This window comes from Heloderma suspectum, chromosome 10 (assembly GCF_057233095.1).
Source record: "Heloderma suspectum isolate Gila_16-S chromosome 10, 16-S_ref, whole genome shotgun sequence".
NCBI lineage: Eukaryota > Metazoa > Chordata > Lepidosauria > Squamata > Helodermatidae > Heloderma > Heloderma suspectum.
In genome coordinates this window covers 42535951-42607342 of record NC_139467.1, presented here as the reverse complement: position 1 = coordinate 42607342, position 71392 = coordinate 42535951, and the positions used below count along the sequence as shown (strand labels likewise).

Here is a 71392-nt window from a genome sequence, read left to right as displayed (position 1 = left end):
GTCCGCACTGCAGGGCTATCCCTTTTTGGGGGAAGGGGGATGATTTCTCATGGGGCAGGACTTCTCAAGGAATTTTGAGGGAAGCCAAAAGACCTGTGGCACTTCGATGGGTGTGTGTGGAGTCCCTTGTCGCAACCTGTGGCCCTCCAGATGTTTTGGCCTACAACTTCCATCAGCCCCAGCCAGCATAGCCAATGGTGAGGGATGATGGGAATTGTAGGCCAACACTTCTGGAGGGCCACCAGTTGCTCACCCCTGCTTTAGAGGAATCATTGAATTTTGCCTAAATCAAAAAACTGAAACCACAGGTAAAGGCTGTTCTCCATCAGGTAGGATGCCCGAGGCACCTCCAGGACTGTTGGCCTGAAGTCCAGTGGCTATGCTTCAGCGGGTGGTGCAGCAACTCAGCCTGCACCTGAGAAGTGAGCTGCTCACACTGAGGAACCGGGTCACCATCAGCTGCTTTATAGGGCCAGATGGGATTCTATTGGCTCCTTATGTCACCTGACCCCGGCTGGGCAAGTGGCTGCAGTACCACGGTTGGCCATCTGCAGCGATGGCGCTGTGGCACAGCAGGGATCAGACCAGCAGCTCCCTCTGCCTGCACCCTGTTGTGGCCGCGTGGGGATCAACGGGCCACGCGGCTGTTGCCGGAGAGCCAGGCTTGGGGCCCCTCCGTCCTAGAGGGATTTTCTGATAAGCAGTGATCGTGTGTGTGCCGCACAATTTCCCTGAGAACATAGGCTGCCTCCAACAAAAGCCCTCCTTCCTTCCTGCCTGGCAGAGGCACTAATTTCCACACGTTTCAGTCGAGATTATCTGCCCCCTTCAATCGGAACCCCCGGAAGAAAGAAATGCCTGTTTAAAAGCAATCCAAAGAAGCCCAAAGTAATTTATAGGAAATTGGGGTTTTGCTGCCTTTGGAGCATGGCAGGTTCCTCCCCTCACTGTCTCGTTTTCCTGAGACTGCAGTCATAATAGCCGGCTCATTCCTCACTCTGGAGGGGTCTTGCAAGGTGATATTTTAAACAAATCACTCTTGGACTCCGATAAGCAGAATCATTAATCCCTGATGAACGGGGCTGAGATTAAAGACAGGAGGGGAAGAGGAGAGCGACTGGGGGAAAGCAGGGAAGCGTGGGCTCCTTTTGTTCGAGCCCAATAGAGCTAGAAAACAGTTTTAATGAAAAATGTAAATAGACACCATCCGCCTGCTAGTCGGCTGCTTGGTTTGACTGGGGTTTTTATTGGCTTTGATTAGGGGTGTGCGTGCGGGCGTGCGTGCAGGCAGCCCAACATTTCCTGAGTCCCTGTGCATCTTCAGAGCCACCAGAGCTTCACCATGGTTACGTTAAAAGCTAAACAGTATAATACAGTGGTTAGAGTACTGGACTAGGACTTGGGCAACCCAGGTTTAAATCCCACCATCACCACCATGAAGCTCACCGGATGACCTCAAGCAAGTCTCTCTCATTCTCAGCCAGCCCACCTGACAGGGTTGTTGTGGAGATAGCATGCTGGGGAAGAGAAAGCCAGCGTGGTGTAGTGGTTAAAGTGCTGGACTGGGACTCCGTAGATCCAGGTTCTAGTCCCCCCTCAGCCATGAAGCTTGCTGGTTGTCTTCGGGCCAGTCACTGACTCTCAGCCTAACCTGCCTCACAGGGTTGTTGTGAGGATGAAATGGAGAGGAGGAGGACCACGCAAGCCGCCTTGCAAGAGGGAAGGAAGTGGGAAATAAATGTAAAAATACATAAATGAAACAAGGAACTCCACCTTGAGCTCCATGGAGGAAAGGCACAGGGGAAATGTACTAAATAAAACAAGCCCTTCAAATTTGGCTAGAACATCACAGAATACGCATCTTCAGGAAGCTGCTTGCACCCCCTCCCCATAGAATTTAAGAGGAATCTGGGCTATTTTAAAACAAACAAACAGGAGAGCTACATGCTCACACTACTGACTCTAAATATTAACAATGAGGACTAGCAACTTGATCCTTTTTTGAGATGAGATTTTAAAATTGGGAGGAGAGATGTAGAAGCACTGGGCACAATCCAGTGGGAACTTCTCTTGCACAGTGAGCAGGAGCAGTGTTGGAGGCAAAAGAGACCTATTTTCAACAGATTTGGGGAACAGGAAATCGAAATCCTCAGATTCTTTTTAGGTTTGCTTAGATTTCTGAGAATAATCTCTTTAGAGCTTAGATTTCTGAGAAGAATGAAAAGGACTGGTTTTTCTTAATTAGCCAATGCTCTTTCAATTATCGTGTAATTTTAAACATACCAGATGGTTAATACTGGCAGGGTTAAGAAACAGTCAAAACTCCTGGGCAAGCTGCTAATTTTTAATAGGACCATATTTTGAACTGAGCAAGGGCAGAAGGGCCAGGAACAACATTGGCTCTGTTTGTGGATTCACTCCTATGCCAAGCATGGAACAGGCACCCAATTTCTCTCTGGGCTTGACCATGAGTGCAACTGTTGAGTTTCCGTTCATATTAGATATATACGGTACCATGTTTCTTGTCCAAGCTGGTTACAGCGGTGGGACTCAAGTGCTGCATTCTCTACTACAACATCATGCGAGTTTACTACAGTAGGGGCTGCTCTATCCTGCCTTTTTTCCTCTTGCAAGGAACCCAAGGCGGCCTATATTATCCTTCTCCTCTCCATTTTATCCTCACAGCAACAACCCTGTGGGGTGGGTTAGGCTGAGAGTCTGTGACTGGCCCAAAGTCACCCAGTGAGCTTCCATGGCCGAGTGGGCCACTACACCACACTGGCTTGCACTGGATTAAAACTGGCTCCTTTACACATGTTTTTTTTTTTTCTGGTGGTTTTCTTTCTCTGCCTTTCTATATATTCCATTACAACCACTAGATGTCGCTGTGCTATAGAGGAATTGCAAATACACCAGGGTTTCATGCCGCCATTCACAGAAATAGTAGATTTTCGTCATTAGACACCCCCCGCCCCCCGCTGTAATGGTTGCAAAGAACGGGAGAGGCCCTGCTGGAGGATGACGATGCTCCTAGTTTGGCTAGAGGCTTTCATGCATTCTGTGTGGTTGGTTCACCAGTTGTGCTGGGACTGTCCCCCCCAAGTTCTCTGATTTTCTTCTCTTGGGGTGCTTCCAGACAAGGTTTTTATTGCACCAGCAGCCATCTCATTCACAGAATTTTACGGGAGGTCCAGATGTTGTCATCTTCCACTTGTAACCCTCCCATGCTTTCCCAACACGCTTTCTGTCTTTTTTCTTATGTGGGAAATCCATTAAGGAGAAAAAAGATGGAATAGTGGCACATTAGGAGCTCTGTCTGGAAGCACCCTTGTGTGAATCCACCCACCCATCCTCCTGAGAGGTTTGCTAATCTTATCAACATTCGTTTAAATTCCCCCAAAACACCTACAGATGTTTCACTTGCAAAGGACCTTCCATGTTGACCAGGACTTTCATGCTGGGAGAAAGGCACTGGCCTTCTGGGCTGTGTGGAGATCTCACGTGCCAGCCTCTTGGACTGCAACTCCCACACTGGCTCAGAGTGATGGGAGTTGCAGTCCAACACCTCTGAAGGGCACCAGGTTGGGGAAGGCTGTCGTGCACAGTTTCATGAACTGTATCAACCTTTTTAACACCCCTCAGAAATCCTACAGATAGGAAAGTAGGTAGCTGCCTTCTATCAAGTCAGACCAGTGGAGGCTGGTGGCTCCAATTTCGGTAGGGCGATAAATCCACTCTGGGTTTCAGTCAGAACCAGGCAGAACTCTAACGGAGCTATCCAAGGTGCTGAACCTATTTTGGGGGTAGAGTTCAACACCTTTGATAGCGCCTTTACAGTTCTGGCTGGTTCTGACTGAAACCCAGAATGGACTGACAGCCCAACCGAAAACAGAAACACCAGCCTCCACTGGGTCTGACTATTTGTCCATCTAGCCTAGAATTGTCAGCTCTGGCTGGCAGCAATTCTGCAGGGTCTCAGGCAGGCTACTTTTCCATCACCAGCCACCTGATTCTTTGAACTGGAGATGACAAGAACTGCGCCCGAGCATTAGTCTCCCACTGAGCTACCGTCCCTCCCTGTGTTTTACCTGCACAACACCTGCTCAGCTTGCTTCTCCAGTGGGAATCCAGGGGTCTACTCTCCATGCCAAGAGTGGAAAGGACTGTGTGATAGCCAGTGGATCTGTGACTCCGGCCAGGGTTTACATGGGGCCCTGTGGAGTAATGTTTGATCCTTCACGCTTTCCTGCTCCTCATTTGCCTGCTTTGTGTCAGCCACGGCCCCTTGGAATCCTTTCCTACTGATTCCGTCCTGACCTGCTGCTGGGTGTTTTGAGGTTGTGCGCACATGGACATGCGGCTGCTTGATTCCTACGTTGTGTATCCCGCGTGCAGCCCCAGGGTGGTGGCAGAGGGCCTGTTTAATCTCCCGCTCTTCACAAAGGGAGCGGGGATAGGAGGCGATTAGTGGGATGAGAGCTTCTTTTTGAAAGTCAGAAGCGCTGGGTCTTGGCGAGAGAATTAATGAAGCCGTTGAATTATGGATGGACTTTGTGAGAAAGTAAACACATCCAAAGCAGGCTGAGATTGGCAATGTAGCGCAACTCGGTGTTCCATCCTCTCGGCCTCTCTTTCTCTCCGCTGCTTTCATCCTCTTTCATATTAAGCTCCTTGTAGCTTAGCAATGCAGCACAGAGCACAAGGGCAGGCGGGCGGGGGGCGGGGGGAGACCATGTTGTATTCCAGAAAGATGGGGAAGGAAATCCACAGAGAGATTATTTGAGAATGCAACAGTGTTCTCTCTTTCTTAAGCCAACTTGCTCCTTGGGAGGAAAGCTATGGCAAACCTAGACAGCATAGTAAGAAGCAGAGATATCACCTTGCTGACAAAGGTCTGTCTAATCAAAGCTATGGTTTTCCCAGTAGTAATGTATGGCTGTGAGAGCTGGACTATAAGGAAGGCTGAGCGCCAAAGAATTGATGCTTTTGAACTGTGGTGCTGGAGAAGACTCTTACGAGTCCCCTGGACTGCAAGGAGGTAAAATCAGTCCTTCCTGAAGGAAATCAACCCTGGCTGCTCATTGGAAGGATAGATGCTGAAGCTGAAGCTCAAATATTTTGGCACCTAATGCGAAGAGAATCATAGAAACATAGAATAGTAGGGTTGGAAGGGGCCTACAAGGCCATCGAGTCCAACCCCCTGCTCAATGCAGGAATCCAAGTCAGAGCATCCCTGACAAATGGCTGTCCAGCCTCGTCTTGAAGGCCTCCAGTGTGGGAGAGCCCACCACCTCCCCAGGTAATCGGTTCCATTGTCGTATTGCTCTTACAGTCAGGAAGTTTTTCCTGATGTTCAGCCGGAATCTGGCTTCCTGTAACTTGAGGCCATTATTCCGTGTCCTGCACTCTGGGATGATCAAGAAGAGATCCTGGCCTTCTTCTCTGTGACAACCTTTCAAATACTTGAAGGGTGCTATCATATCTCCCCTCAGTCTTCTCTTCTCAAGGCTAAACATGCCCAGTTCTTTCAGTCTCTCTTCATAGGGCTTTGTTTCCAGTCCCCTGATCATCTTTGTTGCCCTCCTCTGAACCCTCTCCAGTTTGTCTGCATCCTTCTTAAAGTGTGGTGCCCAGAACTGGACACAGTACTCCAGATGAGGCCTAACCAGTGCTGAGTAGAGGGGAACTAGTACTTCCTGGGATTTGGAAGCTATGCTTCTATGAATGCAGCCCAAAATAGCATTGGCCTTTTTTGCAGCCACATCACATTGTTGGCTCATATTCAGCTTGTGATCGACAACAATTCCAAGATCCTTCTCGCTTGTAGTGTGGTTGAGCCACGTATCCCCCATCTTGTAACTGTGCATTTGGTTTCTTTTTCCTAGCTGCAGAACTTGGCATTTGTCCCTATTAAATTTCATTCTGTTGTTTTCTGCCCAGCGCTCCAGTCTATCCAGATCACTTTGAATTTTATTTCTGTCTTCCAAAGTATTAGCTATCCCTCCCAATTTTGTGTCATCTGCAAATTTGATCAGCATTCCCTGCACCTCCTCCTCCAAGTCATTAATAAAAATGTTGAAGAGCACTGGGCCCAGGACTGAGCCCTGCGGTACCCCACTTGTTACCTCTCCCCAGTTTGAGAAGGTCCCATTGATAAGCACTCTTTGAGTCCGATTCTGTAGCCAACTGTGGATCCACCGGATCGTTGTTTCATCTGGCCCACTTTGAGCTAGTTTGCTCATCAGGATATCATGGGGCACTTTGTCGAAAGCTTTGCTGAAGTCGAGGTATATGATGTCTACAGCATTCCCACGGTCTACAAGGGAGGTTACTTGATCAAAAAATGAGATCAGATTTGTCTGGCAGGACTTGTTTTTGACAAATCCATGTTGGCTTCGAGTAATCACGGCATTGTTTTCAAGGTGCTTCCAGATGGATTGCTTTATGATCTGCTCCAGAATTTTCCCAGGGATTGATGTCAGACTGACTGGTCTGTAGTTCCCAGGTTCCTCCTTTTTACCCTTTTTGAAGATAGGGACAACGTTAGCCCTCCTCCAGTCATCTGTCATTTCCCCTGTCCTCCATGATTTCTCAAAGAGAATAGACAGCGGTTTTGAGAGTTCTTCTGCCAGTTCCTTTATGACTCTAGGATGCAGTTCATCTGGCCCTGGAGATTTGAACTCATTCAAAGTAATGAGGTGTTCCTTGACCATATGCCTGTCGATCTCAAGCTGCAATCCTGCCCCTTCAGCCTGTACTTCGCCTTTGCCAGGGGGGTCATAGACCCTCTTTGGGGAGAAGACTGAGCCAAAGTAGGAATTGAGCACCTCTGCCTTTTCTTTGTCATCTGTTATCGTTTTGCCATCCTTATTTAATAGCTGAACCACCATTTCTTTCCTCTGCCTTTTACTATGCACGTAGCTGAAGAAAGCCTTTTTGTTGTTTTTAACATCCCTTGCTAACCTCAGCTCATTCTCAGCTTTAGCCTTCCTGACGCCATCCCTGCAATTCTGTGCTATCTGCCTGTACTCTTCCTTTGTTACATGGCCTTCTTTTCACTTCCTATATGTGTCCTTTTTTGTTTTCAGGTCATCCCTAAGCTTTTTCTGAAGCCACATTAGCTTGTTCTGTTGTCTTCCACCTTTTCTTCTTGTTGGAATTGCTTGTGATTGTGCCTTGAGAATTTCCTTTTTTAAAAGCTCCCACCCATCTTGGACTCCTTTTCTCGCTAGCATCGCTTGCCATGGGACCTTACTGATCATTGTTCTGAGTTTATGAAAATCAGCTTTCCTAAAATCCAGGATCCGCGTTTGACTACACTCGGCTTTTGCTTCCCTTAGAACCAAGAACTCAAGTACAACATGGTCGCTTTCCTGTAACTGCTACTTTATCCACTAAGTCATCTCTGTTGGTTAGGATCAAGTCAAGGATAGCTGATCCTCTAGTTCCTTCCTCTACTTTCTGTAGGAGGAAGTTATCCGCCACACAAGTCAGGAATTTCCTGGAGGGGCCATGTTTTGCAGAATTTGTCTCCCAACAAATATCGGGGAAATTGAAGTCCCCCATTACTACTACATCATGCTTCCTTGAAACATTGGCTATTTGCTTTTCCAAAGTTTCATCCTTGTCTTCTCCTTGATTGGGTGGCCGGTAGTAGATTCCGACCACCAGGTTCCTTTTATTCTTTGCTCCATTTATATCAACCCAGATGCTCTCGATGGGGCTACCAAGCTCCTCCTCCTGTATTTCTGTGCAGAGATATGTATTTTTTCACATACAGTGCAACCCCACCTCCCTTTCTGTTCCTCCTGTTCTTTTTGAACAAGTAAACAAGAAAACAAGAAAACGCCCTGGAAAAGACCCTGATGCTGGGAAAGATTGAAGGCAAACGGGGAAGGGAACGGCAGAGGATGAGATGCCTAGATAGCATCACCAATGCAATGAATATGGACTTGAGCGCACTCCGGGAGAGAGCGGAGGACAGGAAGGCCTGGCGTGCTCTGGTCCATGGGGTCACGAAGAGTCGGACACGACTGAACGACTGAACAACAACAACAACAACATCTGAAAATCCAAGAGAGAGACATTTATTCTTTATTCATAATTAGGGCTGCACCAAAACTCCCTCCATGTAATTCTGGAGATGAAAGTACTATTTTTAGTGCTGGCGGTGGGGGGGGGGGAATATGTCCTGGAAAAGCCCCTTTTTGCTTCTATTATTTTCCCAACCTATGTTCAAGGTGGCAGCTGAGAAGACAAGTATCTACTTGCTCAGAAGCTTGGGTGAGAACAGCAAGCTAGTCAGAATGCTGCTCATTGGACCTGTGTATACAGCCTAAGCAAAGGTGGAGAAAATCAGAGACATGTGGCATTGCACAGTGGAGAGAGCAGGTTTCTGCACAATTGCTTCAAGTAGGAGCAGTCTATTAGTGTAGAGAGGGCTTGGCATTTCAGCAGCACTACTCTGCAGGGTCCAAAGCAATTCTCCATTTGCCTTGATGTCTATTTAGGCAGGGGAGGAACCTCCAGCCTGCCCTGGGAATGCAAATGATGACTTACAACAATCATGCATTTCTGTGCCCCCCTCACTTCTCCTTGCCCCATCTCAGTTCTTGTCCAAGTTCCAGAAATCCTCATCACTTGTTCCTTGTGGGAAGTGTTGCTGATAAAACCACAGCAGGTAATCTCAGTATTTCAGCCTTTAGGAATGTGAACTGAACGGGCAATGTTGACGCTGTCACTTTCAATGACTACCTCACAAGCCTGTTTTGAAGATACATGACATAACCGCAAGCAATTTGTGCACTGAAAAGTGTGATAGCATTACTTCATAGTCGGCCTTCTGACCCCAGTAAGCCACTGTTGACGCACCAATTTAAAACGGATGGCACAATCTATCCTTGCTTAAATGTATCCCACCCCGTTTTCTGCCTCTTGGTCTTTTCCCTGATAACCCTTTTTACTGTTGCATCTGGGCACAGAGGCAGGCAAAGGCAGATGCCTGTTTTCCAGGATGACAGGGAGCTGTCAGACCATTGGCTGGGGGTGAGCAGGGAAGTGGCCATGTTTGCGGACGCTACCAAATTATTTAGGGTGATTTAAACAAAAAGGGGCAGTGAAAAGCTCCAAAAGATCTGTCCATGCTATGGGAAACAGGCACTGAAATAGCAAATGCGGTTCAATGTAAAGTGATGCGCTTTGGGGCAAAAAAGCCTGTTTTCACATATACGTTGCTGTGGCCTGCGCTGGCGGTGACTGACCAGAAAAGGGATCCTGGGGTCATGGCAGATAGCTCGATGAGAACATCAACCCAGCGTGTCGCTGGCTGCTGTGAAAAAGGTGAATTCCGTGTTGGGGATCATTAGGAAAGAAATACAAAATTAAACTGCCAATATCATAGTGCCTGTTGGCACAAATCTACGGTGCAACCACACTGGGAATACTACAAAGACTCTAAGGTAGTACCTTAAAGATGAACAAATTTATTGGGGCTGTGCAGGGACCCCCCAACCCGCTTCGAAAGCCGATCTGGAGCTTCTGAATCAGCCACAACCCACCTCGGCCTGATTCGGACCCTGTCCAACCCGCTTTGGACTCTGGGTATGAAGCGAGGTTCAGACATCCAAATTGCCCCCTCCAGCCACACAGTCCCCCCCGCCTAGCCACATGAGCCCCCTGCTCCTTACCTGGACACGTGGGGAGTGCTTGCAGCCGTCGCCCTCTTCAAGGGAGTTGCCATTTTAAAAGAAAATGGCAACTCCTCTTTTCCGGAAATAAAATCTTATGGAAATGGTGTCCGTAAGGTCATCAGGTATGCAACATTGCACGCATAAATGGCCCATTTATGCCTGTAATGTTGTGTGCATGACGGCCTTACGGACACCATTTGCCTGGGTGGGCAGCTGTCTAAACTGGCCTGAAGTGCTCCGAATCGATCCAACCTGCTTCAGACCACTTTGGGCCGATCCCAACCTGCTCCGGACTGAAGCAGTCTGAATCGGCCCGCTTGGGATCGGAATCTGGTTCTGGAGCCGAAGTGGTGCACAGCCCTAAAATTGATGATGGTGAAGTTGTGGAATACTATGTACCACAAGATATAGTGAGGGCCACAAACTTGGATGGCTTTACAGTGGATTAGACAAATCCCTAGTGAATAAGGCTATCAATGGCTACTAGTCATGATGGCTGTATATGACCTGCAGTTTCAGAAGTAGCATGCCTTTGAACACCAGTTCTTGGGGAACCCGAGTGGAACGGCGCCGTTGCACGTATGCCCTGCTTCTGCTTGTGGGCTTCCCAGAGGCATCTGGTTGGTCACTGTGGTAACAGAATGCTGGACAAGATAGGACAAGATCCAGCTCCGCTCTTAAGTAGATCTAGTTCGGTATTGGCTACACTGACTGGCAGCAGCTCCCCAGGGTTTCTGGCAGGATGAGAGCCTTTCCTGGCCATACCTGGAGGTGTTGGTGATGGAACCTGGGGTCTTTTGCATGCAAAACGTGTGCTCTGCTGCTGAGCTACAGCCCTTCCCTAAAGCCATGGAGGCTTGTAGCTTGTTATTGGTGGCAGCTGATGACTTTGGAAGGAGCTGTCAATGAGCCACGTCTCGGGAGCCCTGGGGAAAGGGGTGGATGTTGTGGGAAAGAGCGCCTGGAGGGAAAGAACAGGCCTTGGCTGTTCATTAGCCTTTGGAAACTCCATTCCAGCTGTGCGCAGCCCGTCCTTGGTGAGCTCCCTGGGAAATTCTACCAGGGGTGTCAAAATGTGATGGAAGGATTTTGCGGAGAGAGTTCCAGAGGGACCTTTCAGATTCAGCAAACAGGAAGACAGATGGAGCTGAGCAGGAATGGATGGACTTTGTTTATTCAGGAGCAATTACTCTCTGTCCCCTTCACCTTTCAGAGTGCTCCAGCACTTCTTTTCCCCCACCCCAGACATTATTAACCTTTGGATTCTGGGAGAGGAAAAGCATATCATCCACTGAGGAGGGGGCCTGTAGAGCTGGCAAATTTGTCCACAGCACTTTCACTGCCACCGAAGTGGGCCTCCCCTCTTCTAAGCTTTTACTAGTGATTACAGTTCCCCCAGCCTGCTGCCTTCACCTCTTCTACCCTGCCCTGCCTCGGGGAGAAGGAACTGCACAAGAGGGTTCCTCCTACAGTGGCAAGCAAGTCCAATTACATTTTAATTAAATCCCAAAATTAAGACCGCAGATTTTCAGAATGGAGCTGTCAGCTCCTAAATAAAACTATGCCTGAGCTTAAAGAGAAATGAACCACTGCTTCCAACTCTCTTCCAGAGCAGGGCACAGAACCACCAGAGACATGAATGAAGGGGGTACAACAGCGCAGGAACCCAATTAAAGCAACAGATGATTCCATGAGTGTGCTTACAACTTTCCGCCATCATATGCGGTTGCAATTTAACACAGATCGATTTGCCCCCTCTTTCCAAAATGCCTCATTAATTTTGGATATATGAAGGCGAGTTCATCTGAAGAAACAATAGAAAGGTGCCCGCACAAAGGGAGGGATGAATGGAAGCAAGGGGTGATGATACAGGGGAAACCTGGAGCACTCTCTACCTGTCTGGTCTGGGGCTAGTAGAGTATGGGTTATGCAGGGATCCCCAGCCTTTTGGACCCGTAGGCACATTTGGGAATTTGAGACCATGCTGGAGCCACCATGCCTAATCCGTGGATCGCCACTTTAGCATCATCTGTTGTGTCTATGGATCTTAGGCTGTGTCGTATTCTGCAAAAACCTTTGTTTCATGTCTATTGGAGACCACAACAGCTCTTTAATAAGGGATTGGCTAATTGCTAGTGGTGCAATACAGCTAATGCTTCTTTTAAACATATGTTTTGGCAATGTCCAGTAGCTGCTGCTTTGGGGGAGGAGGTTATTGCACAGATACATTTTGTACTGGAACAGTCTTTAATATTCACTGATGTGCACGCTCTTTTAAATTATTTACCTGGGTCATGGAAATTAATGAATGGTTAGCATTACTCCACCCTTTTGACAGCTAAGAGACTGATATTACATTTTGGAAGGATAAACACTCACCTCCTATAATGCAATGGATCGAGGACCTTACAACCCTTTCAATATTTGAACAGGTGGCATATAGATGCCACCTTCAAATGGATACTTATTTGAATATTTGGTCCACTTTTGTTGAAACTCATGTATAATGGCTAGAAAGTTGTATGCATTTCATACAAATCCATATATGTATATTTAAAAAAATGGGGAATTTTTTTTTCTGGGTGCCCATGGACACCACGTTGGTGACCCATTTGTCATGGAACCCATGGGCACTGCATTGGGGACCCCTGGGTTACTGGGTTTCTAAAAGCCCTACATGGTAGGTCTACATGGTATCTACATGGTAGATACTTCAAGCACTCCTATGTACAGTGTCCCTTTTCTCTTTCAAGGCTAACAATGTGCTAGCAACCGGAATGTTTGGAAATTTCAGGAAATGGAAAAACATCCTCATGGGTGAGAGGGGTGAATGTGTGGCAAAAGAAGCTGGGATCTGCGGCCACCAGTGGTTCCTGTGTTTATCACACAGGGATAGGTGTGGGGGAAATGGACCTGCTGGGGACATTGTAAAGATGCTGAGAAATGGGATGGCTCAGGGCCCAGTGGTGAGAGGACAAGGCCGGATTATTTTGCTTCCTTTGTTAATGCGATTTTCAGTATATAATTTGCTTTTGTAGCTTCTCATGGATCAAAGATGTTTATTTCACGCACACAACACATCAAACATTCATTGAAAACCCTGATCTCCATGTCGGCTTGAAACATGCAGAGCTAGAGATGGAACTGGGAAATCCCCAGGGTGGATTTCATGAGTGCTTGCCGTACGGTAGTCGCTTTGCCTGGCTTCCTGCTTCAGGCTGTTTGCTCTGTGTACACATCTCCAATTGAAGCATCAAGCTGTTCTGTTCCATTTTCATGGCCTCCATGTCCTTCCCTCCAAGGGCTTTTTGGTTCCACACTTACCAAGAGTTTACCAAGCAAAACACTTACCAAGAGTTTACCAAGCAAAACACAGAGGGACAGTTTTTAGAGCTGTTGGGTGAGGGGAAGGCATTTCCCGTAGGCTTTTCCCTAGGCCAATAGCTGAAGATGCTTCCTTAGAGGGCGCTGATGGCTGCGAAAGACTTGCTTAAAATGAGTACTGATAGCATTTGATGGCAGGTGGTTATGAGCTACTGTACAGACCTCACCAGCTTGGGTCAGTTTGGAAGTTCTTGGTCTGACTAGTCTCAGGGAAGTGTTGCAAATTCCAACCTTCTTGGGCTAACTAGATGTACCCTAATGCCCGAATATCCAGAGTGCTTAAAATCAGCTTTCATTAGCATGGAGAATCTTTAAAAAAACCCTATCTTCCCTGATAGCGTTTTTTAAGCCTGCGTCTTGCAGTCTTTGTGACTTGTAGGTTACTGATTGGTCTGTGTCCTGGAACACTTTCTGAAAGAATAAATAAAAATTAATTGGGAGGTCCTATTATTATTATTATTATTATTAATAATAATTTCATTACTATATAGCCCATAGCTGAAGCTCTGTGGGCGGTTTGCAACAATTTTAGCGTTTCTTTGGAAGATTCTGTTGCTATGGAGTAAATATTTGGCTAGTTCTTTTGCGGTCAACGTTTTCTTTAAGGCAAAGTAGGCTGGCCGTGTGTCATTTATTTATTTATTTATTGGCCACCTTTAAGGGCAAAAGCCCCCCCAAGGCAGCTTACATAATAAAATCCTATTTACTTATGTCTTTCATAGAATCATAGAATAGCAGGGTAGGAAGGGGCCTACAATGCCATCGAGTCCAACCCCCTGCTCAATGCAGGAATCCAAGTCAGAGCATCCCTGACAGACGGCTGTCCAGCCTTGTCTTGAAGGCCTCCAGTGTGGGAGAGCCCACCACCTCCCTAGGTCATGGGTTCCATTGTCATATTGCTCTAAAGGTCAGGACGTTTTTCCTGATGTTCAGCCGGAATCTGGCTTCCTGTAACTTGAGCCCATTATTCCGTGTCCTGCACTCTGGCATGATCGAGAAGAGATCCTGGCCTTCCTCTCTGTGACAACCTTTCAGGTACTTGAAGAGTGCTATCCTATCTCCCCTCAGTCTTCTCTTCTCAAGGCTAAACATGCCCAGTTCTTTCAGTCTCTCTTCATAGGGCTTTGTTTCCAGTCCCCTGATCATCTTTGTTGCCCTCCTCTGAACCCTCTCCAGTTTGTCTGCATCCTTCTTAAAGTGTGGTGCCCAGAACTGGACACAGTACTCCAGATGAGGCCTAACCAGTGCTGAGTAGAGGGGAACTAGTACTTCCCGGGATTTGGAAGCTATGCTTCTATAAATGCAGCCCCAAAGAGCATTTGCCTTTTTTGCAGCCACATCACATTGTTGGCTCATATTCAGCTTGTGATCGACAACAATTCCAAGGTCCTTCTCGCTTGTAGTGTGGTTGAGCCACGTATCCCCCATCTTGTAACTGTGCATTTGGTTTCTTTTTCTTAGGTGCAGAACTTGGCATTTATCCCTATTAAATGTCATTCTGTTGTTTTCTGCCCAGTGCTCCAGTCTACCAGATCACGTTGAATTTTGTTTCTGTCTTCCAAAGTATTAGCTATCCCTCCCAATTTTGTGTCATCTGCAAATTTGATCAGCATTCCCTGCACCTCCTCCTCCAAGCTATTAATAAAAATGTGGAAGAGCACTGGGCCCAGGACTGAGCCCTGCAGTACCCTGCTCGTTACCTCTCCCCAGTTTGAGAAGATCAAACTGAAGCCTCCCTCGCTAACCTCAGCTCGTTCTCAGCTTTAGCCTTCCTGACACCATCCCTGCAATTCTGTGCTACCTGCCTGTACTCTTCCGTAGTTGCTTGGCCTTCTTTCCACTTCCTACATGTGTCCTTTCTTGTTTTCAGGTCATCTCTAAAACTTTAAAATGGATGTTTACTTTTAGAACCCTGTAATTTATGCAAGCATGATTTTTGTCTGTCCACGGGGTAAGGAGTTTTAATGAAATATCTTTTTTCCTTGTAGATTTGAATTACAAGTGATCTGAATTCCTAAGAATAAATCTGTTTTTTTAATCAATTGCATTAATATACCCCTGGATTGATACCTCTGGATTGAAACTATGCCCTTAAAAACTCAGTTGTTCTGGTAAATAGATGCTTTTATTTTATAGGAAAAACTGAGGTACCTTTGAATGCCTAGAAAGCAACAGTGGGGAAACGACGAAGACTCATTTGGAATAACAGGCAAGTTATTAATACCTTCATTTTTTTTCAATTTAAAGAGGCAAACAAAGGTACAAAGCAAGGAGGTTTATTTATGTATGTGAGAATTTATACCCCCCCCCCGCCCCAATTCATACACATCACACAGCGTGGCTTACAACAATTAAAATCACAAGATCATAATAAAGTCACAAGATCAAGCAAAATGTAGTGGAGGCAGGCAGAACAGGTTGGTAAAACCTGCTGGTTTGCCCTGGAGTTTCCCACAGAATGGCTCTCTGCAAATGCTCAAAGGCAGGCTCTTTTTAATTAAAACTTCCTATGTTTTGATACTCACATTAAGACCTGCCATTGTTAAGGGCCAAATATCTGGATTTTGGCCACCTGTGATGCTGATCACATTTTTCAGCATTAAAAAATAAACAATGAGTGAAATGTGTATTTGTGTGAGTCTGTCTGTATATTGTAGCTCTTGTGGGCTCTCTTATTGTAGCCCTGTCAATGGAGATCATTCACTTATATGTGAGAAAGTAAAGCACTGCCTTAAGGTACCTGGGGCGGTTAACCTGCCCTTGGTCGCTCAGCGTCTGAGTTTAGAGTCACGGTTGGCTCCCCTCGATCTGTATCCTGTACTGCTGCCCATTTGCCCCACAGAACAGCATACGAACCACCGAACGCTAAGCCTTCCCCTGTTTGTATACCTGTGTATCCTTTCCTTGGTATGTGACTAGACTGTGATGGCATGCTGAGAATGACCGTATCTCATTGGTTTTCCACATACATGTGGGGACGTGCACATGCATCCCTTCCTTCCCTTTCCTTCTTCCCCCTATCACTAGAACGTTTCCATCCTCTGTACTGGGGGCATTAGCAATCTTATTAGCCACTGCACCTGGCACAGCTACTACAGTGGGACAGAGAACCATGCCAGGTGAGAACGGGTCAGCTTGTAAACCAATGTAGGAACCTCGGCTAGGCCAAGAAAGGGGAGTCTTGCCTATCAGCTGATATGAAATGGGTGCTGTAAGGAGGCCTGCAGCTGAGTGACGGAGCACATGCTTTGTACACAGAAGGTCCTAGGTTCAATCTTGTCTCAAGGTATGTGGCTGGGAAAGGCCTTTTCCTGGAGGCCTTGTTGCTGGCACTCAAGAGTTGATTGTACTAGGACAGATGATGGTCCTGACTTGTTTTTAGCAGCTTCAGATATATGTTCTCTCTGATTGTACTGTCTGTTTGTGTGGTTTTACGTAAATGGTTTTTAAAACTTTGTATACTATAATTTAATGGTTTTTAATTTTTGTAAAGTGCCCAGAGAGCTTCGGCTATGGGGCAGTATAGAAATTTCAATGATGATGGTGATGATGTTTCTTCTGGTACTTCAGAAGAAATTGTGCTTATATTTCATACATGCCATGGCACATTGCAACCCCACCCCCCACCCTGCAAAAAATAGAAAATTGTGCCAAGTTTAGCAAGAAATGAAGTTTGTGGACATACAATTGCTTTCAGTATTTTCATTTTAAATTGCCTGCTATATCTTAACATACCATTCTGACAAAATGTGGTCCACTGGAGAAGGAAATGGCAACCCACTCCAGTATTCTTGCCAAGAAAACCCCATGGAACGTATCACAAGGCTAAAAGATATGGCGCCGGAAGATGAGCCCCTCAGGTCGGAAGGTGTCCAATATGCTACTGGGGAAGAGCAGAGGGAATTTCCAAGTAGCGCCAGAAAGAGTGAAGCGGCTGGGCCAAAGCCGAAAGGACACTCAGCTGTGGATGTGTCTGGCGGTGAAAAGAAAGTCCGATGCTGTAAAGAACAATATTGTTTAGGAACCTGGAATGTCAGATCAATGAATCAAGGTAAGCTGGAGGTGGTCAAACATGAGATGGCAAGATTAACCATAGACATCTTGGGAATCAGCGAACTAAAATGGACAGGCATGGGCGAATTTAATTCAGGTGACCATCGTATCTACTACTGTGGGCAAGAATCCCGGAGAAGAAATGGAGTAGCACTCATAGTCAACAAAAGGGTGGGAAAAGCAGTACTGGGGTACAATCTCAAAAACGACAGAATGCTCTCAGTACGAATCCAAGGCAAACCATTCAACATCTAGGGGTGCACAAAAGTCACTTACCTGGTCTCGCAGCTTTTCGCGGTGGGGGGGAGGCGCTTCGCTGCTCCCCCCGCGAAGTTCAGGCCGGGGGGGGGAGGCTTCCCGCCTCGCCCGGCCGAAATTCAGGCCGGGGAGGAGGCGCCTCGCCTCGCCCGGCCGTGAACTAAAAAGTTAAAAAAAAAACAACACGCCCCCGTGATAGGCTACGTGACGATTAACGTAGCCTATCACAGCTAGATCTGCAAAGTCAGCCGTGATAGGCTACGTAAATCGTCACGTAGCCTATCACGGGTGACTTAAAAAAAAAAAAAAAGCGCGTACGCAAATGGCGGCCCCCATAGGGAGCCGCCATTCGCGTTCCTTATTTGGTCACTGTAGTCTACGTAAATCGTTAAGTAGACTACAGCGACCAAATAAGGAACGGGAATGGCGGCTCCCTATGGGGGCCGCCATTATCCGTACGTGCTTTTTTTTTTAAAGTCACCCGTGATAGGCTACATGACGATTTACGTAGCCTATCACGGCTGACTTTGCAAATCTAGCCGTGATAGGCTACATTAATCGTCACGTAGCCTATCACAGGGGCATTTTTTTTTCTTTTATTGGAATGGCGGCGGTGGCAGCCGGTTGAAAGACTGGCTGCCGCTCCCGCCCCGGACGAAGACCCGACGAACCGCCGGCCGGACCCGCCGCCGGGAGGGACTTTCGCCAAAGGTAAGTCCCGTCCCGGGGGGGGTGCGGGGGCCGGGGGGTGCGCAGAATTTCTCCCCAAAACTTGTTCGGGGGGCCGAACACGTTGGCGCTCGGCCCCCTGAAGTTTCGGGGAGAAATTCTCCGCCATCCCTATCAACATCACAGTAATTCAAGTCTATGCCCCAACCACTGAGGCCGAAAAAGCTGAGGTTGATCGGTTCTATGAAGACCTACAACACCTTCTAGAACTAACACCAAAAAAAGATGTCCTCTTCATCATAGGGGATTGGAATGTTAAAGTGGGAAGTCAAGAAATACCCGGGATAACAGGCAAGCATGGCCTTGGTGTACAAAATGAAGCAGAACAAAGGCTAATAGAGTTTTGCCAAGAGAACATGCTGATCATAGCAAACACTCTTTTCCAACAGCACAAGAGGCGACTCTACACATGGACATCACCAGATAGTCAATATCGAAATCAGATTGATTATGTACGTTGCGACCAAAGATGGGGAAGCTCCATACAGGCAGTAAAAACAAGACCTGGAGCTGACTGTGGCTCAGATCATGAGCTGCTTCTTGCAAAATTTCGGCTTAAATTGAAGAACGTAGGGAAACCACTAACCCATTCAGGTATGACCTCAGTCATATCCCTGATGAATATACAGTGGAGGTGAGGAATAGATTTAAGGGATTAGACCTGATAGACAGAGTGCCTGAGGAACTATGGACCGAGGTCCGTAACATTGTTCAGCAGGCAGCAACTCAATCCATCCCAAAGAAAAAGAAATGCAAGAAAGCAAAGTGGCTGTCTGAGGAGGCTTTACAAGTAGCTGAGGAAAGAAGGGAAGCGAAAAGCAAGGGAGAAAGGGGAAGATATATCGAACTGAATGCAGAGTTCCAGAGAATAGCAAGGAGAGACAAGAAGGCCTTCTTAAATGAACAATGTAAAGAAATCGAGGAAAACAATAGAATGGGAAAGACTAGAGATCTTTTCAAGAAAATTGGAGATCTCAAGGGAACGTTTTGTGCAAAGACAGGCATGATAAAGGACAAAGAAGGTAGGGACCTAACAGAAGCAGATGAGATTAAGAAGAGGTGGAAAGAATACACAGAAGAACTATACAGGAAAGATCTTAATGTCCCTGATAGCCATGATAGTGTGGTCACTGAACTTGAGCCGGACATCCTAGAGAGTGACATCAAGTGGGCCTTAGGAAGCATTACTGACAACAAAGCTAGCGGAGATGACAGTATTCCAGCTGAGCTATTTAAAATCCTAAACGATGATGCAGTTAAAGTGCTGCACTCAATATGCCAACAAATTTGGAACACTCAACAGTGGCCATAAGACTGGAAAAGGTCAGTTTACATTCCAATTCCAAAGAAGGGCAAGAGTGTGCAAACTACCGTACAATTGCGCTCATTTCACATGCCAGCAAGGTGATGCTCAAAATCCTACAAGCTAGGCTTCAGCGGTATGTGAACCAAGAACTACCGGAAGTACAAGCTGGGTTTCGAAGAGGCAGAGGAACTAGAGATCAAATCGCCAACATTCGCTGGATCATGGAGGAAGCAAGAGAATTCCAGAAAAACGTCTATTTCTGCTTCATTGACTATGCTAAAGCCTTTGATTGTGTGGATCACAACAAACTGTGGCAAGTTCTTAAAGAGATGGGAATACCAGACCGCCTTACCTGTCTCCTGAGAAACCTGTACGAGGGCCAAGAAGCAACAGTAAGAACCGGACATGGAACAACCGATTGGTTCAAAATTGGAAAGGAGTACGACAGGAAGGCCTGGCGTGCTATGGTCCATGGGGTCATGAAGAGTTGGATACGACTTAATGACTGAACAACAGCAACAACAACAACAACTGGAATTTTATCAAAAGTCCTCCTGTGTTACATACATGTTTTCAAACGGGCTGCAGATGCACTTAATGTAATTGCTGCTTTTGGGGCACTCTGTTGTGTAGAGTACAAACAACAACACCTTAATTAACTTCTTTTGGAGAGAATACTCGTTAGCGTTCCAAGCAATCAGAGAACGATAAGCTTTGGGATGTGATCTTGAGAAGATGATTGCTGGGGGACAGCATGTTGGTTTGAATCCTCTGCCTTCTCTGAAGATGCACAGGTTGCCATGACAAGAACATGACCAAACATTAAAGGCTCCGTAATTACATGGGTCTCTCCACTTCCGAGGATCAAAGCATCGCACACAAGCTATACAATTTCTGTGACATAATGTGGGCCAAGGTTTATCGATGCCTTCTTTTCTGATTGTACTGGGTTTTGTATCTATTTCAGGATGTAGGAAATGGGCAATAGTTTTTTTTTTTTTTTTAGAGCTGAAGGGGAATCACTGTTGAGGGTGTATCCACTCAAACCACTTTCACTTCTGCTCCACAGATCTTTTAAATGGTATCCAAAACCTACCAAACCTGTTTGACAAGAGATGACAGTTGGGACAAATAGTGATGCTGCTGAACTTCCGAATTATGGGGTTCAGAAACTAACTTCCCCAGTTCAAAATAGCCCAAGCCCATTACAAACTGGGCCCAAGCCCCTCTGAAGCTTGGGCCCAGCTCAGAACGGGCTCTGCCTGCTGTGATTCCTGGGTGCCCCTGCTGCCCTTTCCATTTCCCAGTCCAATGTCACTTGGCAGCAGAGGTGTGGAAGAATCACGTTGAGAGCTGCTGTTAGGCCTTAAAGGCTGGTGCACAACACCCAGGGCTGTGAGGAACCAAGCAATGTGTAGGCCTAGTTATCACTGGGTGGCCATGTGCCTTCTTTTACAGAGGACTGTCCGAATTCTGTTTAAAGATAAAAGAACCATCAGACCTGTTGCCCATCACCAGTTAGTAGCTGGACAACAGACCGAACAGGCAGACATACACATGTTACCTGCTCACAGTTTTCTGCACTATGGTGAGAAGTACTGTATTTCGATTGAAATTACAATAATTATTTCTAATTTTGCATCTAAGCATATGCACATTTTGATGGAAATTGGCACCCTCCTTTGTCCTCTTTTTTTGGTGATGCATTACCTCTTTTTTGGCGATTCTTAAGTGGCCACCCTGCTGAGGTGGTCAGTCTGTGTCTGGACTGTGCCATGTCAGATTGCTCACATGACTGAACGCTCCTCCAGACAGTAACACTATGTAGGCCTTTGCCTGCACATGTGAGGGTTACAACTGTGCGTTTGTGTGTGTGGCGGGGGCAGGGGACACACACAGAAGCCCCACCCCGAACATTGTGCAGGCTTTTCTAAAGATGTTCCTGTGTTCAACAGGAAGGCTTGCAAAGAGTTTCTCCTCGTGTTCAGTAGCTCAGGTCTGGAACATCTCTCCACACAGAAAACTATAGGCCAAGGAGAATGGTTTTAGGGTCTCACCTTCTAGTTTTCAGTGTGTAAGAATCCTGTCAGGGCCTTCACCAGTAGTGATCTTGCTGAAGTTTGTAATGACCCAGCTTGGAATATGAACTTTTCCAGCTCAGAGCGCTTGACTGCATTACAAATTTAGTGGCATGTCCCTTAGAGTTTTTCTTTGACTTAGCAGGTAAACTGAGCCAATCCTCACCTCCCTGGCACCTTTTGTGCTGCAAGGGCAGCATCCTGTATGCCACAAGCCCTGGGGAATGTAGCTTGTACCTCAAGCACCCTAGAAACTACATATTCCGGGCCTCCTGCCCCATTGGATGGTGTTGTGACCCTGCTCAGTAGTATCTCAGATGCAAAGAGCCCTGGGACATGTAGTTTCTAGGGTACCTGACATCTATATAATGGATTCAGATGTCCTGGAAAATGACATTTCCCAGGGTCCCTGTCATCTGTGACTCTGTCATTAGCGTTCTAGACAGCAGGGAGGGAGGGATGTAAGCCTCTCAGAGAGGCCTCTAATGCTACCTCCCCATTGCAGAAGAAAGGGAAGCAGTGGGTGGGGGTAGGGAGAGTTAGTGTATAGGGGCCTGGCTGCATAGGAAAGTTGAAGATTGGCTGTGGAGGTATGCAACCAGACCCCATCCTGCTTCCAGCAGTGGAGGCTGGTGGCTCCGATGTCAGTGGGGCAGTACGTCCACTCCAGGTTTCAGACAGAACCAGTCAGAGCTCCAAAGGAGTTCTCCAAGGTTCTTCTGCACCTTGTTTAGCTCCTTTAGAGTTCTGACTGAAACCTGGGGCGGATTTCCCGCCCCACTGACATCGGAGCCACCAGCCTCCACTGGCTTCCAGTGATGTCATGAGAAATGTGACTGGCTCAGAATTTTGGAACTTGGCTCCAAAAGAACAGCGCCACAGCAAGCCATGCTCCTTCCTGTATGTGGAAAATAGCTTAGTCTGGCAAGGCGTATTCCGAGTTCCTGATCTGTCCTGCCTTCAGTCTGAAGCGGTATGGTAAGACATAGGAACTTCACTGCAGTCCAGCCAGGTCACTTCTTGGGCCCAATGGATGCCTAACTGAAGCCTCTCTGCTTCCTTTGAGCTGCCCACGGTTCCCCAGCCACGTACGGTTGGGTGAAAGACGGGGCCCGTGCAGTCTCCATTTAGCTAGCAATGTTGACAGACCTATCCTCCTCCGTGGATTTCTCTAGTCCTTCTGTCAGTGGCCATCGCCACATTTTGTGGCAGTGAATTCCCTATGCATTGTATGATGGACTTTTTCAGTCCTTAACCTACTGCCAGTCAACTTCATTGGGTGACCCCATCTTCTAGTATTATGAGAGAGAAAGTGTGTGTGTGTGTGTGTGTGTGAGGGAGGGAGAGGGAGAGAGCAACTTTTCTCTTTCCATGGTGAATGACCATAGTGTAATCTTCTTCCATTGTTCTTCCCAAATTATGCTGGAGGTGCATATTTATTTATCCGAGGTGCACTAGGTGTAGAGTAGAGACTTGGACCCTGCTGGATTTATAATCTAGTAAAATATAAAATCTTCGTCCTCCTCGATTTTTAAATGCTTCTCGGGGATGGATGTCTGTGTTCGCTGATCCCTGTGTGCATTGTTGTCTATAGGACATGGGGATACCTGCTTGTTTTCACAGCCCGGCAGCCACGTATCTCTGTCACAAGAAGCAGGTGACACCTTAACACTGACAGGTCCATCTGTCACCCATTCCCCAACAGTCATCCACCACCATAGGCCTCATCCATCAAGCGGTTCCAGCACTTATGTGATGAGGCTGCAAGGCCACAACTGCCTGTCAGTGGATGGGCTGCTCCGGGGCATCACGGTGTCAACCCCTGTCTCATCCTGACAGCCCAAGGGCCTCAGGCTGGACTCTCAAGTGCAAGGCAGAGAGGTGACATTGCTTCAAGAGGACAACCTCCCAGACCGAGAGGGGGCTGCTTATTGTACCGGGAATGGGCAGTGAAAACAGACATAACACATGTTTCTGTAAATGTGAGCACCTCTGTGATTCAAGCAGCATTGACACCCCAGGCAATGTTGGAGTGTCAAAGTATGATATTATTTAGTGTGTGTGCACCCCTTACTGCTTTTAATTGTGAATATTGATGGCACAAGATTAAATGCTAATGTCTTTGGCGGACAACAGTCGATTTTCAAGCATTTTTAAAAGGTCAGATCAAAAATAGTCTACGAAATCAAGCTTTATATTTTTATATAATAAAACACTTTTAAAACGAAAGCGGAACAGTTTAGGGGCACCACTACAGAGTCTCTGATCAGACCTAGATTAAATTTGCTTTTATCAGTAACCCTCTCTGATAAGCTATTTTAATACACTAACATTTCAGTCATCCAGGTAACAAGTCCATAAAACAAGCACTCACTCACTGACATGCTAAATTTCAGCTAGGAGATCCCCAAGATGGGCTTCATTTCGAAAATTATAATTTTGTTTTTCAGTTTTAAAGATGAGATGTTCACAACTTTACTCATCAGAGATTCTAAGCTGTACTTTACCATTTTCTAACGTACAGTTCTTTCTAACTAATATTATTCAAAAGGCAGTTGGTGGCCCATTGCCTGTTTGCTCAGTTGATAGAGCATGATGTATTTTTTATAGAGTTGGCACTGAATTTTGCCTAAAGCAAAATTTGAAGCTAATTTACTGGTTCCTGCTTGGACAAAATGTCCATGGGACTTCAAGTGAAGCACCAAGAACATAGAGAAAACCAGGGAAATTCCTGAGAGGGGCTCTGCACATAAAATCATAAGAAGAACCTCCTGGATCAGAACAGTGGTCCATCTAGTCCAACATCCTGTTTCCACTTTGACCACCAGCCAGATGCCTCTGGGAATCCCAAAGCAGGGAACAAAGGCAGCAGTCATCCTCAGCATCCTGGGTTGCCACCAGGGCCCAATCTACATGGGTGATTTAGTGCAGAGCAAAAGCACATCAGGGTCATCCATGACACATGACATTCTCACCACTCCACAGCAACTCCGCAGCTTTCCCCTGAAAATGGCACGTTTTCAGAAAGTTGTTTTACTGCATCTTTTTTCCTTAAATGTGGCTCCCGCACAGTTGCACTGCACTGTGCCCCATTTCCCCAAATTAAATCCTGCATGCCTAGGGGTGTGTCTGTGACCTGGTCAAAGGGTGGGTCCATCCCCCCCCCTGCCATTCCTTTTTTCCTGACATTGGCAGTGGCATGCTTTTTGGACACAGGTTTAGGATTCTTTTCCCGCCAGTTAGAACTAATTCGCAGTAGCACTATTTTGCAATTGCGCAGTTTCACTCTTTCACCACTGGCACTCCCCTTTCCTTCTCCTCTGTTATCACAGTAGTGCAATTTCGCAATTTCACAGTTTCATTCTCTCACTACTCCGCAGTGGTGTGCTTTGGATAAAGGGCATATGGAACTTTCTCCTGCAGCTGCCTTCTCGGCTGTTTATTTTTACTGTGTGCTACTTTGCAGTAGCACTATTTTGCAATAGCTCTGTTTCACTCTTTCACTACTTCGCAGCGGTGTGCTTTTGATATAGGGCATTTCTCCATTTTTACTTTGCACTATGCAGTGTCCAGTTTCCTATCACTGTAACCATTCAAAGTGGAGCGCACTTATGAAGACAAATGGTGGATGCAAGGGGAGAGGTGTGGAGTAAACTACAGGTACATAATTAATCTCTTCCATTAAACTTCCCTGAGCAGGGGAGCATGGACAGAGGGCAGGGAACATGCCTCTCCCATTTGCTGAGCAGCATCGACTCCTTAATGATGTTCAGTTCTACGGGCGGGATTCTGCCCACCCAACCCCAAAGTAACGTGGCTTCAAGTGCAGTTTGACCTGAGAAAGCTGGTTTTTAGGTAGCATATACTCTGCTTTTCTTGCTTCATGTACCGCTAATGGACCAAAGTGATTTCATTAAAATCCGGATATAACCAGAAAGTGCTTCTCATACTGTTTCCATGTAGATTTGGCTCAGTTTTGCCTGAAGAGAAAGCTGAGGCAAATTTGGAATAAAAACATATATAACAGTTTGTATAGACCAACCTCCCCCAACCTGGCGCCCTCCAGATGTACTGGACTAGAACTCCTAACATCCCCTAGTTAGCTTGGGTAGGGATGGCCTTCTCGGTGGTGGCCCCCCAATTGTGGAATGAACTCCCCAGAGAGGCCCGCCTGGTGCCAACATTGTTATCTTTTTGGTGCCAGGTTAAGACCTTCCTCTACTCCCAGGCATTTGTCAGCATAAGGTTTTTAATCAGGTCATGGCATATTGTTTGGATACATGTGTGTGTATGTGTGTATGTTAGCTGTTTATACGTTTGTAGCTAAACAGTTTTTATATTATGCATATGATTGCATTTTAAAGGGTTTTAATCTTTGTCTCCCCCCCCCCCCCGAGAGCTTTGGTTGTTTGGAGGTATAGAATCATAGAATCATAGAATAGTAGGGTTGGAAGGGGCCTACAAGGCCATCGAGTCCAACCCCCTGCTCAATGCAGGAATCCAAGTCAGAGCATCCCTGACAAATGGCTGTCCAGCCTCGTCTTGAAGGCCTCCAGTGTGGGAGAGCCCACCACCTCCCCAGGTAATTGGTTCCATTGCCGTATTGCTCTGACACTCAGGAAGTTTTTCCTGATGTTCAGTCGGAATCTGGCTTCCTGTAACTTGAGCCCATTATTCCGTGTCCTGCACTCTGGGATGATCAAGAAGAGATCCTGGCCTTCTTCTCTGTGACAACCTTTCAAGTACTTGAAGAGCGCTATCATATCTCCCCTCAGTCTTCTCTTCTCAAGGCTAAACATGCCCAGTTCTTTCAGTCTCTCTTCATAGGGCTTTGTTTCCAGTCCCCTGATCATCTTTGTTGCCCTCCTTTGAACCCTCTCCAGCTTGTCTGCATCCTTCTTAAAGTGTGGTGCCCAGAACTGGACACAGTACTCCAGATGAGGCCTAACCAGTGCTGAGTAGAGGGGAACTAGTACTTCCCGGGATTTGGAAGCGATGCTTCTATGAATGCAGCCCAAAATAGCATTTGCCTTTTTTGCAGCCACATCACATTGTTGGCTCATATTCAGCTTGTGATCGACGACAATTCCAAGATCCTTCTCGCTCGTAGTGTGGTTGAGCCACGTATCCCCCATCTTGAATAGATATGTAATAAATGAAATGAAACGAACAACCAACTGAGGAGAAATTTAGGGTCTCAAAGTCATTTGGGATGATGTCTCAGGCCCCACAAACCACATATCCTTGATCATCTCTCTCTCTCTCTCTCTCTGGATCTACCAGTGAGGTAAAACTGGTCTAACCTGACCTTTTCCATACGACTGGCGCCGTTCATCATCAATTAGTTTGGCTAAAATGACAAGTTTGGGGGTGGAGAGAAAGGAGTTATGTGAGGGAGGCCACGGACCCTGAGAGTGTGCGTGCCTCTTTGCGGCTAGCCTCACATTTTATGATGGTGGCTCCTCATAAATTTCTATCCTGTCAGTAAAGTCACCAGTTTTAATGGCATTTAGATTTTATATCCCACATTTTACAAGTAATAAAAAGCACAATCGCTTTGGGGGCTCTTTTCGTGCCACAGATAATGAGGGGAGATGTGGGAGAACAGCCAAAAACCTCTTCTTCTTCTCCTCAGCCTGCTCCCCTGGCCATGCCCTCAACAACCGTGAGGGGAATAACTTTCACAGCCTTCAAAGATGGGGTGAAGGATGGGTTGACAGGGCACACAACCTCAGAGAATCAGCACAGTGAAGAAGACCATGGAGAAATGGGAGTAACGTGGCTGGCCGGTTTCTTTTTTCTTCCTCTCCTACAGGCTGCATATCTGAGGAGGCCCGACAGATGTTGTTTTCTTCACACAGGCTCTAATTTACAGTTGTACTCAGGGATGGGGAAAAAACATCATAGGGGAAAAAAGTGATTTCACAAAGAATTTGCATCCTTTGCTCAACCAACTGTTGCCGCTGCTGCCTCATATCAGCGTGATTCTGTGCTCCTTTCACAGAAGCAGAGATCTCAGCTTCTGTCTTAATTGTTTTCACTGAGAAGAGATGAGATGACAGCTCTGTGTGTGATTCTGAAAAAAAAGCGCTTGAGCTATCTGAATTGGGCCAGCCCAGGCCTTGAATCTGAATTTCAACATAGGAACAGAAGAGTCCACCGGTCCATCTAGTCCAGAATTACAGCCAGCCTGAACACAACAGCAAAGCATGAATGCAGCAGTCTTCCCCTGCTCTTTGTCTCCAACAGTGTGGTGTGGTGGTTAGAGTGTTGGGGAGACCTGGGTTCAAGTTCCCGCTCTGCAAGGAAGCTCACTGGGTGACTTTGGGCCAGTCACTGACTCTCAGCCTAACTTACCTCACAGGGCTGTTGCCAGGATAAAACAGAGGGGAGGACCATGTAAGCCGCCTTGAGTTCCTTGCAAGAGGAAAAAAAGCGGGATGTAAATATAATAATAAATTTTTTAAAAATGAGAACATCTGTTATTCCAAAATATGCTTCCTCGATACATGAAGTTTCCACTTATAGATCATAGCTAATACCCATTGACAGATCCGTCCTCTGTAAATTTGTCTAAACTATTTCTTTTAAGCCATCTGGGCTATAGCTAGTTAGCGCCGCACCCTGAGGCTGTGAATTCCACAGATAAATTATGTGTTGTGTGACGAACGCATTGCGAATCAATGAAACTGGGTGACCCCAAATTCTAGTATCCTGAGAGAGGAAGGAAAAGCCCTCCCTATCCACTCTCACCACACTGTTCCTACTTGTTGTCGGACCTTGGCAGTTAGAAATTAAGGGTGGGAACTGGGAAGGAATCTAAGCTTCCTTCCCCATGCTACTGCCGCATTCCATACTGCTGTGGAGCTGGGCCCCACCTCACATGGGAAAAGAGTAAAGGAGATAATGTGGTTGCCTAGAGCAGTCCCTGTGTTTCTTCTGTGGCAGCATGGAGGACTGGCAAACTGTGAGATTAACCCTACTGTCATCTTCATTTTGACTGGATGCATGGAAGGGGGAGCAAGATCGTGCCTATTGGCCCAGGTCTGACCTCTGCACATTTAGCAGTACGTGTGAACAGGGCTCTGTGCAGCACAACTGCACATGTATAGGCTCTGTATGTGTAACTGGGATCCCCTTCATCATACAGTGGGCAGTCTGTGCATGGGTGGATCTCTGTTCACATGTTTCACTGCATGTGTGGAGGCTGGGCTGGCCAGCAGGTGCAATCCTGCATCCTTTCCATGCATTCCATCAATGGAGATGTGAAAGGGAGAACAGGGCTTGGGAGTTGGGAGAGACAGCTACTTTCCCCACATGAGCTGGCATGCGAGATGGAAGAAAGAGAAAGACACTGCATGGGAACGTTTTTGAAATGGTCTTCTGTGCCTCGCCCCAAAGCATCCTGGGAACAGTAGTTTTGTGGGAGGGGTGGGGATTATTTTTTAACCATCACAAGAGGTCCAGTTCCCGAAGTCCAAACAACAACAGAATGCTGATTTTGTCATGTGTTTTGGGGGATTTTGTTTTTGGCTTTGCCAGCGAGCAGCTGATTAGTCAGTTTAATCACTGTAAATGCAAGAGGATCAATTCAATCAACACTCAGGCAGACCTGAAAATAAAACAATGCGCGTTGGCAAAACTGTACAATGTGAGACATAAACTGCAACTAAAAACACAACACTTATTAAAAAACAAAACAAAAAACTCCTGTTAAAATTTTTGCATTGCTATCAGCAGTGAACCTACTGGCAGGCAAACATGAAAAGCAGGTGATTCGGATCAAAGCATTTGGCTTTCCTTTTTGCTACTGCTTACCTTTTAAAGAACCCCTCCCTGACTAGAATCCTATGAAGGCAGCATCAAGAAACATACTGGGATTAGTGGGGAAAGTTTTTGGTTTTTAAATGCATCCATGAACCAGGGACCTCGAAGGCTATGGCCGGAGGCTAGGTGCTCAAGCCTCAGAGTCCCCTTCAGGGGCAGAAAAGGAAAGGGGTGTGTGTGCATGGCATCTGAGCCAAACTAGATGCGACATCAATTGTGTGAATGCAATTAATATGCATACCTTTAAACATGTCAATATCAAGTGTGTGTGGGAGGGGGGAAGGGGAGGCTGGACAGCACTGGGACTGCAAGGGGTGGGGAGAGTTTAAATGTCACACACACACACACACACACACAGTGTGGTCCAGACAAAAATGCCCCCCTCCAAAGCTGCTACTTGCATCCGGAAGCAGGAGATATATCCACCTTTCCTCCTATCATGTCTACTTTGGGCTTTGGCCCTCCGCCTCTGCAACTAGCAGGCAGTACAGGGCCTCTGCTTGGATGACTTGGAGTCTGCTCCTCTGCCTCGGCCTTTTGTCAAAGACAAAACACTTGCTGCATGATATTATGCAGCTTCTCCTGTGACTTCCAGGCTCAGCGGTTAAGGATAAGCTCAGGACAACTGTCAGGGCCAGGCCAGAGCTCTGGGTGGCCTAACTATTAGCCAGGCCTGGAATGTGTGTTTTTAAGGCACCGACCCTACAGATAGGAGATGGTGGCCATGTATCCTCTTTTGCAGAGGACAGTCCCCTATTTGAAAGGCTGCCAGAGGACCATCATCTATTTGAAGGCATTCTTGATTTGAAGGGCTGTCCTGCCTAACTCTGGTTTAAAGACAAAGGACCATCAGAACTGTTGCCCATCACCGGTTAGCACCTGGACAGAAGACTGAACAGGCAGGCACACAGCTCACCTGGTCACAGGCTTCCCTACTATGATGCATACTGTATTTCTATTTAAATTATAATAATTATGTCTAAATTTGCATCTATACATACACATTGGCATATGCAATTTTTATGCAAATCTTTGCCCTTTGTCCTCTTTTTTGGCAATTCATAAGTGGCCACCCTAAGGGACTCTCTTGTTCAGTTACAAGACCCCCTATTCTCCTACTGAGGATTAGTGCTTGAGCATAGCCTTTCCACTCCCTACATCGATGAAATCTCTGGTCTGCGGCTGTATTATTCACTTTTCCTGAAATAACTGCATCTCAAATGCATCCAGCAACATTTACTATCTAGATAGGCAGTTATGGGATGGAGGCTGTGTGTGTGGAGAATGGAAGGGAACCTAGTTTTTCTTAACATGCTTTGAAAGGCAAAATAGGGGCAAATGGGCAACAGGGTTTGCTATGGACAGATACTAAAAAGCAAACCACTTTAGTTGGAGAGTGTATCACGATAAGGTTAGGAGGAGCCCAACGCATCGGTCTCCTTCCATCAAAAGCTTGCATTAGAAAGCTGCAGGCAGGAGGGTGCTTCCTGTCACCCGTTTGACTCATTTGAGCCAAGGCTTGTATTGCGCCTGGAACCTCTTTTCAATGCCTCAGAGTCTAGCCCTATAACATGTGAAGAAAAAATGATGATGCCTCTGAGCATGTACAGATTGTCTTTTCCCTCAGCACTCTGTAACCACTGCCAGGTCCCACACACCTGGAATTAGAAGGAACAGTTTCCAGGTCAGAGGTTGCTACTTTCAGGGCTGCATGAGTCCCAACACCCTCCTTTTAGGAAGGCCCTACCTGTATTGTAACCAGTAGTGTAGTGGCAAATTCAGAAGGGCAGGGTCCCTCTGTGACCGTCACAGCTGCGGCCCCTCACAGCCGCGCCCCCTTCTAAGATTGTCCAACCTTGTAAGATGTGCAGCCTTCAATTGGGATCCAAAAACAGTGCAGCTGAGAGTAAGGCAGGGGCATTTCAACTGGACAGCTGAGAAAAAATGCAGGGGTGTTCAAATCTTTTTCACTCACTCACCCACTCACCCACAAGCATTTTAGGTTTTACTCACACACAAGCATTTTAGGTTTTCAAAATATGATACTCTGTGGAAGCTTCACCCTCCCAACTCAGCCCTCATGGACAGATCCCTTCTCATTTCAACAGCCCCCTTGCACATTCCCTTAGCGCCCCAACATTACCCATTAGCTTTCCCTAAGCTCCTTCATTATGGGCATCTCTACACCAGCCTAAAATCCTGCATTTAAAACAGGGCTTTCTGCTTCCGTTTTAAATACAGGATCACAACGACTCCCTTTTTCACGTGCTTCCTGTCCCCCCACTTCTCCTCCCCGTATCTGAGTCTTCCATTATCTTCCATGGATCTCGCTCCTCTTCTTGCCGCTTTTACTCTTTTCACGGAGGAAACTGAAGCGGAACACAATGGGGTGATTTGATAGCTCATTATCTGCGATCTATTTAAAAACGGGGCAAAGGGCATTTAGTGCAGGAGACGCCTTGCATGATCACGGCGTCATGTAAAGAGCCTGCAAACTTCCGAGAAGGAGCCATTTCAATTGTAGGATAAAGCTTACTGTGAAGGAGCCTATCTCTCCCCTCCCCCCAACAGAAATAGTCATAGAGTCATAGAATAGTCGGGTTGGAAGGGGCCTACAAGGCCATTGAGTCCAACCCTCTGCTCAATGCAGGAATCCAAGTCACAGCATCCCTGACAGATGGCTGTCCAGCCTCGTCTTGAACGCCTCCAGTGTGGGAGAGCCCACCACCTCCCCAGGTAATTGGTTCCATTGTCGTATTGCTCTAACAGTCAGGACGTTTTTCCTGATCTGGCTTCCTGTAACTTGAGCCCATTATTCCGTGTCCTGCACTCTGGGATGATCAAGAAGAGATGCTGGCCTTCCTCTCTGTGACAACCTTTCACGTACTTGAAGAGTGCTATTATATCTCCCCTCAGTCTTCTCTTCTCAAGGCTAAACATGCCCAGTTCTTTCCGTCTCTCTTCATAGGGCTTTGTTTCCAGTCCCCTGATCATCCTTGTTGCCCTCCTCTGAACCCTCTCCAGTTTGTCTGCATCCTTCTTAAAGTGTGGTGCCCAGAATTGGACACAGTACTCCAGATGAGGCCTAACCAGTGCTGAGTAGAGGGGAACTAGTACTTCCCGGGATTTGGAAGCGATGCTTCTATGAATGCAGCCCAAAAGAGCATTTGCCTGTTTTGCAGCCACATCACATTGTTGGCTCATATTCAGCTTGTGATCAACAACAATTCCAAGATCTTTCTCGCTTGTAGTGTTGTTGAGCCACGTATCCCCCATCTTGTAACTGTGCATTTGGTTTCTTTTTCCTAGGTGTGTAGCAGCCATATCGGGGATCAGACTAAGTAGCCTCATGCAGTCTCATGCTTCATGTTCTTGCTGAGCTCTTTCTCCCTTGAATATATTGTTGTAAGCTGACGAGACACAGGAATTCCTTATCTTGTCAAAGGTCATACAATTGTATATCTTGTTCTCTGCTGTTCTCTTCTGTTCTCTCCTTATCATGGCTACCCTATAACCCAGTTCTTGTATTATAAACAATAGTGCTAAGAGAAGAAATGTTGAGGATTGCAACCCCATGCGGGAGGGAGAGGAGGAGCCATTTCATATATGTCACAATGTCTATAAAAACAATGTGCTAATGTAAATCGGGGCTTCTGGCTCTTTGGAAACGATTCCAGCCTTAAGCCCGCGCGTTAAATAAAGAATCTCTTTTTCCTTCACTCCGTGGTCTCTCTGACTCTGGGTTCTGCAACATAAATGGTGCCGTGACTCGGATGTGGCAGGCTCTGAGCCAGACAGGTGGCAGTTGCCTGCTCTTGATCGCCGCACCGGGAAGACGAGCTCGGCGCATGCCTCCCTTTCTTGGCGCCACCGACCTTTTTGTCGAGTGAATGGGAGAAGGCCTGCACCGGGATCGCCCAAACGGCAGCGAGCAGCAAGAGAACCTTGGGAAGCGGAGGAAGGAACTTGAGCCCTGCCTGTATCGTAGCTGCAATTGAGTTGAAACCCACATTGGAAGCCTTCAGGAGAAAGGCAAGTATATGGGAAAAAGAGGGCCCCGCCTTTAGGGAGAAAGGCCACTGGGCAGAAAAAAAGAGGGCCCCGCCTTATGAAGAAGGTCAGTGTTGGTGGTATACGTATACAAAAGAACCTACTCCTTGCGGGTAGAAGGGGGGCCTGATCACACCCCCGAGTGGGCGCCAGTACCTAGCACGCCAGTACTCAGTAGGAAGCTGAGGAAGCTGGGGAAGCCGTTTTCCGCTCTGGTAAAAAGTGGGAAAAGTGGGTGGCAGGGACATATGGATGTAGTGGAGAGATTGATGATTGTGTGAGTGGCTACTGCGGTTTCTGACGCATACCGTTGACCGTCCGGGTGCCCAGGCCAGTAGCAAAGTGCGTGGTGTGAAAAATCCTCTTGTGTCGGCCAGTGAGACCCCTTACTCACTGACCAATTCCCATTCCCTAATTGTGTCTGTCTTCAATTTAGGAGGGAGGCTATGGGTGGTGGGGGAAGCAAACCTTGCACCCCCTTGAGATGTATGTCAAACAAAGAAGGAAAAAGGTTTTTTTAAAAGATTCAGAATAGAGAGAGAAAACAGCAAAAAGCTCAAGGTCGAGCTGAGAGGAAAAAAAACAAGATCTGAGGCTGTTAATTAGAAAAATGTTGCAGGACAGTCTGGCTTTTAACAAAGCGTGGGAGCGTGAGAGTGTAAGGCCGAAGAAGTAGCTGTTAGCCTAGTGTGCTGAGAGGGGGGGGGGGCAGGAAAATTGCCCACAACGTTCTGAGTTGTGCAACATCATCACCTCGCCTAATTGAGATGAAATCCCTAAGAAATGGAAACTGAAAATGAAGACCCAGAAGATGAAGGCAAAATAGAAAATAAAGGTGAAGAATCAGCCCCCAGAGCACAGGCTAGACCCCTCTTCGAGTGAAAAGTGTGCCATAAGACTGTCCCAAAGCAGAATGAAGCGGAAAGACCATGTTGAAGATCTCTGTCAAGGTAACCGTGTTTAGCTTTGAACTGTGTTAAAATTGCATAGAGCCTGTAGCTACTGACCATCAGCTATATGATTTCTAAAGAGCGTAACCATTAAGCTTTTGCCGTGGGATTCCCTGCAATGAAGAAATCTCACTGATTTGAGTGTCCAGTGTTACACTGCCTAAGTGTGTGTGCTGAAGAGACCGAGAAACCAGACAGCATGTTCCTGGCCAAGCCAAAATCATGCTACTGCCATGCTTCTGGAAGCTGCAATAAACTGTGTAAGCTGGGAGACCCAACCTGATTGAGAAGAAGATATTGGAGCAACTGTCTTGAAAAAACAATGAGATCTGTGTAGCTGGCTGGCTGACGCTGTCAGTGATGTTACAACTTTAAATTAAGACTGTTTTCCTGTTTGAGACCCCAGCGAAGAAAGCTAACCCGAGTTATTTGTTGCCCGTGCCAAAGCAAGAATTTGGTGGCCCTGTACCTCATCGTGTCCTGTTTTAAGCTTGGGATTTACAAATACAAACAAACTGAGAAGCTTGCCTTTGAAGTCCTGCAAATCACCCCACCGCCTCCCCGAAGATTAATGGCTGCCTGAAAAATGCAAGTATAAAGCGATGCCCATCACCCCCCAGCGTCCTGAGTTTCGGCACTCAGTGTTTCAGTGCTTTCGTGTACCAGGTTAGAAAAGAAAAAAAAAGAGTAAGTTTTTAAAATGTCTGTGAGAGAACCTGACAGAAGTAAAATAAAATTTACAGAGGAGTTGCCCAAGTTAAAGTGTCATGGCTAGAGAGCTGAGCTGTGCCGCTCTGTTTAGACAGAGGCCTTGCTAAAAAGTTAAAGGCCCTTGTCTGTCAGAAGGGGTGTAGGGCCACACTTTCCCTTTTTAAACTCATGCAAAAGTGGAGAGCCTTTGCTGGAAACATCACATCTTCATTGCCCAGAGCCGTCTCTGTTTGCTTCCATCAATGTCTGGGCTTTTTAGAGACACTCTGCACATGAACTAAAATTTTAAATTGTCAAAGACTTGCCATGGACAGTGCTATGAAGCTTTTGATAAACTTGAACTCTCATCGCTGTAGACCATGTGTCTGTGTTTGTAGTCAGCTCAGTGTACAGCAGGCTGAGTTTGATCTGTGACTTTTAGATTTCCTTCTGCTAAAACTCATGCAGCATAGAGTTGCTGATGCAAAAATGGTGACCTAGAACTCTGCATGTGTGGGTATGCCCGTCCCTTGATTTTGATGAGCCCTGAGCTTTCAGCCAGAAGAGCAGTATAATTGCTGGATCTGCTCCATCATGCCTTACCATGCAAAAAGTGTTTTCCATTCATTGTGTTAAATTGCAGAAAAAGTTTGTTGTGTATATTTTATGATTTCTTAGATATCATAAAGTATATGTGATATTTGCAGATTAGTGTTAGTTGCAACTCCAAATAATACTAAGTGTGGTTCCCAATGGATGACAAGGAAAGAAAGACAAAAGCAAGTAGAAAAGAAGGAATAGAGAAAGTAGAAGACAGATAGAGAAGAGAGAAAAAGAAAAGGCAAAAGGCAAAGAAAAAACATTTGTAAAAAAGAAGCGTGGCCATAGTTGCCCCCAGGATAAATTAAAAGCAGCTGATTGTGCCTGGAGCTTATTACCTGGGGTAAAGTAGCCACAATAATGTAATAGTTCTTTAAAATGAAGAAAATGTAACTAGAAGGAGAAGAAGAGCCTATCCCAAATGTGTGTCAGTGGGACTAGTGTAAGGCAGAAAAGTTTAAGTAAGTTTAACTTGAAAAAGACAAATAAAGAGACAAGGCTGGTGCATGGAGCAGAAAGTTTTATATAAAAAGTTTGAAACATGATCTGCAATACAGGCAGATCAGCAAAGAAAAAGAAAGCAAAAGAAAGAGAAAAAATTTGTCTTCCCATACTAATAAATAAAAAGTGTTATCAAGCACTTTGGGAAGCGAAGTTGTTTACAGGAAGCTGTGCCTGAGAACCAAACACTTCTAGCCTATGCTGAAAATGCTTGCTAGTGTTATGGGTAACATGTATAGTATAAAAACCCATTTAGTGCAATAGCTCGTGGTTCAGAGAAGCTGTCTGATCCAAAAATTAAGTACGCCTGTGTGCTGTAAGTTACCCAATAAAGTCTCCTTGTAAGTAACCCCCCCCTGCTGGAATCCCAAAACACGTGGGGCTAGAGCGCCTCACCCAGTATCAAACCCTGCTGTTAGAAGCCATGAAAGCAGGTATGAAGAAGTCAGTTAATATGACCAAAGTGTCTAAAGTGCTGCAAGGTGCCACCAAGGCCCCAGAGCGTACTTGGAGCGTCTTTCAAATGCCTATCGCCAGTACACCCCCCTCGACCCAGAGGCCCAAGAAGACGTGAACGAAAAAAGAAAAAAAGAAGACCCGGCAGAGGCAGAAGATTCTTAAAAAAGAACCAGTGTGCCCAGTGTGGACAAGATGGACATTAGTGGCATGAATGCCCAAATAAAATAAATCAAATACACAAAGGAAAAAAACAAAGGGGCCAGAATGGGCGAAGAGGGAGACAGCTTGAGAAGGGCCGTGACATTGACTGTGAGGGGCCGTGACATTGACTTCATAATTGACACTGGAGTGACATCAAAAGCAAGCAAACGTTAGCCTTAAACAAGAAGTCCAAACACTAAACAAAGTTCTTCAAGCCCAGCCTCGCTTTGTCTTAGAAAATAAGCCCCCAATTCCCATCACAGAAGTTCATCCTTTCCAACCAAGAGTTAAAGTATGAGTTAAAAAGGGAAAAATAACCCTTTGACTCCCAGATGGAAAGACTGAAAACTGTCATACTTTCCACCCCCACAGCTATGAAAGCAGCTAGAGTTAAACCCTAGATACATTGGACACGAGTCAAGAGAGCGAGAGGGGGAGAGTAGACTGTAAACAGAAATCCTGAAAATCCTTTAAAAATCATTCTGAAAAAGCAGTAAGAAGACTCAGGCTAGACCTTACTGGGGACATACCAGGAAATTGTTCCCCCTGCGTACGGTCAGACCTGCAACTGGAGAATTGAAGAAGGGGACTAGACCCTACTGCAGCTTGCCAGGTGAATAGCTGCCCAGCGTACGGTCAGATCCCAAAGAAGATCAAACATGCGTGTTGTAGTGTTAGTAGTGTTGCATTGTGTTTCCTTAATAAGGTGCAAAAAGGGGGGTCTGCCCCTGGAAAAAGAAGTTTGTCCCAGTGATTTGCTGATAATTACTGGCTTCACCTGGCTAACATCACGAGAGTAAAACATTTTTGTTTGCCAAGAGGTATACCTGCAAACAGGCTTATTAGCTCTTGCCTAATAACTGTCTGTAGACATCCTGGGAAAATTCAAAAAGATACCATGTTAAGAGTTTATGGTGTAAGTTTAACTTATTCCCAAAATGCTAATTGGGGCGTGGTTGCAAAGATCCTACCCCCTACAGAGTTCACTCTACGCACCCCCATCATTGCTGAAACAAATGCTACGTGTGCACAAATGCTTAATTGTCAAATTTTTTTCCAGAAAATATAAAGCTATCCCTGGCCCCCTTCCACTGTAATAAAATTCAAAACATATCTTTTAATGATGCCCACATACTTTTGCCTCATGGATAGTTTTAGACATGTAATTCCCGCACTTGGTCATTCATTCCTGCCAACTTGTCTGATAACCACCCATGTTGCCTCAGCCGCCAATTGAACTGGTGCCAATTCTTCCCCTGTAGCCCGAGAAAATCCGTCAATGGCAGCCTCGAGCACTCCAACTAACTAAAAATTGTAATAGTCATGTGCAGTTATATTCTGACTCAGAAAAATTGGCCTTAGCAATGTCACTAGTTGGGGTTCCAAGTTTAGCCGTGGCTGATGGTCTGGAAATCAACCGGTTAGCTTGCAGCTTAGCCAAAAGCATAAATGCCACCTCACGAGCATTGTCATTGTTAAATAAAGAGCTGCGTGATCTAAGAGGTGCAGTTCTAGAAAATAAAGCTGGTATAGATTACCTCTTCCTTCTTCATCATTTAAGTTGTGAGACACACCAAAAGCTCTGTTGTTTTAACTTAACTGATAATGGCAATGCTGTAGATGAACAGATCAACAAGCTGCACAATATAGTAGCTAACAAAACAATAAGACAAAACAATTAGCTAAATTAGTTAACCCCTTGGCTTCCAGATCTTAGCTGGCTTGAAAGCATTGTTCATCCTAATTCTACCAGTATTGTTCATAAAAGTTCTGTTATGTCTCTGCGTTCCTTGTCTTATGAGCTGTTTAACCAATCTGTTTTATGTCTCAGCTAATAAAACTGCTGCCCTCTATGCTCTAATAGCCCAACAAGAGGCTAAGTAATATGTATGTCACAAAAAGCTTTGTATGGTTATCAAAAATGCTATAATTGTAATGAAATTATGCATTTAAGGGGGGAATGTAGCAGCCATATCGGGGATCAGACTAAGTAGCCTCATGCAGTCTCATGCTTCATGTTCTTGCTGAGCTCTTTCTCCCTTGAATATATTGTTGTAAGCTGACGAGACACAGGAATTCCTTATCTTGTCAAAGGTCATACAATTGTATATCTTGTTCTCTGCTGTTCTCTTCTGTTCTCTCCTTATCATGGCTACCCTATAACCCAGTTCTTGTATTATAAACAATAGTGCTAAGAGAAGAAATGTTGAGGATTGCAACCCCATGCGGGAGGGAGAGGAGGAGCCATTTCATATATGTCACAATGTCTATAAAACCAATGTGCTAATGTAAATCGGGGCTTCTGGCTCTTTGGAAACGATTCCAGCCTTAAGCCCGCGCGTTAAATAAAGAATCTCTTTTTCCTTCACTCCGTGGTCTCTCTGACTCTGGGTTCTGCAACAGGTGCAGAACTTGGCATTTATCCCTATTAAATGTCATTCTGTTGTTTTCTGCCCAGCGCTCCAGTTTATCCAGATCAATTTGAAGTTTGTTTCTGTCTTCCAAAGTATTAGCTATCCCGCCCAATTTTGTGTCATCTGCAAATTTGATCAGCATTCCCTGCACCTCCTCCTCCAAGCCATTAATCAAAATGTGGAAGAGCACTGGGCCCAGGACTGAGCCCTGCGGTACCCCGCTCGTTACCTCCCCCCAGTTTGAGAAGGTCCCATTGATAAGCACTCTTTGAGTCCGATTCTGTAGCCAACTGTGGATCCACCAGATAGTTGTTTCATCTAGCCCACTTTGATCTAGTTTGCTCATCAGGATATCATCAGGATATCGACTTTGTCGAAAGCTTTGCTGAAGTCGAGGTATATGATGTCTACAGCATTCCCATGGTCTACAAGGGAGGTTACTTGATCAAAAAAGGAGATCAGATTCATCTGGCAGGACTTGTTTTTGACAAATCCATGTTGGCTTCGAGTAATCACTGCCTTGTTTTCAAGGTGCTTCCAGATGGATTGCTTTATGATCTGCTCCAGAATTTTCCCAGGGATTGATGTCAGACTGACTGGTCTGTAGTTCCCAGGTTCCTCCTTTTTACCCTTTTTGAAGATAGGGACAACGTTAGCCCTCCTCCAGTCATCTGGCACTTCCCCCGTCCTCCATGATTTCTCAAAGAGAATAGACAGCGGTTCTGAGAGTTCTTCTGCCAGTTCCTTTATGACTCTAGGATGCAGTTCATCTGGCCCTGGAGATTTGAACTCATTCAAAGTAATTAGTTGTTCCTTGACCACATGCCTATTGATCTCAAGCTGCAATCCTGCCCCTTCAGCCTGCACTTCGCCTTTGCCAGGGGGTCATAGACCCTCTTTTGGGAGAAGACTGAAATTGAGCACCTCTGCCTTTTCTTTGTCATCTGTTATCGTTTTGCCATCCTTATTTAATAGCTGAACAACCACTTCTTTCCTCTGCCTTTTACTATGCACATAGCTGAAGAAAGCCTTTTTGTTGCTTTCAGCATCCCTCGCTAACCTCAGCTCGTTCTCAGCTTTAGCCTTCCTGTCACCATCCCTGCAATTCTGTGCTATCTGCCTGTACTCTTCCTTTGTTACTTGGCCTTCTTTCCACTTCCTATATATGTCCTTTTTTGTTTTCAGGTCATCCCTAAGCTTTTTGTGAAGCCACATTGGCTTCTTCTGTTGTCTTCCACCTTTTCTTCTTGTTGGAATGGTTTGTGATTGTGCCTTGAGAATTTCCTTTTTTAAAAGCTCCCACCCATCTTGGACTCCTTTTCTCATTAGCGTCGCTTGCCATGGGACCTTACTGATCATTGTTCTGAGTTTATTAAAATCAGCTTTCCTAAAATCCCGGGTACGCGTTTGACTACACTCGGCTTTTGCTTCCCTTAGAACCAAGAAATGTCCACACACCCAGCTGGACTGAACTACACACACACACACACACACACACACACACACACACACCTTCTTTCTCCCCTCCCTCCAACTGATTTTATTTCTGTTTCCTTTCCCTCCACCAGGGTTTGTTTGCCCAGTTACATGGCAACCTTGTACCAAAAAGTGTAGCTGCATTTGGCAATTCTGCTTACTGTAGAAATTAATATTCAAGAATTAACAGTGCAATCCAATGAGTGTTTATTTCAAATTAAATTTATAGAGATCTTGGGAAGGCAGCTATGGCTGCAATCCTATGCACACTTACCTGGGAGAAAGCCCAATTGGCAACTGAACATAGTGAGACTGACCTCTGAGTCATAGGATTGTGTGATAAATCCTAAAAACTGGCACAGACCAACTCTTACAATGAATATTAATAATTCAATAGCTGAACAAGACATCATCTTGCTTCTCATTTGCACCACCCATCTGACTCCATTTTTTCATGTTCATCAAGATGTGAAAGAAACTTTCCCATAAAATGTCTCCACACCCCACTGTAAACACAAAAAGGCACCAGTCCTAAACACACTTACTGAGGGAGCTGGTTTATTGCTGTGGTCCTGTTCTCCTTTCCTGCCCTGGGATTTTGGGAGTGGGATAGGATGGTGCTGTAGCTAGCTCTGGCTGCTGGTTCTGGGGTATAGGGAGAACCGCCAAGAACGGGTTTAAGCTATCAGGAATTTTACAGGTGATGCAGTAATGACCCCACCCCCTCAGTTAAGGGTATGAAAATCAGTTTTATGTGCGTTTTTAAATAAAAGGTATAAAACAATGGGAGCATATTTTCAAGAGGAGGATAAGGGTCTAGGCCATTCACATCTCCACACCCTTGCTTCTTAAAGGCACATTATATCTAAATGGTGTGAGAAAAAAGGAGAACATAATAATGATAATAATAATAATAGCTTGTTGTTGTTTATTTGTTCAGTCACTTCCGACTCTTCGACTCTTCACGACTTCATGGACCAGCCCATGCCAGAGCTTCCTGTCAGCCTTCGCCACCCCCAGCTCCCCCAAGGTCAAGTCCGTCACCTCCAGAATATCATCCATCCACCTTGCCCTTGGTCGGCCCCTATTCCTTTTGCCTTCCACTTTCCCTAGCATCAGCATCTTCTCCGGGGTATCCTGTCTTCTCATTATGTGGCCAAAGTACTTCAGTTTTGCCTTTAATATCATTCCCTCAAGTGAGCAGTCTGGCTTTATTTCCTGGACGATGGACTGGTTTGATCTTCTTGCAGTCCAAGGCACTCTCAGAATTTTCCTCCAGCACCGCAGTTCAAAAGCATCTATCTTCCTTCGCTCAGCGTTCCTTATGGTCCAGCTCTCGCAGCCATAGGTTACTACGGGGAACACCATTGCTTTAACTATGCGGACCTTTGTTGTCAGTGTGATGTCTCTGCTCTTCACTATTTTATCAAGATCTATCATTGCTCTCCTCCCAAGAAGTAAACATCTTCTGATTTCCTGGATGCAGTCAGCGTCTGCAGTAATCTTTGCGCCTAGAAAGACAAAGTCTGTCACTGCCTCCACGTTTTCTCCCTCTATTTGCCAGTTATCAGTCAAACTGGTTGCCATAATCTTGTTTTTTTTTAGGTTTAACTGCAACCCAGCTTTTGCACTTTCTTCTTTCACCTTCGTCAGAAGGTTCCTCAGCTCCTCCTCGCTTTCAGCCATCGAAGTGGTATCATCTGCATATCTGAGATTGTTAATGTTTCTTCCAGCGATTTTAACTCCAGCCTTGGCTTCATCAAGCCCAGCACGTCGCATGATGGGTTCTGCGTACAGGTTGAATAGGTAGGGTGAGAGTATACAACCCTGCCGTACTCCTTTCCCAATCTTAAACCAGTCTGTTGTTCCGTGGTCTGTTCTTACTGTTGCTACTTGGTCATTATACAGATTCCTCAGGAGGCAGACAAGATGACTTGGTATCCCCATACCACCAAGAACTTGCCACAATTTGTTACGATCCACACAGTCAAAGGCTTTACAATAGTCAATAAAACAGAAATAGATGTTTTTCTGAAACTCCCTGGTTTTCCATTATCCAGCGGATATTGGCAATTTGGTCTCTAGTTCCTCTGCCTTTTCTAAACCCAGCTTGTACATCTGGCAATTCTCGTTCCATGAATTGCTGGAGTCTACCTTGCAAGATCTTGAGCATTACCTTACTGGCATGTGAAATAAGTGCCACTCTTCAATAGTCTGAACATTCTTTGGTGCTTCCCTTTTTTAGTATGGGGATATAAGTTGATTTTTTCCAATCTGTTGGCCATTCTTGTGTTTTCCAAATTTGCTGGCATATGGCATGCATCACCTTGACAGCATCATCTTGCAAGATTTTAAACGGTTCAGCTGGGATACCGTTGTCTCCTGCCGCCTTGTTATTAGCAATGCTTCTTAAGGCCCATTCATCCTCATTCTTCTGTCTGGCTCTAACTCACTGACCACACTGTCAAATCTATCCCCAATATTATTAATAATAGCTTGTATAATCAAAAATTAAGTTTCAAACAGCTATGTAAGTTTAGATTACAAATTAAATTTTAATTTAGATTGTAAGCTTCTAGGAGCAGAGACCTAACTTTTTTTTGCTTATGATTCTCTGTAAAGTACCACATATATTGTGAAAACCAAAGTCTGTGCATCTTCTGGAAGCAGCTGAAGACATAGAATCATAGAATCATAGAATAGTAGGGTTGGAAGGGGCCTACAAGGCCATCGAGTCCAACCCCCTGCTCAATGCAGGAATCCAAGCCAGAGCATCCCCGACAGGTGGCTGTCCAGCCTCGTCTTGAACGCCTCCAGTGTGGGAGCACCCACCACCTCCCTAGGTAATAGATTCCACTGTTGTATTGCTCTAACAGTCAGGACGTTTTTCCTGATGTTCAGCCGGAATCTGGCTTCCTGTCACTTGAGCCCATGATTCCGTGTCCTGCACCCTGGGATGATCAAGAAGAGATCTTGGCCTTCCTCTCTGGGACAACCTTTCAAGTACTTGAAGAGTGCTATCATGTCTCCCCTCAGTCTTCTCAAGGCTAAACATGCCCAGTTCTTTCCGTCTCTCTTCATAGGGCTTTGTTTCCAGTCCCCTGATCATCTTTGTTGCCCTCCTCTGAACCCTCTCCAGTTTGTCTGCATCCTTCTTAAAGTGTGGTGCCCAGAACTGGACACAGTACTCCAGATGAGGCCTAACCAGTGCTGAGTAGAGGGGAACTAGTACTTCCCAGGATTTGGAAGCTATGCTTCTATTAATGCAGCCCAAAAGAGCATTGGCCTTTTTTGCAGCCACATCACACTGTTGGCTCAGATTCAGCTTTAGATCGACAACAATTCCAAGATCTTTCTCGCTTGTAGTGTTGTTGAGCCACGTATCCCCCATCTTGTAACTGTGCATTTGATAATGTTTTATTCAAATTGTTTTTTTGGTGATCAGCAACAGGGAAAGATAAAGTAGATTGATTAGCATATTGTTACCAACCCTGAGCCTTTGGGAAGAAGTAGTCTATACATCCAGTCAATCAATTAATTAAATAATACATCAGATATGGACAACAGTGATCATGTATTTTTTTCTAGCTCAGATAAAATAGTAACCCTATCATATGGATAGAATAAAGCCTCATGGTGATGGGGCTTCCTCTCAAGTATGGGGCCTTACTCTCAAATAAACACAAAGGAAATATATGGAGGAAATGAGTGGGGAGGGGGAGAGGGAGAACAAGAGAAAAGCTGCTTTACTTAACGAATGTATTTGAAGACCATCAGGGTTGCTGGTAATGTGCACTTTAGGCCCTCACCCTCTGCAGGAACAGCCAAAAAGAAACGCAGCAGGCCGCAGCCTCCCCCACCTGGCGTCCTCCAGATTTGCTGGACAACAACTCCCATTGGCTCCAGGCAGCATATTCACTATGCTGGCTGGGACAGGGGATGATAGGTTTTGCAGACCAACACATCTGGAGGGCACAAGGTTGGGAAAGGCTGGGTGAGAGATGTGATGGAGAAGTTCTGTAGCCCCTGCCTAGAGCTGTGCAGGGGCAGGCGAGGCAGCCAAAATCCACGTACATGCCTTCTCGGAAGTAAGCATATAGATTTCGATGGGGTTTATTCCCAGGTATTTCTTATCATTTTAATTTCATTTTTAAAATTTCTTTTCATTTTTTTTTTTACTCATATAGACTTCCTCTTTCTTCTCTCTGCCCTCCCCACACCCCAACCCCGCTGTCTTTTTTGGTGGCCGCCACCACCGTCACCACCCAACAGACTGACTGAGCTGACCTATCTGAGTCTGATGTCGGCCAGCATGTTCCCGGGTGCGTGCGGGGCTGCTGGGTGGCCGCAGCTCTTCAACTGGCTGGGCTTGCTGGGGGCATGGGACTGACCAGGATCAGCATCTCCAGCAAGCAACTTAGCCTGGCCCACGTGCTCCCATCCTTCCCTGAAACCGGATGGCAACAGTGCAGTCTCAGGTGCAGGAGCGGGGGGCAGCTCCTCCATCTCGGAGGGAGAGGAGGCGGGCTGCAAGGGAGGATGAATTAACCCTTTGCTGGGTGAGGCTGCCTTGTCCTGATGGGCTATCTGGATGGGGGAGGGGGGAATTTGCCACTCTTCGTGACCCATGCCTGGTGTTCTGAGGAGAGTAGCAGCTGCTGCTGGTCTAGGGCTCTTCCAGCCATTTGCCCTGCCCCACAGGTAAGCAGTGGCAGCGGCGTCCCCGCTCCTGCCGTGGCCAGCAGCAGCAGCCCTGAACGGGTGGCTGGTGCTGCAGGATGATGATGGCAGCGCCAGGCATGCAGGCACGGAGTGGGAATAGAGGGTGCCGAGAGGAGGCTGCAGAGCTCCCTCAGGCTCCCTCTCTCGCCCCCTTTGTCTGGGCGGCTCTGCGTGGTAGACGAGAGGCACCTGGTGCCCGCACTCCCCTCCTCTGCTCCCTCTCCCCCACTAGCAGACCGCGACCCGGCTGGGGGCCGGCTTCAATAAAAGCGCAGAAGCGACGCCCCGGCACGACCTGCCACCACTACACCCCTGATTGTGACCCTCCAAGCCAGACACGACAAGCCAGCCAAATATGGCATCCCACCAAGGGCTTGATGAATCTCCCATTGCTGCCGCCTGACAGGGAATCCAAATGCTTGGAGGGGTTACGCAACTGCTATCATGCCACAAAAAACTTGGTAACACGGAGTAGTGATGCCTGAGTTTGCTTGTTTTCCTCTTCCCATCTTCTTGCCTTCCTTTTGTGTCATGTCTTTTCAGTTCTAAGCCTGTGGGGAGGGGCTGCCTTATTTTGAATCTCTGTACAGCACTTGGCAAAAGGTATTATTGTTATTATTGTTATTATTAATAGACATTTTAAACAGCTCTACATATATAGATGCCTCTTGTGTGTCGCAGGTCCATCCTCACAGCATCGCCCTCCACACCTCAGGGCTTGGCGGGACACCTGAGCTCCATCGTGAAGAAAGAAGACCCCAAGGAGCATTCCATGGCAGTGGTGGCCTTCCTTGTTGAGATGGGGGCAGCCATAGCCAGTGGGCGTTCACCGAGAGAGTCTCAGGAAGCTTGAGGAGCTGTTTTACAAGAGAGACTGTCCCCCCACCCCCAAGCCAGCCTTTTCCAGAGGGTCACTGGGGGAGGGGGGGGCAGCCATGGTTTCTTGTGCAGCTTGGAGATTTCTGGGTGCAGGCCAGGAAACCAGCTGGATGAGTGCTTTGGGAGAGGAGGTTGTACCAGCTTCTGTTGGCTGCATTCAGCGCTGCATCATGCCCAGCCAGTATGGCCACCAGGTTGAGGAAGGTTGACTTAATAAGTGTGTTTAGGATGTCAGCATTAAATGGTTCTGTGTTTCCAGTATCTGTGATTTGAACATAGGGTCTACATTGGCTAGAATGCACTCCCCACCCCCAGACTCCTTCCCACTTCCTATTTCACTCTGATGGGGTTCATATGCGTGCACAAACATGCTAGAATTGACAACCAGGCAAAGTTTGGGAGCCATCCGGTTAGCCAGTCTATAGGACTAGTTAAGCCTTGGCCTAACTCTGGGAGAAGCTACAGCAGCTGGGGCCTAGTATGGGCCTAGGAGCATCAGATATGGTTACACAAAAGGGCTGAAAATCAGGCACTGAATCAGGCAGATGAGGTTCAAAGGGTTGGAGAGACAGAAGCAGTTAGTGGGGTGCAGCCCAGAAATCGGGGTTCCCGCACCTCCTCTGAGGAAAAGGACTCTTTTCCAGGCTCTTCTCCTCTTGTGGGAGCAGAGAAGCCTCCTCCTCCCCTTTATAAGTCTAGCATTTCTCTTGAGTTGTGGTTGTTAAGCTCCTTTAGATGTCTGGTTCCTGGGCTAGGTTGGTCCATTTCTTCCCTGCTCCCACTGGGTCTTGGACACTCGGATAGGGGACAAAGAGCTCCTGATGGGGGACACAGGTGAGGCCTCAAAAATAGTGTGCGTGTGTGTGCATGCATGCGTGCGTGCGTGCGCACCAAACAGACATCGCAGGTGCAAAGTGATGTGCAGAGTGGTGGACGCGAGCTGATTATGGTCAGCTCTGGAGCACCCAGATCAGCCTCTGTCTATGGGGCTCCAGGCACTGATGTGTTTCCTACTGGCTTGCTTTGTTTTAGCTGCTGGTGAATGCCTGCAGCTCCCTGCCTCTATGGAGAAGACCCCGGGGCTCCTGACGGCCTGGCTGGCACACCCCACTCAGGCTGCCTTCCACCTGAGCAGGCCTTCTCTACCTGTATGCCACTTTCAAGAGAGTAAGTGACATGTGCCCACACTCAGGCCCAGGAGTGGCTGAGGTGCTTCCTATGAGGCGCTTACTCTTGAGGAATCACCACCCTTTGTTCACACCCTTTTAATGGGGCATCTACATGACATCACCATCAAATCGTTGCCCTCCTGTGGTTCCTCCGTCTCCGTCTGCTTGTTTTGGTTTTGGCCATAATCAAGCAGTAGCACAATTTCCGCAGGTGTAGATCAGCTTCAGGGTTTGTTTGTTTATTTATTATTTCATTTTTATGCTGCCCAACAGCTGAAGCTCTCTGGGCGGTTCACAAAAATTAAAACAAAACAGCACACATTATAACAATTCAAAATATATAGAACATTAAAACCACAATATAACAATACAACCACAATAAAACCTAGCAGCAGTGCAGGAATTTAAAATACAGATTTAAAACAGAAAGCCAAAAGTCTAGAAAGCTAAAATGCCTGGGAAAATAAAAAGGTCTTCACCAGGCGTCGAAAGGAATACAATGTTGGGTTCAGCTTTAAAGGTTTAAACCTGGAGCCTGGAGGCTTGTGCCTAATTTATTCCTTCCCCTGGCAATGTTTTGGAGAACGCCTTTGGCCCAAGTGTGTTAGGGGTAGGTTAATTAATAGTTTCATCTTTGTAATTAGCTCATTATTTTATAATGTTTAGTTCCTTAAATTTTATTACACTTTTCCAGGTACAGTTTGCCTCTGAAATCACTAGGGGTTCTTACCAGTAAAATATCCAGTGGGGGTTGAGCGGAGAAGTGCTAAGGGGGACCTTTGCCTCTTATCTCCTGCATGGCTTTCCTCTGAAGGAACCACAGGAAGAATTCTGATCTAACAAAGAAGGCAAAACATTGGGAGATTTTATGAGATCTGCCTTCTTTCCTGTAGAGGAAGAGGCCCAAGTATTTTGTCCATGAAATTCAGGGCATACTCAGGTCCTCTGATGGAGAAGTAACCTTGGCAGTTGTAGACTTTGCCAACCAGCTGTGGCGCCACATCCCAGAGGAAGGCCGGGCGCCTCTGAATGCTCCGCTGGCTGCTCAGTACCAGTATACTGGGCTGCCAGCACTCTCTTCCATCACGTGAGTATTGCTTCCAGCGACTTCCAGTGCCCTGCCCCTTCTGTGTAGTGTATTTCTGGGCAAGGAGAGGGTCCCCTCACAGTCCATGTACCAGTCTGTAAGCTGCCCTTCTCTTGTGTTCCTTCAGTTCTGGACAACTCAGTGCTCAGTGGCCCGGACCCTGCCATCAGGCCAGTCGTCTATGAGACCAAGGAGACTCTGTGGAAGGCCTTCGGTCTGCACTCCTCAAAGCTGTGAGGCTCAGGAGGTGGGGATACGGCCAGAAATCCTTTGGCACAGTTAAGTGCCGTCTAGGAGGGGCTAGAAGTAGGAATACTGCTTCCGTCTGAGCTTGCCCACTGAGCTTACCACCTGAGGCATAAGGAAAATTAATTGGGACTCACACTGATTAAGACAGACCTGCCCTGGTGAAAGGGAGTCAGGAGCTAGGACTTGTTGCCCACTGCATACGCTTTTGAATTACGGCCAATAAAGTTTGTTCCCCATTTCAAACCTGAACTGCTGCATTGTCTCTGCATTCCTGCATTCTGGGTACAAGTGCTAATTGGAAGGTTTCCATTTGTATGGTTTAACTTGTGTCATGTTGTAAAAACAATGATAAAGATTCCTAAACGATCATTTGATGAGCAGTTAAAAGCTGGACAATCCAGTTTCGGTTGTAGATGTAGCTGAGCTGATATAATTTAAAAGGATACACATCTTTTGGACCAGATGGGCTTATTATGGACATGTACTATAAAACCTGTCTTGGTATTTTAGCCTTACTTTTAACAAATGCATAAACAGAGCAACCATATGGAGGTTGGGGTGGGGTGTGTGAATCTGATTCCCTTCTGTGTCCTGCAGTGCTCCTTGCCTCTCCCCAGGGCTTGCAACAATGCAGTGGTAGCCAAAATCCAAGTGGCCCGGTGCCCAGGGTAGGCACCCTGTGATGGAGCAGCAACTGGTCCCCCTCCTGCCCCAAGTCAAGGTGCATAGTAGCCGAAGGCCAGCCCAGTTATTATAGTAATAAATTAAATAACTAACAATTTGCTGCCCTTTCATGACACCCAAAATCAGCTGCCAGAGGCAGCTGCAATTATGAAGCCACCATGAATGTTTTAAGTCTAAAATCCCTAAATTGTTTTAAATGGTTCAGCAAGGCAGCCTCCTGGGGAAAAAATGGTAAAACCCAACCAAAGTCTTCCTGAAGTGAGGAGGGTAGCAGTGCGAAGGGCTGTGCTAGAGCTGAGGCCAGGTATGCGTGTCCGTAGAGAGGCAAAGGTGGAGGATGTAAAGGCAGGGAGCGGAGGTGTGTGTGCGTGGAGCTCAGCCCACTGTAGAAAAGCAGGGACTGGCTTTTGTAGGGAACCATGTCTACAAAGCCACAGGTATCCTAGTTAACTGAGATGAATCACATAATTTATTTTTAAGGCTAAAACAAAGTTTGGGCTTAAAATCATGCCTATTTATTTTTTTTAAACATTTTACCCTGACCCAGAATGGCTTTAAAAGGTCAGTAAGGAAATAGTCCCTGCTAAAAGGGCTTTTCTACACGAGGCACTCATCATGTGCTCATCATTCATTCATTACTCACAGTTGTTTACAGGTTCTTTAGATGACTTTGTGACCCTCCAGTTTTGCTTCTGTGTCTAACAAGCACTAGTGGCAAGTTCTTTTGGAGCAGGGAAAATGTGGCATTTAATTCTGAAAACGAAAGAAACAGCTTTTTCACTTCTGTATTTGCACTATTCCACTATGCCACTGTGCCACCTAGAGGTTACGTAGTGGAAAAGCATGAAAGGAAATCCTCTTCATGTAGTGCTCGGATATCAATTCTTTAACAAAACCAAAAAGTAGATATAGTGGATTAACAGCTGATTAACAGCCTCGTGCAGAAAAGTTCTTAGTCTTACAATGTAAGACACATAACATAAAAGGAAAAGGGATGGGGAGGGGAAAGGAAAAAAGCTAAGTGCAGGCACTGGTCCTCACTTGCACAGTCCTTATACTGACCAGCTGGGATGGAAATTGTTCAAAGGGAGGAGGAGCCAAAGGTTGCTGGTCTCTCAGCAGAACTGATGGAGTGGGCCGTTTTTGCTGTTCCCTGTCTCACGTAGCTTGATGGAGTGGCTGCTACCACCAGGTGACTGTTGAGGGGAGGAAAAGCCTGATGGAGCTGCTCTTTCCGTAGAGCTGACGGTGGCCCTGCCTCCCTTCTACTTCCCTGCTGTAGCTGGATGGAATGCCCAGAGAAATCTCTCTTTTTTTAAAACCTCGAAGCAGCTTGGGAAGAATTCTGTGCCACTCAGAAGCTCACACACTATCACAACACTGATAGGTCCTTGTCAAAGTTATTCCTTTCTTCTTGGCTTGGAGGTCAAGAGGCTCCATTTCAAAACAGACTGAGAAGTCACAAACCTTCCAAGTACTGGATGTCCCCCTGACCCGTAGAGGTGCAGAGATGTGTGTGTGGGGGTGGGGTGGGGGCATTGTCCAGAGGGAGAGGGCTCCTCCTTGACCAGCGAGTCAAGAGACTCACTGGAGGGCTTGTCTGATGGCAATGGACCCCCAACCCCTGGAAGAAGCTTCTCACGGAGCTTTTGTGCTAGGGAAAAAAAGAGGGCACCCTCTTCCCCTGTTTGCATATATCATTGGTTGATTTTCTGATTTGTTGTAGAGATTTTTACCCTAAACCTTCAAAAAGGTCCCAGGGAGGTGATAAAAAATCAAAGTAGTATAAAAACCATTTAAATGCTGAAAGCGGTGAAATCTAAAAGAGCAGTCTTACATCATCGATAGAGACAAAACAGATTCATTTAAACAATTAAAAAGCCTGGCCAGAAGGACAATGAAACAGGCCCCTGGAGAGAGCATCCCAGAATCTGGCTGCCCGGTAGCGAACGTCTGTTAGCGGGGGCGCCTGGAGAAGAACCTCTGTCAACGATTTCAGTAATAGGATTGTAACAGCCAGCCCCACTTAGCGACCGAGCAGCTGTATTTCAGACGAATGGCCGTTTCACAGGCATCTTCGGAGGCAATCTCACATGCAGTGCGTTACCCTGTTCTGATCTGGAGGTTCTCAGGGCAGGGGTCACTCAACCCTATGCGGGTGGGTTTCACTGATGATTACCCAGGGTTCACAAGAGACAAAGTGTTTATTTGGGGAAAGACGAAACCAAATTCACAGTGAACTGCAGCGCGGGAGGACTTCAACCAGCACTAGCAATCTCCTAAAACCATCATGCCCGCCACCTCATTCCCTTTAGCCTCCACCCTCATCCCTTCCCTGCTTCCAATGGTCAACCAGCCAAATTCCTGCCCCTGTCATTCCACACTCCCCCAGTGCCCCTCCCACTCCCCTTAACATTGCACAGTCCCCCCCCCGCCCCTGCCCCCCCCGGTTCTGTTCGCCACCCTCTCCCCAAGGGGAAGGCCCCCTCACATTCCGATTCAGGCCAGGCCAACATTCCAAGGTAGCCCTGCGGGCGCCCAGTGCCACAGGCATCGTGAGGAAGTGCTTGGCAGCCTTGTTCTGGGAGCCTGTGGCAAAGGCTCAGCACCACGCTGGTGGTCTCCACTGTCGCGTGGGTCAGGCTGACAGACTGTGTTCAGTGGCACCTTCCACTGCTGTGCGTCTGCCCGTTCCGATGTGCTCCTCTCTCCAATGCAGTTGTCAGCCAGTGACTCAACTTCTCCCATCACCAACTGCCCACTCAGGGCCCTCACTAATGGGTCTGGGGTCCCATATACTACGGCAATGGAACCAATGACCTAGGGAAGCGGTAGTCTCTCTCACACTGGAGGCGTTCAAGACGAGGCTGGACAGCCATCTGTCAGGGATGCTCTTACTTGGATTCCTGCATTGAGCAGGGGGTTGGACTTGATGGCCTTGTACGCCCCTTCCAACCCTACTATTCTACGATTCTATGATATACTTGTGCCAGTCCATCTTTGTTTTCAGTGGGCCCTCAAGATGTTTCTCTGGGGTGCCTGAAAGATCCTGTTTGGCCTAGCAGTCGCTGCTTCATGGAAAATGTTGTTCTCAGGTCTGTTTTGTCCCAGTAATTGCTCATTAATAGACCACCCAGTGGGATGACCATCCTGGACTTCTAGATCATATAAAACTGGAGACACAGGTTGAACATCTCAATAAGGTCCCCACTACCTTGATTTACGCTGACTGCATCGCCCCTTTCGCTGACCCTCGTTCCTGAGCCGAACAAACTCCCCAGCAGCAGACGACCAAGCGGTCCCAAGAGGATCATACTGGCCTTTCTGCTGTCCGTGTCTTGCATTTGGTGCGTCATCACAGCCTCCTGGATTGTGCCCAGATACCTCTTCCATAGCAGTGAGCAGGCTTCAGTCAGGAGAACAGCTGCCGTGTTCCTCAGTAAGGAAACACAACTTATGGGCCTCCGCTAGTGGTCAGCCCCAGGCCAAAGGGCAGTTCCAGGCAGGGGTTGGACAGCATGGTGTGTCCAGAAGAGGCCTGGCTCTTTCCGTGTTAGTTAGCGCCCCTGGCTGGGACCACCTGTGCAATTTCCTCTGGTCCCCATGCCAGATACGTGTCCCTGGAGGTCTTGCTGAGATTTTCTCTGGTCTCATGGGGGTCAGGGCGGCAGGGGCTACCCCTGTGACAGGACGGGACGCAGACTGTGGACATGAATGGCTCAGGCCTCTGGTCCCATTTTGCTCCATCCATGTCTCTCCAGGTCACCTGATGCATAAGGACGGCAGCAGCAGCATCACTGAAGGCACCGTCCACACCTGTCGTGCTTGTAAGTGAGGGCCTCTGGGTGGGGAGGAGCATAGAAAATGCCTGTGTTGACAAGGTTCTGGGTAGCAACCCCAGAGCCGATATCTCTCAGGGGGTGTGTGGGCTGACATGGGCCCAGAGATTCCCTGCAGCTGCTCCCAAGGCCCTGCCCTTTCTGTGTAGGACATTTCTGGGCGTGGAGAGGGTCCCCTCGGTGTCCACGGGCCAGTCTGCCAGCTGCCCTTGTCTTGCGTTCCCCCGGTTCTGGACATCCTGCCCAGCGACAAGGACCCTGCTGTCAGGCGAGTCGCTTACTGCACCACGGAGATCCTGCGGAAGGCCTTTGCCCTCCACTCCCGTCGTGGGCTGCGAGCTGCGGTCCAGCGCTCTGTTGCGGGCTGGAAGCGGAAGAGATACCCGCCAGAGTACGAAGACCTCTCTGCCTGATGGAGTGGTGAGTGAAGCCGGGCAGGAGCTGCCCTTGCAGGGGCCGAGCGGGCGGGAGAAGGACTCGAGGTGCGGTGACTTCCAGCGGCCCTTCGTTCTACAGGGATCTCAGGCACCCGCGGTGGCCGGACTCTGGTTTGCTGAGGCTCCCCGAGGGCTTTGGCCCCATCAGCCCAGGACTGCGCATGCATGTGGCGGTTCTGTGGGTGTGCTGCAGCAGCTGAGGACATGGAGCTTCCTGCCTCTTCCAAGGGGATGCTGAATTTGGGGTCTTTCCTTGGGAGAAAGTCGGGCCGGTGAAGGCAGTCGGATGGGTGGACTTACGTGAAAGATTTAGTGCCATTTCTATCATGATGCAATTTTGAAAGGAGGTTGTTTGTTATGGACATTTACGGTCAGGGGGAGGTTGGAAATCAAAGTACAGACTAAACAGTGCCATCGTCCAGTTGTTGGGAAGTCTGTCTCTCCCCGTCTTAAGAGTCCCTGAACAGTCTCCCGGGCCGCTCCACGCACAAGGCATCACAGCAGCCCAGTCTGGAGAGTGCTTGTGGCACCCGGCCTCCTAAGCTGGCAACTTCCCTCAGCCACGGGCTGCTGGCGCGATGCTTCTGAGCCGCCCGAGCCCTTCCTGCCAGCTGCAGACAGCAGGAGAGGAGGACATGAGGGCAGGCTGAGGAACGAGCCAGGAAGGGCGGGGAGCTCTCTGTTGAGGCCTCACCTGCTGCTTCAGCAGGAGTATGCAGGCCTGATGCCTGTCTGAGGGGCCCGCCTGGACTTGTGCAGACATTCTAAATGGCCCTTTTAACAGGTGCGTGGCCTGGGAAGCCCAGATCCAAATGGTGCCCCTCCCTTCGCTTGGGGCCTGATCCTCAGCAAGGTTCTCCCGCACAGCCTCCACTGTATTGAATGGGAACAGCATGAAGCCCTTCTGCCAAGCCCTCTCTAGCCTTATTTCAGCGTTCTCCTTGCGTGCAGAAACACCATGCGAGGGGGGAGAGTGAGGACGGGCACCCTAGCTCCATCCCCATCATTGTCCAGCTGTTGGGGGGATACCGTCTGCGGTGGGGGTGGGGTGGGCAGAAGACTTTTCCTACTTGGGTGGGACATTCTGCATGAAAAGCGAGGGCTCTACCACTAAGCTATGCTCCATCTGTAAGTGGAGATTGGTCCTGGTGGGCAAGGTGTCTTTTGAGGAACTTCATCCACCCCGGCTGATCTCATGATCATTGAGGAACCCATGGTAAATTTCCATGGTACGCCGGTATTCCTTGGCAAACAACTTGAAAACCTTTAACTCATCATATAGGACTCAGTAGTCTCTTCAGGCCTGGAATCCACATTTAGCTGAAACATATACTCTATTTGGGGGGAAACTTCTAATTTTTTTTTGTTTAAACCCTGACAAAGAAGCCAGCTGTATGTGAAGTGGGGGAAAGAAAGGCAGATGAAAGATATGATGCCATCCAGTGGTGTTGTTCGGCTTGTATCATTAAAGCTTTCAGAGGGAAACCATACTGTGCTAACAGGACTGGAATTTCCCATTAGTTAAACTAGCTGCCATTAACATTAATAAGGTGCATGTTTAACAAAATATCTCTCCCTCCTTCCGTCCATCCCTCCCCCTGCCCAAAGAACAGGTTGCAATTAAACCCCTGCTCCTTCAGTGAGAGCGGAGGGGAAAAAAATGGGTATGAAATATGAAAAGGCCTGGCTCCTCTCTAATATTCACTGTAATGAGATAAACTTAATTGAACATTTTGCAATGTCATCCTCATTTCCCTTTTTAATTAGGTCCTTCTTCCGGAACAACATGAGACCATATGATTGTGAGCTGTTCATTACGGAAAGCACCGCAAACGAAAATAAGCAAGGGGTTAAGAAGGTACAAAGGGATGCTCTTTCAGAGCTTTTAGAACCCCGTTAAGACCGAAGTGCCTGGCAGTGGGTGGAGGCCAGCCGAGGGGTGCTGCCTGGCCAGGTGCTTCTGGTGCGGTCTCTTCAGCTGAAACACCCCTCTGATTCAGATCTGCAGATTTGTCAGAGAATTTCCAAAATGAAAAGTTTGGGGTCTGGACGTTACACTGACTGCCGCCCAAACGGAGGCAATATTCTCTCTAGTTCCACACAGATTTATTTTTTTTATTTATTTAAAATATTTCTTGCCTGCCAAGACAGTGTGCAGTAATAGAACACATAATAAAAACTGATATGGTCCCCAAAGCAAAAACAGTAAAAACACAAGAAAAACAGCAAAAATAGCAAACATCAGGGGAAGGCCAGTGTAAAATAGTATGTTTTCAGGACCTTCTTAATGCATTGAAGGGGCCTGGCAGATCTTTGACGGCAACTTATTCCAGAGATGTGGGGCCACTGTGGAAAAGCCCCTGTCTTGTCTTTGTTAGGCTCTCACTGCTCTCACATGTGGGCAAATGAGGAGAGCCTCTCTGGCTGTTCTTAATGTGTGGGCAGGCTGATATGGGTGAAGGCGGTCCTTCAAGTAATTGAAAGTAATTGAAAGTAACACCACTTAAGGTCAAAACCAGCACTTTAAATTGGACTGGGAAATACACCGGTAACCTGTGCAGCTGGCACACTATAGGCATTGTAAGATCAAATCTCCCCCACCAACATTGGGCAGCTGATCTGGTTGTTTATACTCACATGGGATCTGGTTGTGTATACTCACTGGTGAAAGGCACTCTGCACATGGTCTGAGGTTAATACTTCACATTTCTAGGACTGATCCACAGCATTGAAGATACATGCTGAGCTCTCATGGGTTCTGGCTGAAATGAAACCAGTGCCTTTGCCCATGTGATTGAAAGAATTTATGCTTTCAGTTTTAGAGAAAGAAGTGGTGGATTTTTGAGAGGCTGAATGGTTTTTTTCTTAAAGCAACTGCACACAACCAAAAGACAGCGTGCCTTGACATTTTAAAAGCTGTGATGTATTTGTTGTTTGGGGCGGTATGTGCCCCTAGAAATGCTTGAATTCAAGAAATGATGCCATATGGCGTGATTTAATCCACAAACGAAGAGCGCTAGCAGTGTCAAAGCTTGGATGCCATCTCCCACGGATATCATGCCCTCTGCCCACTAGTGTGCTGAGAATAGCTGACCAGACAGTAGCCAAAAACAGACTGATCTATGGATCAAGACATCCAGGGCTGAAATCTCATGTGTCTCACAGGTGACCCTAGGCAAGCCACCCTCTTCTAGCCTTAGTGCTCCTGAGGCCATCTATAAATTTGACCTCCCTTACAGGGCTATACTACAGGTTGCCACAAAATGCACAGGAAAAGCTTCACACTCTAACATCTCTCTATAAACATGCAGGATTTATTACTTTGGGGGCACTCTGTCCACGTTTGAAGGTACCCTTTCCTTTGATAAGCTCTGCCCATGTCCCGGGCAAGGGAAGGTGTTTTTTTTTAACGGCAGCATCACCAAGTCAAAACATCACAAGCTGCTATGGGGGGAGCCTTCAGTGTGGTGGGCCCCTTCCTTTGGCACTCCCTGCTTCTGGAGGTCAGGCAGGCGCCAACATTGTGTTGCTTTCGGCACCTCCTGAAAGCATCTTTATTTCAAGAAGTCTTTGACCAGCCATGGTTTTTATTGGTACTCTGTTTTAAAATCACAAAATTTTAATATGGTGTTGTATTGTTTGTATCTTTTATTGTTCACTGCTCTGGAATCTCCCTAGATGTGGAGTGGTATATAAATGTTTTAAATAAATAAATACAATAAATAAATACCAGCAAGGATTATTGTTAAAGCTGTGAAGGATGACTGGGGAAGGGCCATGGTTCAGTGGGGGAACACATGCACGGCACACCAGGGGTCCCAGACTCAGCCGCGGAATATCCAGGTAGGGCTGGGAAAAGGCTGCCATCTGAAACACTGGAAGTTGCTGCCAGCCAGGGCAGAGTGGACTTTCCCATGCGGTGCCCTGCAGATGGGCTGGAATCCGTCACATTTGGAGGGCACCAGCTTGGGGTAGGCTGTTGTAAGCAATGCTGAACTACTGTCAGGGTGGACACTGAGCCCATAGAATCCCAGAGTAGTTCTGATGCTGAGGAAGAGCAGTCGCTCCTGGGAGAGGAGCGCGCTCCTCTTTCCCAGGACCAACAGCTGACGGAGATTCCTCCCACCCACATTCCTAGTTTAGTTAGCAGTCCAGGGAGTGACCGAGCAGAGATAGCAGACTTAGTGGATGCGCGACGCAGATGCAGAGAGTGGTGCGAGATGGAGGGCACCGAGAGGAGCGTAGTGCCCGGTTGGCGCGCACTCGATCGGCTGCGCCCTGGGGATCCAAGGGAAAAGGGGAGGGATTCTCCCTAGTCCTTAAGTACAGGGGTCTGCCAGTAATTGCCTTTCAAATGGGGACCAACTGTTCCAACTTAGGGCATAGGGATGCTGCTGCTCAGATCTAGTTGCTACCTGTAGAGTTGTTAAGTTGTAAAAGAAGAATAAAGCTTTAAAAAGAATCCCTTTGACTGTGTCTGGACTTGGCTACTGGATGAGACTGAGAGCCCTCCAAGGAGCCCTTGACTACATGGACACATGGTCTGACTCGCTCTAAGGCTAAAGCGGTGAATGAAAAAGGGACGCAAATAGCACCCGCTGCGCTATTTGCGTTCCCCTTTATTTTCGCTGTCATAGTCTACGTAAATATTTACGTAGATTAAGATGGCCAAAAAGAAGGAAAGCAAATGGCGGCGGCCGTAGCCGCCGCCATTTGCGTACGCGGTTGGTTGTTGTTGTTGTTTTTTACCCAGAGCCCTCCGCGGCCGGAAATCCAGCTGCGGGCGCCTCTGGCCTGGCCGGGCCTGGCCGGCTGCTCCGCGGAGCTGCCATGGAGCACAGCTGGCCGTTCGAGGATTCTGGGGGGAGGAACGGAGCGCCTCCCCCCCGGCCAGGATTCCAGGGGGAGGGACGGAATGCCTCCCCCCCACCATCAACATAATCCGCGAAAGATAAGTCACTTTCGTACATCCCTACTGCACACTCATTTCAATCGTCTAAGGAGAAGTTTTTCCCCCAGAGGGGCCGAAATGGAAAATCACTAGGAAAATCTCTAAAAAGAACAATCTGAGGAAAATCGAATCCTTTGAAATGTGGATATACCGATGCATGCTGAAAATACCATGGGCTGATCAAGTAGCACATGAGAATGTACTATGCAGAGTAAGCAGACAAACAGAATTGGTAAAGACCATCAGGAGAAGAAAGTTGCAATACCTTGGTAATGTTATTCGAGGAGAAAATATGCTATACTCCAACTTACTATGCAAGGGGAAATGGAAGGAAAAAGATAGGAAGAAGACGAACATTGTGGTTAAAGAATCTGAGGGAATGGTTCAGCTGCACTTCTATACGACTGTTCAGAGCAGCGGAGTCTAAAACAAAAATAGCTGTGATGATAGCTAACCTCTGATAGGAGACGGCACCTTAAGAAGGAGGAAAATCTCTGTAGTACAGGGTGGTTTGATTAAATAAGACCCCCGCCCTCCTGGGCTGGCACAAAAGCCCTGATCCACAGCGGAAAACAACAGGAGGGGGCAGGAGGTTCCTTGCTCCCGGCTCCCCAACCCATCCCCAGAGTGGATCCTATGTGGCCCCTTCAAACAGTGATGGATGGCTTCAGATTTTGGCTGATGTTGCTGTACATTTATTTTTATGCTCTTACGCATTAGTCTTAATGACAGACAGTAGGTGCAGTGGGCCAGGGTTGGGGTGGGCTCATCAATTGGAGACCCTCTTGAGCCCAAGGTTTCACAAGAGCTGGTATTTATTTTAGGGAACCTTGAGGATCCTGGGATGTCTCCCCTCGACCTCTTTCGATCCAGATGGAAGAAGTGACCCCGTTTCACTCTGCCCCCAGGCAGCTCGCCTCTCTATCAGTGACTGATGGAACGTCCCATCCTCCAGAGCTCTGGACTCAAGAATTAATCTCGTTTAGTAACGTAAACAACCTAATAAAACTCTAAAAAAATAAAAGGAAGAAAGATGAGCGAACACTTTGATTTAACGACCTTGTCATTAGGGATTCATTAGATATTCATAGCGATAGGCACAATGGAGCAGGAGCGGTTTGGTATGCAGGCAGGCGAAGACTTGGGGGTTCGCTGGCATCCAGCTTGCCCAGCACCATCGTGGCAGCCTGCGGGGGAGGGCATGGCTTGGGCTAATCCTTGGCTTTGGGGCGCTGCTGATCCTGGATTGGAAAACAAGGGAAGAGCTTGTTCCTAGCAAATCCAGAGCACGCTCCTGTTCCGCTCCTGTAAAATAGGGCTCTTGCAGCATTTTTGATTGGCCTGGTGCACACGAGCAGTAGATGAGATGGCGCCATCGTCCCTGGACTTTACCATTTCCGCCTCCAGATGCGGAAAAGGCAGGACTGAATCCTGCCCCATAGTGCTGGTCCATGACATATACAGAGAAATCCTGTGTGTCAGGGACAAAGCTAGGCTGGGACTCTCTCCCCTGGTATAGAATTTTCTGTGTGTTGACAGTTTAAAATCTATGAGCAATTAATCATTCAGTCTCTCATCCCACTTGGTAGAATCCAGGAGCGCTTGTAGCTGAAGAGGGACGCTGCGAGACCTCAATTATTAGGACCAAACTACATTCCCCTAATCACGCATGGTGTAGCTGCGTGTGGCAGTTTTATGTAACGCCTGTGAAAGCGTGCATGGCCCCGATTCAGATAATGACCATGGCATTCGGGTGTGTGTGTGTTAAGCCTCCCCCCATCTGATCGCCCCCAATCCCCCTTCAATCCCCCTTCAGAGCGGGTAAAAAAAAAAGGTATCCATTGACTACAATGGAGACATATTTCTTTTTTTTTTACCCAGCCCCACAGGGAGTGATGGTGATGAAATGGAAAAGCGGGGGGGGGGGGAGGTTTAACCCCCCCTTCCCAGAGTGCTTTGGCCCTGATCCACATAAGCTTACACAGGAGTAAGTAAAACTGTCATGCATAGCTACACTCTACGTGATTAGGAGAATGTTTAGCTTGGCCCTTATTGATTGCATTTCTTTCTGTTCCTCCATCCAAGTTTCTCAGGGTGCTCGTCGTAGTTCTTCCATCCCCAGTTTATCCTCACAACAACCCTGTGAGTAGGTTAGGCTAAGAGATGGTGATTGGCCCAAAGTTGCCCCCCCCCCCAATTTTCAGTCCAATTCGTCCCTCACCTGTGGAGCCAATCTACATGGGGCTTTTACGCTGGTTCTACTGCATCCCCAAGATGATCGTGTCAGATGGCGCACAGCCCTCTCCATAGCAGGCGCGCTTTGTCAAGCTTTAAAAACCGCATTATTACAAACTTGTTTTGTGACGGATTTTCCCGTCGCGGTGGCTTGAGTGGGCTTACAAAGTCCGTGTGACCTGAACTGCCTTCAGTGTGGGCTGGGGGAGAACAGCGCTGACTGGCGGAACGGAAAGTGACATCACTAAAGGGTGGACCCGAACGAGCGTAGGATGCAAGAGCGGATGTTTGCATGTCTACTCAGAAGTAACTCCCCCACTGTGCTTTATAAGCACATGAGTGGCGGCGGGGCAGCCTGTTGATTCAAAGTTGTGCACCTATGAAGGAGCGCAGCTAAGAAAGGTGGGGGCCTCTTGATTTGAAGCTGCGTAGCTAAGAAGGGGGGCGTCAGGGCGGATGTTTTTCATGAATGTTTACTCAGAAGCACTTCATTAAGCCCCCACAGGGGTGGGGGGGGAGCCTGTTGATCAGGTAGTTCATATACACCAAAAACGTGCAAGTCGCTCTCCCTCCTCGCTGGCTGCGCATTCTGCTCTCAGTGCCTCTTGTGCACCCGCTCGTTCTGCTCAGGCTCTGCGTGGCGGTGGCAGCCTGCCCGCCTGCCTTATAAACGTGTGTGTACGTGGGTTTTTTTCACGAACATCTACTCGTAAACAAGTCCTCCATTGCACCTCATGGAACATGCAAGGGGGGAGGAGGAGAGGGGGAGCACACCACGCACTTGTTGATGTCCATTTCTTCTCACGGGACTCTGCCTGCCCAACCCGGAACTAATGCCGCTTCAGTTGCTGTTTGCCCCGTGAAAACGAGTGTTCTGGAGTAATTCAGTGCTTTACTGTGTTGTGTGGGCCGCAGAAGGAGCTGATTCTGTTCTGAGAAAATGCGGATTTTGCCCAAATCACCCCAGAAAGCCTCAGCCCATGGTTGTCCTTGGTTGGCTCCCAATGGAGGGAGTAGGAAGTCTTGTGGTGGTGAGGAATACCAGCCTTTCCTGGGACATGTCCTGTGTTCCTAGTAAAATGCTACAGCGCAGGACACCACTATGAAAATGTCATTTGTCTCTGAGTTGTTCAGACAATTTTGACTGAAATATGTTGACCTTTGTATATCAATGTACCACCCAGATACTCTGACAATAGCCAGTTCTCAGCATTGGCTTTGTCTGTTACACTCGAACATGGCTAAGAAATGAGAGCCAAGATGGGACTGCAAAGCAGCATTACATAGAGAGGAGTGGCCTAGGTTCTCAATGGCTACCCTTCAGTTCTATGGACCAAAGTAAACAGGCTGGAGTATTGTGGCGGTGGGAGGCAAAACCTGCTCCCACTTCCAAGAATCCAGGGTCGCCAAGGACAGGGGCTTGTTAAGCCCACTGGTATTCCTTAGAGTACACACCTTTCCTTTCTCCCATACAAAGGGATGGCTACCCACCCCTTTATAGGAAAATGTAAAGTATGCCATTATGGTGTGGGCAAATTTATCCCCTTAGCTAAACTGGAGGCTGGCTTGCACTGAATGGGACACCTTGTCTTCTCTCAAAAAATCTCTCACTTCGCTCTTAGTAATGATGAACATCATCATTATCATCATCTACCCTCTGACTTTAAAAGACCCCAAAGTTGACGCACACACAAAACCAGTAAAACATGCAACACATCAAAATACAATACAAGCAGGAGCAGCATAAGGCAGAACAAAATCAGCCAGGAGAGACCATTCCTCCTACCAGGCCCTCACCAAAACACATTATGGAAATGCCAAGTCTTAACCGTGGAAGGCCACCACAGATGGGGCCAGAAGGGCTTTTGCGTGGAGGGCACACCACGAAGGTGGTGCCGCGACTGAAAAGGCCCTCTTCCCCATAACCTTCTGCAAGGGGATGTGGAAAAGGGCCTCTGCTGTTGATCTCCATAGGCACATACATACGGGTGAAGAAATATTTGCTGAAATGTATATAGATTAAGGGCACAATCCTAATCATGTTTAAACAGAAAGAAGTCCTACATTTCCCAGCATTTCCAGCTATGCTGGCTGGGGAATGCTGGGAGTTGTAGGACTTTTTTCTGTCTAGACATGCATGCGATTGTATCCTAAGAAATGTTTGTGGCACAAATTCCCTCCAAACAACACGTGGAGCTATTCATTGTATTTTAGCTTTACGTTACGCCATCAGGACCAGCAGCAAAATACTGCGCAGGATCCCTGAACCTGAGCACCTGTGGGGCAGACATTTTCCCCAAGCCAGGAGGGGTGGGGAAAATCTCTCTCGCGAGAGACCAGCTTCAAATGCTCCCACAGATCCCCCACTGCCTCTGACAAAGCTCTGCCGCCTGCCCACCTGCTCACCAGACTCAGTCGGGGATTTTTCTCATCCGGGCTGTTGAGTGTCCCACTTTCAGAACCTTCAGAGCCTGGAGGAAAAGCCTCTGCGATGCCCCATGCTGGGGAAATCCGGGGGAAAGGCGTGCCCACTAACCTGCCCTCATCAGACTAGAGACGCTGTTCGTGCCCGGAGCACAGACAACGCAAGCTGCCACAGCAGAGAGGAAGGCCATCATAATGCAAGTGGAGGGGCTGTTAGCGCAAAGAAAACTGCCTCCTTCGGGGGGCTTAATTTAGGAAGATATATACTTCTGCATACTGCAGCTTCCCTCAGGTATACTAAAACCTCCAATTTGTTTGTGGATGGCCCAATCTTGTTTGCAAAGTGATTGTCACGGGGCCACCTGAGTTCGCTATTATAGGGGATGATGTAGATCCATGACAAACTTTGCGATTGTTGGTATTCTTTTCTCCACGTATTTCGAGGCCTGGTATTGCCCATCAGCCACTGCTGGATGGCAAGATGTGTGTGTGTGTTTCTGTCTGTCCGTAACAAGCAAAATGTCTCAGTGTTGTTGGCACTCAGCTCTAGAAGACACCAGACAGAGAGCCTGACACATCCACTTCAAGAGAGATATCACAGTAGTTGCCAACATTTATTCATTTATTTATTTATTTATTTATTTATTTCATTTCTATACCGCCCAATAGCCGAAGCTCTCTGGGCAGTTCACAAAAATTAAAACCAAACAACACACAATAAAACAATTTAAAATATATAGAACATTAAAACCACAATATAACAATACAACCACAATAAAACCTAGCAGCAGTGCAAGAGTTTTATCTATTTATTTTGTGTGTGGTGTCCATATAAGCAAACTAAAATATCCCTCTTTTTTAATGGAAAGTTGCTACTTTGTTGCTACATGCAACAATAAACCAGAATATTTTTTTACAGTGCTAGATTTTGAAAATGGCTGCTGCGCTTAGCTGCTGTTCTGAACTTTACTTGTACGTTTTGTCCTCTGAAGACTGACTTTCATAACAAGTTCTCAATCTGAGAATAGATCTTTGAGAACTTCTGGAAGGAAGCCAACAGCTTTCAGTGACAATGCCCAGGAAGAAACAGCAACCCTTATACAAACTGATGGGCACTTGTGAGATAGCTTAAAATAATATACATGTTTGAAAGCATCATCAAAAACTCTTGTGTTCTACTACACTGGGCAAAGTTTGTAGAGGGTTCAGGGAGTATCACCTGGCTTACTGGCAGGGCCGGCGTCAAGGGTAGGCATGGTTGGGCAATGGCCGAGGCCCCACACACCAGCAGGGGCCCGCTGACAAGAGCCCGCTGGAGTTGTTCCTCTTGTTCACCATGGCAACCTGCTTCTTCACCTGCCTCTCACTCTGGCCCAGCCTACAGTGGCGCTGTGGAGGGGGAGCAGCAGAGGCCGCGGCCTCCTTGCTCCCGGGCTCTCGGCCTGCCAAGCAAGCAAGCGGCAGCCATGATGAGAAAGAGGAGGAGGGGCAAGAGCAGCTGGTGACCACGGCCGTGAGAAGGGGGACTCCCTGAGGGAGGGGCCCACGGAAGGTGTCTTGCCCACGGGCCCTGCCAAACCTGGAGCTGGCACTGTTTGCTGGCCTGGTAGTGCCAGGAGCTGAGATTGGTGAGAAATTTGTTGGGTTTGCATTTTTGTGCAAGATTACCCAAGCTGCACCTCCCAGAACAGAATGCAGATGGAACACCATTTGCAGCTGGCCTTTGTTTTGCATTGGCCATGCTGGTTGGGATGATGGGAGATGCAGTTGAACACATCTGGAGCACCCCTGGTAGGGGTGTTCGAATTACTTACCCGTTCCGTCAGGGGCATCTGCGGGGGGGGGGGAGGCGATCCCTCCCTCCCCCCGGAATCCTCCCCAGCTGGCTCGGCTCCATGGCAAGACCACAGAGCCGCTGGCCGGGCCCACCTGCAGCCAGACTGCTGCTGCCAGGCTGTGGCCGCAAATGGCAGCTGCCATAGCGGCCGCCATTTGCATCCCTGAGTTAGCCATGATAGGCTACGAATATATTTACATAGCCTATCAGGGCAAAGAACAGGGACGCAAATGGCAGCCGCTACGCCATTTGCGTCCCTGCTGTTTTCGTGATAGGCTATGTAAATATATACGTAGCCTATCACGGCTAACACAGGGATGCAAATGGCGGCTGCAGACCGGGGCAGCCATTCGCGGCTGCAGACCAAGGGGCAGTGGACCAATTGGACAGCCAACACCAGGTAGGGCCCATCCTGGGACAATTTCGCGGGGTGGCGGGGGGGATTGCATGTCCAGTTCCTGCCTTGGCCAGATCTGGGCTGCAGTACAAAGGGTGAATCGGTCTTCAGGTCACCAGTTCAAGACCTGTTGTGAGCTCCAGTCTGGAAAGGTACAAATTCAGAGTTCCAGCTGGTGGGCGGTGTTGTGGTTCTGCTACAGGTAGGTGACTGAGCACACATAATGCTAGCACTCCGTTGCTAGCACGGGCTCCCCTTGTGCTTTGGGGCTCCATTCAAGATGTTGGCGATAAGGGGGGGGGGGTTCTCCTGGGCTTGCCTCTGAGTTGCTCAGAAAATAAGTTGAGCCAGCTCCTAATAAATAAGTTAGACAAAGCTCAGCTGGTTTCTTGAGCCAGTCCAACTTCAGAAGCCTCCCCCATCACCTTAAACCCAATTTGCCTGGCTAGGTTGGTGGTTCTGCTCTGGTCTGGCTGCAGGGAGATCAAAGGATGGAGGCATCTTCCTTCATCCTCGCTCCAGCACCTGGAGCAGTGGTCGCATGGCAGGACAAAAGGCACTGGTGGTGACTGGGAAATGCAGAGCTTCTTCACACTGGGCTTTTTATCTGGCAACATTTCTGGGGCTTCTGCTTCCAGTTCCGGATCCTTTGCAGGATTAGGATCGGCTCCTTCACAAACGCACACACTCTTCTTTTTTTTTGGTGGTTGCCTTTATCTGCAAGTCCTATATGCTTCATTATACAGCCACTAGATGGCACTGCTGTTATAGCACAACTCCCTCTTTACACAGGCAAATTCAATTCATTTTTAAAATTACCTCATTATCTCTGTTTCAAATAAAGCAGCAGAAATGGTTGGAAAGCACAGGAGAGGTGCTGGAGCTTGACAATGACATGTAAAGGACCCACAAACTTCCATGAATAACCAGTCTCAATAGCAGGGTGTGGAGAAGCCTGTAGTTTCCCCAAGGACCACTGCAATGCCAGCTGTGTGGAGTGGAAGGGAGAGTTAAGCCAGCGTTCTTCTCCAGCTCTGATTTTGGGGCTTCTCTCATTTTTGTGGTGGGCATAACAGGCCTCCAGAACCTATTTCCAAGGGGGTTGGATCCAGATTTACGATGGAACAACTGCACTGGCGGAAGTGGACTTCTCCGCCCCCTCCATCCTATGGCAGCCCCTCCAGCCCCCTGAAAATGCTATGCAGAGAGTCAGGAGACCCTGCTGAATGGGGTGAGCTGTAGTGGTGGCGGGATTCCCCCAAATTGGGCTGGGGGACCTTCCATGAGCAGAGCCCGTTCCCTCATGAAAGACAGATCCTGTTTCCACCCCAAGGTGTGAACTTGGCAATCTTCACCAGCATCTCTAGCTAGTGGTGACCTAGACAGCTCAGATGACTTCCACTGAACATACCTAGGAGACCACCTTCATCATCAGGTCCCCAAATGGACCAGGAGTGCCTTGTACCTGCCACGTCTATCGCCTTCTGCTCCATGAGGGCTGCAGGAGTGTTCAGGGAGGTGTCTGTGGTGCTTCCTCTCAACTGTGGCCTCTCCCTCCCAACCCTTGATATGCACCAAAGCACAAGGCTGACATTTTCCATAAGCTGTGTACAAGATGTATTATTCAGTTTAGTTTTTAGAGGCTGAAGATATGGCGAGGCGAAGGCAGCTTAGTCTTTCTAAACGGGGGTTGCTGATTGTTACCTGCCTCAAGACCTTGCGATTTGGCGGGTTAGTTATAGAATCATAGAATCACAGAATAGTGGGGTTGGAAGGGGCCTACAAGGCCATCGAGTCCAACCCCCTGCTCAATGCAGGAATCCAAGTCAGAGCATCCCTGACAGGTGGCTGTCCAGCCTCATCTTGAATGCCTCCAGTGTGGGAGAGCCCACCTCCTCCCCAGGGAATGGGTTCCATTGTTGTATTGCTCTAACAGTCAGGACGTTTTTCCTGATGTTCAGCCGGAATCTGGCTTCCTGTCACTTGAGCCCATTATTCCGTGTCCTGCACTCTGGGATGATCAAAAAGAGATCCTGGCCTTCCTCTCTGTGACAACCTTTCAGGTACTTGAAGAGCGCTATCCTATCTCCCCTCAGTCTTCTCTTCTCAAGGCTAAACATGCCCAGTTCTTTCAGTCTCTCCTTGCAGGGCTTGTTTCCAGTCCCCTGTTCATCTTTGTTGCCCTCCTCTGAACCCTCTCCAGCTTGTCTGCATCCTTCTTAAAGTGTGGTGCCCAGAACTGGACACAGTACTCCAGATGAGGCCTACCCAGTGCTGAGTAGAGGGGAACTAGTACTTCCTGGGATTTGAAAGCTATGCTTCTATGAATGCAGCCCAAAAGAGCATTTGTCTGTTTTGCAGCCATATCACATTGTTGGCTCCTATTCAGCTTGTGATCGACAACAATTCCAAGATCCTTCTCGCTTGTAGTGTGGTTGAGCCACGTATCCCCCATCTTGTAACTGTGCATTTGGTTTCTTTTTCCTAGCTGCGGAACTTGGCATTTACCCCTATTAAATGTCATCCTGTTGTTTTCTGCCCAGCGCTCCAGCCTATCAAGATCACGTTGAATTTTGTTTCTGTCTTCCAAAGTATTAGCTATCCCGCCCAATTTTGTGTCCTCTGCAAATCTGATCAGCATTCCCTGCACCTCCTCCTCCAAGCTATTAATCAAAATGTGGAAGAGCACTGGGCCCAGGACTGAGCCCTGCAGCACCCTGCTCGTTACCTCTCCCCAGTTTGAGTAGATCCCATTGATCAGCACTCTTTGAGTCCGATTCTGTAGCCAACTGTGGATCCACCGGATTGTTGTTTCATCTGGCCCAATTTGAGCTAGTTTGCTAATCAGGATATCGTGGGGCACTTTGTTGAAAGCTTTGCTGAGTCGAGGTCTCAAATATGACTCAGATAAATCTATGGCTCCTGCAGGAGAGTGCCTTTAGGCGTGTACAGAGTTCATTTCATTCCACACTGAGTAACCACAACCAGACACCATGCACATGGAATTAGGGCATAGAGGGGAGGGGGTGGTTTTCCTGCAGGACTGAACCCCAGCACCTCCCCTCTTAGAAATTAAGCACCACGTAGGTACCAGCTCTGGGCAGTTTTCTGCTTAGGGTGCCCTGCAGATGTGTTGGACTGAGGGTGCCAGCTTGAGAAAGCCTGGGATTTTGCTTACCATGCAGACAGATAGAGCCCCCTTCTCTTTCTCTTTTTTACCCCCCCCCCACACATTTAGAATGACATCAGTCATCCCCAAATCAATTCCTGGGATACTTGGAAATAGGCATTGACATTTTCAGCAAGGTTCTTTGGGGGCTTCCACAGCACGCTTCTTCTGAGCTGAGATTTCGTTAAGGCTCAGTTCTCACAATGGACATGGTAAGCCTGGACTGCACCCCTTCAGCCTGCATGTTTGTGGGCATGTGCGTGCATGAGGTGCCTGGATGTTCCGCCATACAAGAATATCCCCAGCATGTAGAGAATGAGCATGAGCATGTCAGGGCAAATGCCAGGCCAGAAGTCAGGAAATACAAACACTGATAATGCTGTCTTTTTTGTCTGATTTTGTCTTTGACAGCTCTTTTTTAATCCCTTTTGTTGTTGAAGTTGGACCCTTTCCCCTGACATGCTAATAGTTTTCGATGTATGGGCTTTTTCTATTTTGTATGGAGGAGCTTCCAGCCATGTGGCCAAGTGCATCTGAGGTGGTACAGTCCAGACACAGGCTAGATGTGCGCTAGGGCTCTTCATCGGTATTAAAGTGCACTGACAACTGCTGGGGCACATTACATAGTCCATGTACCGGTTTTCTAGCATTATTTCCTGCTTTTAATTCCGTATTATCCAAAATACATCAACAGATGTTCTTGTGTGCGCTCTGAGGTATAAATGTGCAGGAGGGACACAGCATCACCAGGATGGGATCATATCGATATGACACGAGGTGTAGATTTGGCCACAGTTTTACCGCCTCATCTGGTGTGGCAATTAAGCTAATGGATGCCCCAGTTCCAAGAAAGCAACGGATTCCTGGGGGAATCATTCTTTACAGCACAACCTCTGTGCTGGAGCAAAAGTTTTGTTCCGGAAAACAGAGACTAAAGCAAGATATTATGGAAATCTCAACGTTGCTGCTGAAAACAGCAGCTCTGCCTCTTGTCTTTTCCTTGCTAATGTCTAGTAAATGGAAATGCAGGGCACCCCAGAAATGGAAATGCAGGGCACCCCAGAAATGGAAATGCAGGGCACCCCAGAAATGGAAATGCAGGGCACCCCAGAAATGGAAATGCAGGGCACCCCAGAAATGGAAATGCAGGGCACCCCAGAAATGGAAATGCAGGGCACCCCAGAAATGGAAATGCAGGGCACCCCAGAAATGGAAATGCAGGACACCCCAGAAATGGAAATGCAGGGCACCCCAGAAATGGAAATGCAGGGCACCCCAGAAATGGAAATGCAGGGCACCCCAGAAATGGAGATGCAGGGCACCCCAGAAATGGAGATGCAGGGCACCCCAGAAATGGAAATGCAGGGCACCCCAGAAATGGAAATGCAGGGCACCCCAGAAATGGAAATGCAGGGCACCCCAGAAATGGAGATGCAGGGCACCCCAGAAATGGAAATGCAGGGCACCCCACAAATGGAAATGCAGGGCACCCCAGAAATGGAGATGCAGGGCACCCCAGAAATGGAAATGCAGGACACCCCAGAAATGGAGATGCAGGGCACCCCAGAAATGGAGATGCAGGGCACCCCAGAAATGGAGATGCAGGGCACCCCAGAAATGGAGATGCAGGGCACCCCAGAAATGGTAGCCAGTGAGATGGGGCAGGGGTCAGCAGCTGGCCATGTGATACTGTTATTGTTCGTTGTTATAGAAGCACCTAAAATATACTGGATGCTATGCGTGACAAAAATGTACAGGTCTCTGCCTGCATGCTCATGATCTAAGGGGCGGGGACGACGACAAAAGGAGAGGAGACTTGGACAGAGAGGGAAATCTTGGCGCTTGCTGGATGACACTAAAAGAAAACAGGGATGGAACAAGTATTCTAACTGGGAGTGGGGCCTTGAAAGGTGAACCCTGCACTTGCAACTTATTTTATGCTGATTGAGACCCCCTGGATGTGTTTGATGTGGGGAAGGACCACAGGTCAGTGGCAGATCACATGCTTTGCACGCAAAAGGCTCAGGTTCATCCCCCAGCTTCTCCAGGTAAGGTTGGAAAAAATATTTCCTGGAGCGCTGCCTTCACTTAGTGTTGACAGTATGGTCCTAGCTGGACCAATGGTTTGATTTGGTATAAGGCAGCTTACCATATAACTCCCATCATCCACAGCCAACGTAATTCTGGCTGTGGATGATTGGAGTTGCAGTCCAACACATCTGGAGGGCACCAGGTTTGGAAAGGCTGATCTAAACACATATGAGCTTGGATTGCTCCTTGCAGCAGGGGGCAAATCTAGACCTTCCTGCCCATACCTGCCAGGTCCCCTCTTGGAAGCGAACTCCCCTGTTACCAAAACTGCACTAGTGATGGCTCATTGGCTCACTGGCCAATGGGTTGGCAGCGCTGCCTCCCAGTCCCACCCAACAGAAGAAGTTGGAATCAGGATCAATTCCTGCCAGGACCAAGGGGCTGCCGTTTCCTGAAATGACAGTTCCTTTGATGCCCGCAGGAAACGCTCTTTTGAGCATGGCTAGAAGTGTCATTTCGACTTCTGTAGTCCACTGGGCTCATCAACAAGTGAACTGGGGCTCCCTCCCAAGGCCAGTTACCCCCTTGCAAAAGTAAGGGTCCCCCCGCTCTGCTTG

General features: G+C 47.5%; 1 protein-coding gene and 1 long non-coding RNA gene across 2 annotated transcripts; both read left to right on the top strand.

Moving 5' to 3' along the window:
* The first annotated feature begins 32670 nt into the window (after positions 1–32670).
* LOC146338175 (uncharacterized) lies at positions 32671–49508 on the top strand. The gene is made up of 3 exons (XR_014785175.1): positions 32671–35011; positions 46069–48522; positions 48650–49508. It is a non-coding gene; the product is annotated as an uncharacterized LOC146338175 (long non-coding RNA).
* Positions 49509–49683: 175 nt separating this feature from the next.
* On the top strand, positions 49684–57489 carry LOC146338174 (uncharacterized). Its single transcript, XM_084816362.1, has 5 exons — positions 49684–49759; positions 51931–52088; positions 52175–52236; positions 53234–53714; positions 53811–57489. The coding sequence occupies exons 1-5, from the start codon at positions 49684–49686 to the stop codon at positions 53967–53969; spliced, it is 936 nt and encodes a 311-aa protein (XP_084672488.1). The 3' UTR covers positions 53970–57489.
* Positions 57490–71392: the final 13903 nt, after the last annotated feature.

What these genes read in the sequence shown, in the direction of transcription:
- LOC146338174 (XM_084816362.1), top strand. Translation starts at nt 49,684, where the DNA reads ATGGTAAAACCCAACCAAAGTCTTCCTGAAGTGAGGAGGGTAGCAGTG. An exon ending in CTGGTGGTCTCCACTGTCGC is followed by an intron (nt 52,089 to 52,174) that starts GTGGGTCAGGCT and finishes TCTCCAATGCAG; the next exon opens with TTGTCAGCCAGTGACTCAAC. An exon ending in CTCAGGGCCCTCACTAATGG is followed by an intron (nt 52,237 to 53,233) that starts GTCTGGGGTCCC and finishes CTGATGCATAAG; the next exon opens with GACGGCAGCAGCAGCATCAC.